Below are 71,845 nucleotides of genomic sequence, written 5' to 3'. Positions count from 1 at the left end.
CAAATCTCATCTTGAATTGTAACTCCCATAATCCCCATGTTTTGCATGTTTCGTGGGAGGGACCCAGTGGGAGGTAACTGAGTCATGGGGGCGGGTTTTCCTGTGCTGTTCTCGTGATAGTGAATAAGTCTCATGAGATCTGATGGTTTTATAAAGGGCAGTTCCCCTGCACATGTTTTCTTGCTGCCCCCATGTAAGATGTGCCTTTGCTCCTCCTTCACCTTTTGCCATGATTGTGAGGCCTCCCCAGACATGTGGAACTGAGTCCATTAAACCTCTTTTTCTTTATAAATTACCCCATCTCAGTTATTTCTTCATAGCAGTATGAAAATGGACTAATACAGTAAGCTACTTCAGAATCTGCCAAATTATATTTACTATTACTAATTAATTTTCTTCGCTCAGCCAGATTTATTCTCAACCTGCCCCATTTGAAAATTTTCTCTCCTCTGACTAGTATAACTTGCCATTATTCATTGAGGATCTTCAGAACCCAGAGCAAGAAGAGAGGGAAGATAGAGGAATGAGGTTACTCTCACACCTAGACTCAGATGCCTGGGCTGGTTCAGTGATGTCAAGTTCAAGTTCAGTGATGGCCTGTTCAGTGATGTCCTCAGTGTATATCCTCAAGCCCTCTTTGTCTGAGGCTCAGAAAGGCTCTCACCTTCTAAACTCTGTGAAACCGTGATTTCTGAAAGTTCAGGCCTCTTGGATCTCTGAATTTCAAAACAGTTAGTGACACATGCAAGAACAAGATCAAAATTTCTTAAGGGGAAAAAGAACCTGAAACAGACATTGAGAGGGCAAACATCTCACATTAGATTCTGGAATTAAAGAAAAAGTAGTAACATATGCACAACATCATCCCTTAAAAGCTCCTAAGTTTAGATAAGAAAGAAGACCAAACGCTCCAAAGGAGACTGCCAGATTTATTTTCAAGGCAGAATGTAATTTATGCAAGTTAAAGGTATCAAATGTTATTGGAACAGGCATTTCACAAAGCCAATACCCCAAATGGCTGTAAACATATGAAAAACTGCTCAGCTTCATTATTTATCAGGGAAATGCAAATTAAAACCATAAAATGATACAAGTACACATCCACCTGAAAGGTTAAGGTGAAAACATCACACATTAAGGAAGTGAAGCAACTGGAACATGCATCCACTGCTGGTCATGGGGAGGGAGAGATGCAACTGGTACCACCACTTTGCAAAACTGTTTGGCAGCATCTTCTAAAGCTGAACAGATGTATAAGTTTCAACCCAGCAATCCTACCTCTTGGAACATACCCAACAGAAATGTGGACACGTTCAACAAACACACGTACAAGAATGTTCACGGCAGCACTATGCGTAAGTCGTCCCAAACTAAAGCCTACCTTGAAGTTCATCAGTAGATGAGATGAACAAATGGTGGTATATTCACACAACAGAATACTGTAGAGCACGGAGCTGGCAAACTATGTTTGTAATCCAGGCTGCCAATTTTTGTAGATAAAGTTTCATTCATCGAAACTTTATTTACAAAATAAAGTTCATTCGATGAATGAGACTTACAAAATTTTATTTACAAAATTCAGCTCCATTCATTGATTTAAATATTTCCTATGGCTGCTTTCATGTCATAACAGAAAAATTGAGCTGGGACAGAGATCAAAGGACCAGTGATGCTTCAAATATTTACTGTCGCTCTTTACAAAAAGAGTTTGCTGACCCCTGCCTTATATCAATGAGAGCAAACGACGTACAGCTACGTGTGTTGTTGATAAGGACGCATCTCACAGTGTTGAATGAGAGAAACCAGGCACTAGAGAGCACAAGTTATTTGGTTCCGTTTCCATGAAGTTAAAAGTAGGCAAAATTACGCCCTGAAGTGGGTGTGAGAAGTCAGGATAGACATTGCCCTGGGAAGCACGGTGACTGGAAAGGGACCTGAAGGTTCACGGGTTCCTGGTTGTGTTCTGTTTCTGGATCCATATGTGTGTGACCTGGATGTGTTCTCTTGGTGAGAATTCATCGAGCTTTGTACTTAGGCCACGCACACTTGTCTCTATGTTTATGATATTTTAGTGGAAAATCTTTTAAAAATGCTATTGGACTCCCTGCACTCTACCTTAAAACTCCAAGCCATTTCCCCTGCTCTCTCATTTGTGTCTTCCTTCACACAAGCTGATATTCCCCTGAAATGCACTCCTCCTGCTCCCTTTGATAAAATGTGATGGAGCAAGTGAGGGAAGAGAGAGACCCTCTCATATTGTTTTATATTGTTTTATACTCAGTACCTGTTTTAAGAAAAAAACAAGGAAGTGAAATCAAAGACAGGCAGCCCCGCGCCAGGCCCAAAACCGGACCTAGGCCTGCCTGGCCTAAACCTAGTAGTTAAAAATCAACTCATGACTTAGAAACCGATATTATCCATAGATTCCCGACATTGTATGAAGGAACATTGTGATACTCCCTGCCCTGTTCTGTTTCACTCTGACTACCAGGGCATGAAACCTCTGTCACATATCCCCTAGATTGCTCAATCAATCACGACCCTTTCATGTGAAGTCTGTAGCATTGTGAGCCCTTAAAAGGGACAGAAATTGTGCACTTGAGGAGCTCGGATTTTAAGACAGTAGCTTGCCGATGCTCCCAGCTGAATAAAGCCCTTCCTTCTACAACTCAGTGTCTGAGAGGTTTTGTCTGTGGCTCGTCCTGCTACACAAGGACCCCTCTTAGGAGCCCGCTGGGCTTCCCCAGGCATGGAATGAAAGGAAAACCTTGAGTTCCTTCAAGGGAAATTCCAGGCACCTCACTAGCTTTGAAAATTAAATGAGCAACCTGATACGTGAGAAGGTAATAATAGCTGAAAATAATAGCCCAGGAAGTTAGAGCCACAAAATGTTCGGCTTCCTATAGAAACTAAGGATAACATCTCCATATATGTCCCTGAATTATTTTTCAGAAACCCAGACCCCCATCACATGGAAGATGGCATCTGCTGGCACAGAGACCTCAGATAAGAAGGAACCAAGGACTGAATGGTGACCCTCCCATTCTTTGTTCTAAATTTCTGCCCGAGAGGCCTGGAGGAAGTCATATTCAGAGCCCAGGGCTTAACATTCCTTTCTGTTGACCCCAACTTTTTAGAAAAACTTTTGCTTCCTTAATCAAACACAAATGAAAGAATCTTTGAATTCACCTTTGACTTGTAGACCCTGCTGGAGATGCTTTGCTTTTTTAAGTTAAACCAATGTGCAACTTCCATGTGTCAGTTTATGACTTTGCCTGTAATTCTGTCTCCTCACCTTGAAAAACACTTACAATGTAAGCCATGGGGAAGTTCAGGTTTTAGGCATTAGCTGCCTCATTCCGCTTGCCTGGAGCCCTGCAATCAATGCCTCACTTTCTCTCGCTGCAAATCCTGATGTCAGGGTTTGGCTTTGCTGCACCGAGGTGGGTGGACTCAAGCTTGGTTCGGTAACAAGAACAATGCAGACTCATCCTTCAAATCTCAGTGCGCTGTCTCCTGCTCAGGTCACCTTCCTGCCATGCCCCAGGGCTCATAGGTAATCCAGGGAAGCGGGCAGAGAGATCTCCAAGAGGGTGACACTGGACCTTAAGTGAATTTGGAGAAATAAAAGAGGTGTCACTGGTTGAATCTTGAGTGTCTGTCACACAAGAGAGGCTAGGTTGGCCACTCTCGAGGAATTCAGCTGTTTGTAGCTTAGTTTAATCCAGGCTTAAGCCATCAGTTGGGGGCAGCTTAGTTTGGTGGGCAGAACATCAGGCAAATCTGGAAAAAAGAGCTGCGTAGCAGCCAGGACATAGTGAAATTAAAGGGACTAAGGTGCCACCTCTAACTGGCTGCAGAAAAGTGAGGAATTCATCGTTTGGCATAACTGAGAAACCCAGGGGGAGGTGATTGTAACCATAATAGGTTCATTGCCCTACACACACAACCAGTCCATACACCAAGACACCGGCTTGCAGCAGAGAAAGAGGTTTCATCATAGGGTCATTGAATGAGGTGATGGGAGAAAACCTCAACTCCACCTCCCCTAGGAATCTGGGGTTCAGGTTTTGGAGTAGGCCAAAGTACAGGTATCATTGATTGGTCGAGGAGTGCAGGGTGAAGTCATGGGTGAGGGAGAGGAAGAAGCTGTATTCTCACGTGGATCCCTTTCTGTAACCACCCAATGGGTTCACCTTGCCTGCTGCCTAGACAGAACCGATTTATCAAGACAGGGGAATTGCAATGGTGAGAGGGTAATTCACACAGAGCTGGCTGTGCAAGAGACCAGAGCCTTGTTATTACTCAAATCAGTCTCCCTAAGCATTTGGGGATCAGAGTTTTTAAAGATAATTTGGCAGTTAGAGGCTTGGGAAGTGGGGAGAGCTGATTAGTCAGGTTGGAGATGGAATCAGCGGGGGTCGAAGGAGGTTTTCTTGCCGTCTTCTGTTCCTGGGTGGGATGGCGGAACTGGTTGAGCCAGTTCAGCTGATCCATCCAGTGCAGGGTCTGCAAAATACCTCAGGCACTGATCTTAGATTTTACAATAGTGATGTTTTCTCCAGGAGCAATTTGGGGCAATTAAGACTCTTGAAGCCAGAGGCTGCATGAGCCCTAAACTGTACTTTCTAATCTTGTAGCTAATTTGTTAGTCCTGGAAAGGCAAACTAGACCCCAGGCAAGAAGGGGGTCTTTTCAGGAAAGGGCTGTTACCAATTTTGTTGCAGAGTCAAACCACGAACTGAATTCCTTCCCAAAGTTAGTTTAGCCCACGCCCAGGAATGAACAAGGACAGCTTAAAGGTTAGAAGCAAGATGGAGTCAGTCAGGTCTTATTTCTTTCACTGTCATAATTTCCTCAGCTATAATTTTGCAAAGCCGATTTTGTTTCTTCTCTGGGGGTCTTCAAACTGGTCGCTGGAATTCAGGTCTGAAATACATCTGAATTAAATAAAAGCCTTATGATTCTAATGTCCGGGATCTCGCCTATAGGAACAATGGTATGCAAATGATCAGTATCTAGTGCTAAGTGACTTTTAGTAACAAGGAAGTGGGCCTAAGGGCAGCCTGATGAATGCTTAATTATAATTATTTCTGTCCAGAACCCAGGATGCAATTGTCAACCCTGTGGAGACAGTTTCACAATGGTTTCAGTTGGGGCTGGATCCAGCATTGTGAACGATGTCATCAAGAATTCCAGGAATCAGTCTTTTCTCTCTTTGTGGCTCTGCCTGCCGCAGGTTTCATTCTCTGACAGGAGTTGACTATGGTAACTCCAGCAGCCCCATGCTTATGTCTTTAAGTCCAATGGAAAGAATGGGTTTTCTCTTTCCTAAAAGTTCAAGAGAAGAGGCAGAACCAGGCTTCCTTTGTTTGGATCACATGCTACCCACCACTCCCCACCATGGAATCTTTGTAATCAGGGGATGGAATGCGGTGCTTGCCCAGGCCTGAGTCAAGCCTTGCCTTGCCCTGAAGCAGGTGATGAGAAGAGTCAGACCCATCAACCCCTGTACACAACTCCCCACATCCTTGGGATCTCCAAGAGGATGAGTGACTTTCTGTATGCTAATGAGTTGACTGATGGCAGGGGGATCCTGGACAGACTATGGATGGGGGCTGGTTGCCGGGGGTACCAACCATGTGATTAGAGGGTTGACAGTTTCAGCTCCACCCAACTGGACCTCTGGGGAGGGCTGGGGAGGGGGCTGAATGTTGAGTTGAGTTGATCACCAAGGCCAAGAAGGTAATGAATCGTGCTTCCATAATGAAGCTTCCGTAAAACCCCACAAGGACCGGGTTCAGGGAGCTTCAGACAGCTGAACACATGGAGGTCCCTGGAGGGTGGTGCCTGGAGAGGACATGAGAGCTCCACATCCCTTCCTTATACTCCACCCTCTGCATCTCATTATCTGTATCCCTTGTAATATCCTTGTAATACACTGGTAACGTTAGCGGTGGAAGAGATCCGAGTTACCCCGAGTTACTGGTGGCAAATCTGTAGGGGTCTGCAGGAACTTCAGTCCTTGCCTCTTCAGAAGAAAGAATTAGACTGACGTGCATAAAGCAGAAAACGAGACCAAGGCAAGTTTCAGAGCAGGAGTGGAAGTTTGTTTAAAAAGGCTTTAGAACAGGAAAGCAAGGAAAGTTCACTTAGAAGAGATCCAAGAGGGTGCCTGAAGGTCAAAGAGAGAAGAGAGCATTTAACTTTCATCCTAGCACTTTCTTTTTTTTCTGAGACGGAGTCTCATTCTGTCACCCAGGCTGGAGTGCAGTGGCACAATCTTGGCTCACTGCAAGAGCCACCTCCCAGGTTCACACTATTCTCCTGCCTCAGCCTCTCGAGTAGCTCGGACTACAGTAGGTGCCTGCCACCACACCTGGCGGATTTTTTGTATTTTTAGTAGAGACGGGGTTTCACCGTGTTCGCCAGGATGGTCTCATCTCCTGACCTCACGATCCGCCTGCCTCGGCCTCCCAAAATGTTAGGATTACAGGCATGAGCCACCACGCCCGGCCCATCCTAGCACTTTCCAGGCTTGCCTCTTTCCCATGATTCTTTCCTTAGGGTGGGCTACCCGCATGCGTGCAGTGTTCTCCCTACCCTTGGGAACTGAGCATGTGCAGTGTGTTTAGGAAGTTGTATGCGTGCCCATCTGAGGTTTTCTTCCCTTTCCCAGTGGTAAGCTCCTGGAACATCATACTTTGCCATCTTGTCTCGTAGTGAGCATGCCCAGGAAGTTTCTTCTCCCTGGTGTCTATATTCAGTTAACACTTTCAATGTCAATAGTTGTGGATCATCAGGAGATTGTGTCTCCCTGTGGCTGCAAATGATCATTTTTAGTGATAAAATGATAATCATCAGACCATCACCTGATATTCCTAGTGGGTATGGGGAGAGCCCTCTCCTGCCCCACTCATGCCTATCTAACTACCTGTAACAGTAAACATAAGTAAGTGTTTCCCTGAGATGTGTGAGCTACTCTAGCAAATTAATCGAATCTAAGGGGGAGGGGAATCTCAATTTATAGCCAGTGATCACAAGCAAAGGTAAAACACCAGGGGCTTGCAATTGGTATTGAAGTGAGGCAGGCACAGTCTTGTGGGACTCAGCCCTCAACCTGTGCAATCTGACACTATCTCCAGGTAGTGTGGGAATTGAACTGAATTAGAGGACACATAGCTGGTGTCCACTGCAGAATTGGTTATTTGCTTGCTGTATGGGGGTAAACCCACATACATTTGGTGTCAGAAGCCTTTTGTGTTGTAAGAGCCAAGGATAGGAGAAACTGAGTTTTATTTTTCCTATATTCTCAGAGTCCAAGCAGGTCAAAACTACAGCCCCACCTTGCACTGCTTATTAACTGTTGAAACTGACTTTGCAAAACTTATAACAGTGAGAAAATTATGATACAGAAGAGATCTGACCTAACCAACTCCATCTTGTGTTTAACCTCCAAACCACCCTTGGTTGTTCCTGGGTGTGGGCCAAGCTAACTTTGGGAGAAATTGAGTTTATAGTTTAAATGATAATAGCCCTTCCCAAAAAACTAACCCCCTTTATAACACTAATGAAAGGCCACCAAGGTTAGGAGGATGAGAAGGGCCTGAATCTGTGGTTAAGTGATGACCAGTCATTATTCCAGCCATTGCAAGATTTGTTACTTCCCCAATTACTCCTGCAGATAACATCATCATTGTAAAACCTAAGATTGGCCTTTAGAGATGTCTTCTCAGGCTTTTGCATTTCTGAGGACCAGATGGCCCCACTAGGACCAGCAACTCTTGACTCAACATGACCTGTGGCCCCCACCCAGTAGTGGACTCAGCCTCAAGGACTGTTTTCCACACCCCTGTGATTGCATGCCCAACCAATCAGCAGCATCCATTCCCTAGCCCCTGCCCACCCAAACTATCTTTGAAACACCCTAGTCCCCAAATTTTCAAGGAAGCTAATGTGAGTAATAATAAAACTCTGATCTCTCATTTACCCAGCTCTTCATGTATTAAACTCTTTCCCTTGTTTTAATAAATCAGCTTCATCTGGGCAATGGGTAAGAAGAACTTGTTGGGCAGTTACACTGTGACCTTCAAGAACGAAGTTTCTTGATCTGTGCAAGGGTGATGGGTGTCCTCACTGCAAGGGGATATTGCAAGATGGCATGTATCTCCCAGGGACCAAGTACCTGGGCTTAATGTGTGCCTGATGAATGGTGGAGCCCTCTATACCATTCTGCTTTTCAGGAAGGAAAAAAGTCCTCTGTTTAGGCTCTGGGCCAGGGATGAGGATCAGGAGTGTGGGCCACCCACTCTGCAGGCTCTACAGAGCCACTGTGTGGGTGCAGGGCCCTGTCAATCACAGCCACTTTATCTGATAGACCCCAAGGGAGAATCATCATCATTGTTTTAATCACACCGTTGAAACAAACAAGAATCAGGGCGTCAATTAATTCAGCACACAAGTGGAACACATTTTATAATTTGCAAGTCAGATACAGAGCTGCAGACCGCACTCTCACCCCAGTGACAAGTCACATCCTCAGAGGGTTAGGTGGGGAGGAACAAGGTAGGAGATAGGGATCTGGCTTTGGGTTGTGGTTCTGACACTGACAATTAGTGTGACCTCCAACAGATGCTGAAATACTCTGGGCCTGAGTTTTCTCACCTGTAAGAAGGAATCAGTGTTGGTGTAAAGAGTACAGGCATGATCTAAGTCACCTGGGTTCACTTACAAGCACAAAGAGCTGTTGCTTTACTTATTCCAGAAAGGAAAGAAATTAGCACGAGGCATCAAGTGCTTACAAAAGCCACTGGAAGTTCATGAGGAGCAGGCTCTGGACCGGGTCTGTGCAAAAACATGGCAGAACTGGCCTCCCAGGAATCTGGCACATCTGCCTCCATCAGGAAAGCAGAGACCCAGAGGCTGCTGAAAGTATTAGCTTCCAGAACACGCAGCAGAAGCTGTGACCCTGCAATCAAGAAGCCCTCACCAACGTAGAGACCCCTTGTCTCCCACAAAGCTAATGGCTGGTCACTGCAGTGCAGAATGGAAAAGCTCGATGCAGCAGGGGGACGACTTGGCCTCACCACCCTCAGCTGGAGGAGCAGAATTGCATCTCAAATATCCCAGGTGCAAAGGAATTGGGGAAATTGCTTTTTTGGGGAGGGGGGCTGCTCTGCAGTGCAGGAAGATGCAGAAGAAGGCACAACCAGATGGCAACAGCTGAGAAAAAGGCAACATAGGATGAGGCACTGAAGGGTTTGGGATCCAACGGCCGGTCCTAGGAGCAGCTGGACTCATGTGCCCACAGCCTCCCTTCTAAGCCAGTCTTCTGAGCACCAAAGTGTCCTGAAGTCACCTGGTCCGTGGCTCTGCCCAGCCCAACCACAGCCAACAATCACCTGACCTCCCATGGGGCCTTCTGGTTCCAGACCCAGGATGGGGAGAAGCAGCTTGGGGTTCATGACGAAGCATTGTCCCTGAGCCCTACACCCACCCTTCTGTGCTCTGCCCTGTGATGCTGAGACTGGGATTCTGAAAACCATGTTTCTGTTAAAATAGCTGACATGGCTCTGTCTCAAGATGAGACTTGAAGTCACATGCAGGGGCTTCAGAGTCAGACACAGACCCATCTTCCCTGTTCAGGGACTGTGACCCGGACAAGTGGCTTAATCTTTCTCAGACACGATTTCTTCCTCTCTAAAAGAATAGTCTCTCCCCACAAAGTTGATGTGACAGTGCATGTCTGTGTGTGTAAAACGCCCAGCACAGGGCCTGACAAATGCTAAGCTCCAGCCAGTGTCAGCGGATAGCATCCTGCAGGGGGACCACAGCCTTCCACTTCCCACAGGTGTAAAGGTCTCTGGGAAGGTGCCTGGACCCTCCTCTGATAGCCATCAAGGCAGACGCTGTGGGGCACATACGCTACAGCCATCTCCTCCTCGCCTGCTGCCGCCTTCTGGAAAAGCAGAAGATGGCTGACACTCCATTCCAGAATGTTCCCTCTGCTTGGCACACTGGCTCTCCCAGGCTCAGCTCACTCTCAGGTCTTTCAGGCTTCAACTTCAGCCCCAGGTCTTCAGGGAAGCCTTCTGTGATTGTGCAAAGCATCTCCCCTGGGCTCCGCAGCCTCCGTTGGGCTTACCTACAAGCTGGCTTGTCTATTTCCCTACCCCACTCAGCGAGCTCCTTGGTGGGGTGGGGGATGAAGGGAGGTGGGCTCACTGCTGAATTCCCAAAGCTTACATAAAGCTTGGCACAAACGCGCTCCCGATGGCTGGCTGTGGAAATGAATGGGTGAGTTCCTGATTTACGAGGGATAAAACAGAGGCTCAGAGACGCTGCACAGACTGGCTTAGGATGAGGCTCATACTCGACCCCAGGTCCCACTACACCAAGCTGCTTCAAAGCAAGTTCAGAATCCAGAGCACCCTTCCCCAACTCAGCCTCCGAGCTGTTACTTGGCAGGAAGGGGAGATTTGTGCAGAAGTCCACAGAGGGTCTGTCTGTAAACCTCCCTCACTGAAGTCACAATAAGGAGCTTGTGAAGAACCTAACCTCTCAGCCCCACCCCAGAGCCACAGAGTCAAAAGCTATGAGGTGAGGCCTGTTAATGGTCATTTCTCACCAACTTTCCACGTGGCTCTGAAGTTCACTAATACTGAGAAGCCCTGGGGCTCCTGAGAACATGACTGGGAAGTTTTGCTGCTGGTTCTTCTTACCCTGTTTTCCAAGTCTCTCCTAACACTGCCCTGGGATGAAGGGGCCAGGTCATTGGAGTCCCAGCCCTCTGAATATTCCTTGCTTTACTTTTTTGAATATATTAACTTTTTAAAAAGTAACAATAAAACCACATTGCCCATGGGAATTTCAGCTTGAAAGCAGATACTTTAAGCAGTTACTATAAAAGGGAGTCAAAATGCACACCCTTTAGTGGCAGAGAGAGAATTGAAAAGATCCCTGAGCCCAGGCTTCTTGGGGTTTCCAGGAGGGAGGTCCTAAATCTGAGATATGCCCTGATAGACAGGTCCAAACTTGACTGCTACTGCCTCTCTGTGGGGTCTTCAAGTTCCTTCAAGTTGCCTGTGAAACAGAAATAACAGCAGCTCTGCTGCCTCATGAGAAGAGTGTGTGAGTATGCAAACCCCTGGCACCCAGAGGCCAGATAGCAATGTATCAGTTACTTTCATTCATTATTCCTATTACATTCAACATGAGATAGACTGTTGGGTGTTTCTCAACACTCATATAAACCTCCTAAAGTAACCTAAGGAATAGCTTTCTCTGAAATTGTCTTGTATTTTGCAGCAGGGTTAAATCCTTATTCCACCTTTTCCTCTGCATTGGTACTGTAGTCAGGGTATGTATGTCTATTAATCTCTGTGTTTGATAATTTCTAAGAAGTTGCTTTTGTCAAGGATAGCAAGGATCCGGAGCCAGTGTCACGGGATGTAAAGGAATTTACCAAGGCAGTTATAGGTAAAGATTTATTAGAGAAAGTATGAAAAAACGTTGCAAGATTGCAACGGGAAGCACAGCAGCAAAGGAGCTGTCTGCAAAGAGGGAGGGCCTGGAAGGAAGTTTTATAGGGTGGAGCTGGAAGGGGCTACATGCAGAAGGAGGTCATTGTACCCTTGGGTTGTTTGTGATTAGCATCTCAGGTGTCCTTTCCCACCTGAGGTCCTCCTCAACCTGGGGACCCTTCCTCATTGTTGCTTACTTATCAGGACTCCACAGCTTTTGCCCAGAGATTCTTTCTACCATTTGGGGCACAAACTGAACTTTCTGCCTCTGAAAAGAGAGGCCACAGCAACCAATGTCAAAAGGAAGGATTCTTAGGTTGACAGTCTCAAAATACAGGCTTTAGAGTTTCAACTGAGATAATAATGTATCAAGAGGAAGGGCAGAAGCCAATGTTTATGTCCTAAACAATAATATGCCACACACATCAACAATATATAAACATAAATAACATTTAGGAAGGGTGAATGATGATTTAAGAGGCAGTATATTTCAATACAGGAAAAATAAGAAACTTTAAGATTCATGTTATAGAGCTTAAAATGACATGGTTCCACAGGCTAAGTGGATAAGGGGGATTTAGAGAGAAAAACAAGGTTGTCAATTGAGGGGACATTTCCCCTACCCTTCCTCTCTCAACCAAGACCTGGTGGTGAGGGAGAGAGCAACACCACTTGATGAGTTTATGGACATGATCACAAGCGACCAGCAAGGCCCTGGAGGTTTCCTTCCCTACCAATATGGCGGCACCAGCAGGCCTGTGAGCTGCTATCTCTGTGGCCCCAGAGAGACCCAGGGGGCATCTGAAAGTTTCCCAAGCCCTTGAGGAAAGCAAGGAAGTACCATAAGGGTGGGTCAGTCTAAGACAAGGCTGTGGGGGGAGGGAGAGTGCATCAACCAGAGTCCAGTGGGACTCACACATCAGCTGCTGGAGCCAGCCGGGAGGAATGCCGAGGGCAGAAAACAGATTCTCCCTCCTTCCTGTCTCCAGCTAACATTGCTGTAGGACTTTCTCCTTAGCTAAAAATGGGGTCCTTGTCACACGACCATGAAAAATTAGGCTTGCAGACACTTTGAAGGGTGAGACGGGCAGGGTTTACTGGGCGAAAAGGAAAAAACGGGAAACAGGGACTCTCTGCAAAGTCAGAGTCCTGCTATGGGATTCCCGCCTCTCAGGCTGAATCCCAGGCTCCAGCCTGGAACAGGAGAGGACAGGCTCCTCCCCCTGCCAAGGGCATGAACTTCAGTGACTCCACCCCATTCTCCCAGTGTGCAGGCCAGGGTTTCTCCGGGGACCCCTTCATACTTGGCTGTGTCAACATGAGCCCTTCCAAACATAGGTGTCACCCTGGGGTGGGGGTGAGGGAATCTAAAATGGTGAGCTTAAACCTGAAATGACCAAGAAAAAAATCTAGAAATGACTCCATTGACTTGATTAAAATTTCCATCTTTGGGTAGAATGAGAGATTGAAGTCAAGTGTAGGGAAAAAAATGTCAGTTTTTTACATATCTGAATTTGTGTTTTGAAAAATGGTACTTTCTACATGAGCATCTGAATTAATGCAGTTGACGGGACTCGACTCTGCCAGTGATGAGTACTGTCCTGTGGCTGAGTCTTAGCTCAGTGTCTTTCCATTTCTTCATCAGTAAAAGGGGGACGTTCACCACTCTGCCTGTGTTTCAAGACTTATTGGAAGGGTCAGGAAATGTGGTCCACTCCTGAAATCAAAGCATTTTGGGAGGCTGAGGCAGGAGGATCATTTGAGACTAGAAGTTTGAGGCCTGCCTGGACAACATGTCCAAGACATTCTCTGTACAAAAAGAGGACAAAAATTAGTTGGGCATGGTGGTGCGGACCTGTAGTTCCTAGCTACTTGGGAGGCTGAGGCAAGAGGACTGCTTGAGCCCAGGAGTTTGAGGCTGCAGTGAGCTATAATTGTACTGCTGCATTCCAGCTTGGGCAACAGAGCTAGATACTGTCTCTAAAAAATATATGATAATAAAAAAGACTTATTGAGAGGCTTGAACAAGGTAACGTGGTAAAATACTCTGAAAATATAAAGTGTCATAGATGAGCAACATGGTGATGACTACCGCAGCAACAACAATGATGACAATGATGCCATGGTGAGACATGTGCTTAAAAAACCAGGGAGGACACAGTGCCTGCCTTCAAGATGCATAACATTTAAGGAATGTGCAGAAGAGCTGGAAGAGTTAAACATATTCTTAAAAAAGATTCAGGTGGGCAGATCATGAGGTCAGGAGTTTGAGACCAGACTGACGAACATGCTGAAACCTCATCTCTACTAAAAATACAAAACTTAGCCAGGTGTGGTGGCGCATGCCTATAATCCCAGCTACTCAGGAGGCTGAGGTGGTAGAATCGCTTGAACCCGGGAAGCGGAGGTTGCAGTGAGCCGAGATCGCACCGCTGCACTCCAGCCTGGGTGACAGAGCAAGACTCTGTCTTAAAAAAAAAAAAAAAAAAAAAAAGAGTTCCAGTAAGCTGTAAAAATACAACCACAACATAAAAGGAAAAACAAATTATCATTTGATAGACAAGTTTTGTTAGAATGACAACTTGAAAACAATTCAGTAACCCTTTGAAATCACACAATGATGGCATTTGGCTTTGACAGCTGTGTCAGGATACGAAACTCACCAAGAATGTGAAAACGTGGCCTCATCCCCAGAGCTCATGAGCTGCTGCGTTTGCTGGGGACTGGGGACATGGGAAAGAGCAGGCCTTGAGGGGTAACTGCCTCCTGATGGTGAGAGCCGAGTGCTGTGACATCGGGATCGTAGGACATTGAAGCAGAAGGCCAGCATGCATGCCTGTGCTCACTTAACAACTGGTATCTTCTGTGATTTACTATGTCAGGCAGTGGGAACACAAAAATAAAGTGAGTTGGGCCTCAGCCTTCAAAAAATTAGAGTTCAAATTGAAGACTCATGAGGATTGGGAGGAACTGGAATTCTCCTATGTGGCTGGGAGAGTGAGAAGTGATACTACTACTTGGGAAAATGTTGTGGCAGAACCCATAAAGCCAAACCTATGCACACCCTATGACCTAGTGATTCCCTCCTAGGTACCTACATGGCAGAAACGCATGCCTAGATTCCCCCAAAAGACTTGCACAAGGATAGTCATCACAGTATCACCCATTGTAATTCCACAGTGGAAAGGAATCTAACAGCCATCTGCAGTAGACTGGGGAGTGCGTTCTGGCAGCCTCACATACTGAGGTCATCTAATGCTGCAGTTCCCAGCCAGGGGGATTTTCCCTCACCCTATCCTGCCTTGATATTTGGCAACGTCTGGAGATATTTGGGGTTGTCAGGGCTACGGGGTGCTACTAGCATCTAATGGGTCAGGGTCACTAAACCTCCTCCAGTGCACAGGAGAGCCCCTACAAGCAGGAAGGATCCCATCCAAAATGCCACTCAACATGAATGAGGTGGAGAATCCGGTCCTGCAGCAGTGGGAAGGAAAGAGCTACCCACACACAAACCATATGGATAAATTCAAACCTAAGACTAAGCCTGTTTGTGGAAGTAAAGTTTTCTTAGAAAGTCAATGTTTGGGAAAGAAAGGATCACCTGCTGACTGGCTCTGGAGAGTTTGGTGATAATACCCTGCTGTGCGACCAAATGCAAATCCCTGGCCCTCTCTGGGCCCATGTGCTTAAATACTGAGCATCAACCTTGCACAAACACCTCCACGGGCTCTGGAAACCACAACTCTGAAAACCTCTCCCCTCCCAACCTCAGCTTTATCATCTATAAAATGGGCACACCATACTGCCTCCTCCACAGGGTTTTGGGAGATGAGATGATGTGTATGAAAGGGTACCAGGAACTGTGAAAAACACTGCCCAGAATTGAGGAGTTCTTTTCATTACTCAAGATCACACAGTACAGAGGTGGCAAAACGAATTTCCCAGGAGAAAACACCATCACCCCTAAAAAAGCAACCTTTCCTGGGTGCTCTGAAAGGGAACCAGAAGTGATAAAACAGCTTCCAAACAGAAGCTTAAAAGAGAGAGACAGAGAGAGAGAGAAAGCCACTGCACATCTAAGCTTTGTGTATCTAAGCTTTGTGTATTGAGCCACCGTTCTTGTTTGGAGGGGCAGGTGAGGGTGGGGAAGGAGTGGGAGAATGAGTTGCAGGGGTGATGCTGAAATGCACTACCTGTGTAGGGAGGCTGCCAGCTCTGCTGTGTGCTCAAATGAGTGGGCCAGAATCACTCCCTTTCTGTCCTGGAAAAATGTTGGAGAGCCCTCAGATACGTGACCATCGGGCAGCTTTCTGTCCCCAGGCTGGCCCTTCAGGACATGAGGGTGAGGGAGGTGGGAGGCAAAGCTTTTCTGCAGCATCTTAGGACTCAGATAGACTTTTAGAGCTGGAGACACCACACCCTTTCTCTACCCCTAGGCCCCTCCATTTTGCAAACAGGAGACCATGTAGGGCAGGAAGAGGAGCCTGGGCATGAACCCTGGGTCCTGCTCTTCCTAGCTGTGTCCTGGGACAAATTACTCATGTTCTTCAGCTGGTGAAATGGGGCTGCCGCCACCTGCCTTTCTGCCCAGCAGTGCAGATGGAACGGATGGAGTGCAAGTGTGGAGAGCAGGGCCTCTTGCGCACGAGGCGGGCAACGCGGGGTAGCTGTTTTATTAGGAACGTCCATCGCCTCAGTGCCAGGTGGGAGTCTGCATGGTAACCTTGCTGCTAAGCATGGTGCTAAACCTTATGTATGTCAACAAACTTATTTAATTTTCTTTGCATTATTATCATCATCACTCAACAGGGAGGCTTGTGAGGTCAAAGAGCTTGCCCAAGTCACCCAGCAGAAATGGCAGCGCTGGGACCCCAGTGCAGGCTTCAGCCTCCAGACTCCCCTCCTTTGGTCACTCTGCTCTCGTGCCCCAACAATGGCTCTGGCAGCTGGTGTTGTCAGGTAGAAGTGCGTCCTCAAGGAAGTGCCACCAGCAAGAAGGGCAGGGATGAAATGACTGGTCTGTCACCTACAATTTTCATCAAGGCTCTGGGACCAATAACAGGAACTGCGGCTTTTATTTCTTGTCCAGAGGATTGCAAACTCAAAAGTTTTCATGAAATCTTCAAATTTATCAATGTTGGCAACCAGTTTAAGTGTTTTTTCTTTTCTTTTTTTTTTTTTGGCGGGGGGTGGGGGTGGTAGGTGACAGGGTCTCACTTTGTGGCCCAGGCTGAAGTGCAGTGATTCGGTCGTGGCTCACTGCAGCCTCGACCTCCTGGGCTCAAGCAATCCTCCCGCCTCAGCCTCCTGAGTAGCTAGGACCACAGGCATGTGTGACCACACCCAGCTAATTTTTTTTTAAAAAGTTTTTGTAGAGACAGGGTCTTCTTGTGTTGCCTAGGCTGGTCTTGAACTCCTGGGTTCGAGCAATCCTTCTGCCTTGGGTTCGAGCAATCCTTCTGCCTTAGCTTCTCAAAGTGCTGGGATTACAAACATGAGTTTCTTTTTTAATCTGTGAAAAATGTCAGTGTGTGGCCAGGCACGGTGGCTCACGCCTGTAATCCCAGCACTTTGGGAGGCCAAGACGGGTGGATCACTTGAGGTCAGGAGTTCAAGACCAGCCTGGCCAACATGGTGAAACCCCATCTCTACTAAAAATACAAAAATTAGCCGGGCATGGTGGCTCATGCCTGTAGTCCCAGCTACTGGGCATGAGAGTCACTTGAACCTGCGAGGCAGAAGTTTCAGTGAGCTGAGATTGCGCCACAGCACTCCAGCCTGGGCAACAGAGCAAGGCTCTGTCTCAAAAAAAAAAAAGTCTGTGTGATGTGGCTCACAGACCACCAGTTGTCACCCCTCTCCCACAAGGCTGCAACCCCTGTAAGAAATTTATGTGACCAAGCCTCCACTGCAAAATGGGAGTATCATAGCCTGGTTTAGGATCAGAAGAGATTAAAGAAAGTGAACGCCAAGTGTCTAATACAGAGTAAGGCACACGTCTTAATCTGCTTGGCTGTTACAACAAAATACCACAGACTGAGTGGCTTAAACAGCTGAAATTTATTTCTCACAGTTCTGGAGGCCGGGAAGTCCAAGATCAAGGTGCCAGCCAAATTCAAGGGGCCAGCCAATTCAGTCCCTGATGAGGGCCCACGTTCTGGCTCGAAGACAGCCACCTCCTTCCTCCCTGTGTCCTCATGTGGCCTTTCTCTGTGCTCATGTGGGGGGGTGAGGGGCACAGGTGAGAGCTCCGACCTCTCTTTTAAGGACCCCAATTCTATCAGATTAGTTCCCCACCTTTAAGACCTCATTTAACCTTAAATGCCTCCTAAAGATCCTGTCTCCAAATATAGTCACACTGGACATCAGGGCTCTAATATTGAATATGTGAATTTTGTAGGGGACACAACTTAGTCCATAGCAGCACTTTAGTCTGTAGCAGTCAGAGGCACTTGACAGATGGGAGATTTAATAACAACTACCTAAATGATTGTAAGAACCCCAGACCAAAAAAACCTCACTTTCCCTCAATTATTACCAATAACACTTGCAAGTTAGGAATTCTTTACATTTTTACTCAAATGAGGAAAGTGAGATTAATTAATACCCTTTCGGCATTAGAAGAATTATGTGGCAAGATTCCAACCCACACGCGCTTGATGCTGAAAACACAGCATGTTATCACTTGACGCTACTAGTGTGATGGATTCGTACCCACACCCCACTTAACACACACCAACAGCAGACACGAGTGAGAGGCAGGGAGGAAGGGAGGAGGGCGTTCTGTTGGACACATGGTGGGGGATTTCAGTAAAGACAGAGGGCTCGCTTTTCACCTTTTCCTAATTAGGGTTGCCAGATCAAATCCAGGAAGCCCAGGTAAGTCTGAATTTGAGATAAATAATGAATCATGTTTTTAGTGTATGTCCCATGCAGTATTTGAAATTAAAATATAACAGGGCATCCTGTGTTGTTTTGTTTTTCTTTGTTTTCCTAAGTCTGTTGACCCAAGAATGCGCCATTGTCTTCGTCTGCTTGGGATGCTATGACAAATTATCATGGACTGGGTGGTTTAGATGGCAGAAATTGGTATCTCGTAGTGCTGGAGGCTGGGAAGTCCAAGATCAGGGTGCCAGCCAACTCAGTTCCTGGTGAAGGACCTGCTTTCTGGCCTGTAAACAGCTGCCTTCTCATTGTGTCCTTGCGTAGTGGAGAGAAAAATCATTTCTCTTGTGTCTCCTAAGGGCACTAATCCCATTCCATTCATAAGGGCTCTATCCTCAAGACCTCATTGCGTCTCAGAGGCCCCACCTCCAAATACCCTCACATCAGGAGTTACACTTCAACATGTAAATTTCTGGGGAACACAAACATTCAGTCCATAACAGCCAGGCTCTGCTTCTCCCCACCCTGCCTTCTTCCCCCAACCACCTATGGGATTCAGCTAAAGTCCTTTTCTTTCCCTCCAGTTCCTGGTGGCACTTCTACAGGACCAGGGTCTTTACTATTGGAGGATTCACACCCCAGGCCCCACAGTCACAAGCTTGCTAGACACAGAAGCTACAGTAGCCCTATCCTGAAAACACTCATCACCCAAATTCTGTCTTCCTCAGGCCCCCTGCCCACTTCATTCAGGGTCCACCCCCAGCCACCTGTCAGTGGCTTTCCTGGTCAATGTTTCACCAAGACTGTCTCATGTACACCTTAAGAAAGAATCATTTAAATATCAAAGGATTCAGAGAGGCCTTTGCAAGAAGTGGTGAATATTTTTGCAGAAATGACCTCTTTAAGCTTATGCTGTCAAGGTGAAGTGTGGAGGTGAGAACCTTGGGCCGTTAGGTCATGCTCACCTTCCCCTCTGAGGGAGGAGGGTGCAGACAGGCAGAGCCAGCAGCCGACTCCTCCCCTTAGCATGTGGTGGCGCGCGTCGCTCCAACTTTCACATTCCAGAAGAAAATGATGTTCCACATTTTCAGAATTTCATTTTTGAGATTTTTTCCTCCTTACCTAACACTTTTCGTTGTCAGTCTTTCTGACTCCAGTGCCCATGTTTAACCTGTACTAGTCCTAAGTGCGTCCTTAGCTGGAAATGAAATCATTGCTAACTCGATCAGCAGAATGTTGGAGGTGGGAGATTCCCGGGTTTTCTGTTAAAACTATCATGAGAAATTATCTCACAGGAATTGTATTTACACTTGTTGAAATCAAGTCTCCTTTCCAAAGGAGAATAAGCATATTAGAAAAGGACCTCACCAATAAATGAAGACAGGCTGTCTCCTGGACAGGCCTGATTCCTTCGGACCAGTTTTGCCAGTGAGGCCTTCCTTGCATCCATTTCAGTCACTGTTATACTAAGAGAAAAAATCACACAGGCCTGGCTGCAAATGCTGATCCTGCCCCTGGCTGAGGGATTATGGGCCTCTCCTTTAATAGAGCTAAGTTTTCACTTTATCACCTGTAAAATGGGAATAACTGCACCTACATTGCTGAGAGGATTAGAGACAATGTGTGGAAAGAGCTTAAAAGAGCTTCTATTGCATAACGAGTGCTCTATAAACAGCAGCATCATTATCATTGTTGTATAATGAGAAGACAAAGCAACACAGCACATGACCCTGCACTAAGTTCTGGGGTAAGGACTGTGAGCCGAGTATAGTTCATAGGCAGGCAAAGGCCTTGTAGTGTTATGATCTATACTGGTTTTTGTCCAGCATTCCCGGATGATAGAGTTTGCGTATTTGTCTCCACCCAAATCGCAAGTTGAATTGTAATCCCCATTGTTGGAGGTAAGGCCTGGTGGGGGGTGATTGGATCATGGGGGTGGATTCTTCATGAATGATTTTGTACCATCCCTTGGTGCTGTCCTCATAACAGTGAGTTCTCATGAGATCTGGTCATTTAAAAATGCTCAGCACCTTGCCTCCCACCTCTTGCCCCTGTTTCCTCATGTGACACGCTTGGTTCCCCTTCACCTTCTGCCATGATCGGGAGTTTCCTGAGGGCTCCCTAGAAGCCAAGGAGATGCCAGCACCATGCTTCCCATAAAGCTTGTGTAACTGTGAGCCAATTAAACCTCTTTTCTTATAAATTACCCAGTCTCAGGTACTTCTTTATAGCAATGCAAGAACGGCCTAATACAGGCTTCACAAAGGAAATGCGGGGCAGATGGAGCTCTGGAGGACCAGCAGACTGTGTAGGTAGCAAAGAGGAAGGAAAACCTGGAGCACAGATAGCTTTCCTGAAGAACAGAAGGTGCTAGAATTGAAATAAGAAGAAATAACTCGAAGAGACCATTTTTTTCCTTAATTAACATGGTAGGACTTCTGCTTCCAGCTACAACGAAGTGATGCTAGCAGACCCATGCACTCACCAAGAACAATTAGAAAAGCCAGATGAAATTTAAAACAACAGCAACATCTTTTTGGAGGCTTTAAAAAGTGACTGAGGAGCCAGCGCTTGACCTCAGAACGAAGGGTGGTTTGTTGAGGTGAGTCCAACTTTCTGTGTTCTGTTTTCTCCTGAGAACAGTTGCGGAGGTAGAAAGGCTGAGAAGCCACGCAGAGGGCAGCTGCTGTGGGCAGTGAAGCCAGCAGAGCTTCCTGCAGTCTCACAGAGCTAAGAGTCAAAAGGGGAGTTCTGAGCTGCCAGAGCATTGAGGCAAGATCCCCGCAAAAAGGAAGGTGCAGAGAAACGAGCCCAATACTATGCAGTTTCTCCTTGAGGCATTTCTGAGACCTTAAGCTGCCCATGGCAGGAGTCCTAAGAAATAGCCTGAAAAACAGGGAATGATTTGGGGCAGCCTTATAGTATTGAAGGGGCAAATCGTTGAGTTCAGGACCTGCCAAGAAGGATGGGTTCTGGACAGCATCACAGGGTGGGTGCCTGGAGGATGACACCCTAGAGGTGGAGGTACAGTGGATTCAGTTCAGTCTCTGATTGCATTGAAGTGACCATTCTAGACTAGCTTCCCACCAAAGGAGAGGGTCAATCACCTCTGGAGGAAAATGCAGTCCAGAGACTCTGTAATTTTTCTTACACTATGTCCCATATTCAATCAAAAGTTACCAAGCTGACCAAAAAACAAGGGAAAAAACAGAATATATAAAGAGACTCACAAATGACCCAGATAATAAACTTAGCAGACATGGATTTTAAAATAACTTGGAAAGTATGTTCAAGAAAATTTTAAAATGGTATTTAAAGACTTCTCTTCTCCCTCCTCAAAAGCCCTAGACCCAGATGGTTTTGTAGGTGAGTTCTACCAAAACCAAACATTTAAGGAAGAGTTAATCCCTGTTTCATACAAGAAATTAGACAAAGTAAAGAGTCTTCTGCTTCACTCCCCAAATTAGACAGAATGAAGAGTTGCAAGCTTATTCTATGAGGCTAGAGAAGGAAAAGGTGGCAGATGGAAAAAGTGATGAACCAAGTTCAAGATGAGCACAAACTGGAGTAAGGACCACAGAGACAGTTAAATTGGAAAGAAAGGAAGAGACAGGTAGGAGAGGGCTGGATTAGAGTGGCCTTCAAGACCAAGCTGAAGACTTTACAGACTTGACACTGTGAGTGATGCGAGCTGATTTCAGCTCCTGGCTGAGGGAATAACACAGCTTAGCTCAGTTCAGCTCTGGCATTTCTGCCCCATTGCATGGAAAAGGCTCTACCCTTCTTCAGAAGCCTCATTCATGCCAGGTGACCCTAGTACACCATGCCTACAAGAGACCCAATAGGAATCTCTCAAATGGGAGCTGGACTAAGGGATTAAAAAACAAAAACAAAAACAAAAAAACTGTAGATTTTGGGATTTTGAAGCTGTACGTTCATTTATTCAACAGCTACTTACTGAGTACTTGTTATGCGCCAAGCAGTCTTTTGAAGACTGCTTCACTATGATGAATAAGGCTGACATGATCCCTACCTCTACAGCCCACAGTCCAGGGGTGGGAGAGAATAAATAAATAGAAAATAGACAGAATCATTCCCTTTAGTGGCAATAATTCCCATTTGTCTATCCTTAATTTACTTACTACTATAAACAGAGTAGTAATATTTCCTTATTTGTGATAGCAAGTGGGGTGGTCACTTTTATTTAGGTGATCATAGACAGCATCTCAGAAGAAAAGGTATTTGAGTAAATATTTGAAAAAAAAAAAAAAAAGAAGGATAAGCCTGCCACATGGAGAGACGAGGGAAGAGTGTTTTCGGCAGAAGGAACAACAAGGGCGAAGGCCTGGAGGTGGGAACAATCTTAGCACATTCAACAAATAGAAGAGCAGTTGGGGCTGGGTGAGGTGGCTCATGCCTGTAATCCCAACACTTTGGGAGGCCAAGGCAGGCAGATCACCTGAGGTCAGGAGTTCAAGACCAGCCTGGCCAACATGGTGAAACCCCGTCTCTACTAAAAATACAAAAAATTAGCTGGGCATGGTGGCGGGCGCCTGTAATCCCAGCTACTCAGGAGGCTGAGGCAGGAGAATCACTTGAACCTGGGAGGCGGAGGTTGCAATGAGCCAAGATCACGCCATTGCACTCCAGCCTGGGTGACAGGGTGAGATTTTGTCTCAAAAAAAAAAAAAAAAAAAGGGTAGTGTGGCAGGAGCACAGTGACCAAGAGGCAGGTGGCAGGAGGTGGTAGCCACTTGTCGGGCACAGCCTTGCAGGTCATGGTAAAGAGCTCAGATTTTATTCTAAGTGCTTCTGAGAAGATTCTGGAGGGTTTTAAACAAGGGCCATTTCATGATCAGACTTATAGTTTAAAATGCAAAACTGAGGTACACTGAGGAGAGGAGACTATGGTGAAAAAAGAATAGAAGTGGAGAGAAACTTCTGAGGCTACTGTGGCTGCCTTGGTAGAGATGGTGGCTTCAGCTATCAGAGCAGAGGAGAGATGATGAGCATGGAATGAACTTGAGAAATATTTTGGAGGTAGAACTTCAGAACATGAGAGCAAGGGAGAGAGTTTTGGGCTGAGCACCTAGAGGTGGGAGTTAGGGTCATTTTCACATGGAGCCTGAAGTTTGGGGGAGGAGGAGCTAGGAGACTTTCTGAAGAGGCCATTACTCAGACCGCAGATTGCAGACAGACACTGTCTGACAACTTTCCAAGAGGGCAATGCTACCTCCATGCACTGGGTTCTATAGGATTTCCCTGTATCCTTACAATCAATTTCGTTTTCATTTGAGAGAAGTTAATTGGGTTTCTGTTGCTCATAACCATATCTATGACAGCTGAAGAGTTTAGGAAGATTCATGCATTGGGCGTCTACTTTCAAAGGCACAAAACATTTTCTTTATATTTTTCATTTGTTCTTTTCAAAGCTTTCGGGAGAAACCGTTCTTCCCCATTTCTGATATTTCCTTCCAGATGAAGGGGACTCAGAGAGGATGAGACTCCTGCCCTCTGTCCGATGCTTTCCATCCCACCCCAGGGAGAGGAATATCTGGCTGCAAGTTTTAGAAAACCAAAGTGGGTGTGGTTGGCTCACACATTGCTTTTACCCTGCGGTGGGTCAGCCTGCCCACAGGAAGCCACGAGTCCCCTACTCCTGTGTGCAGCGTCCCTCGTCCTCACGGGGGCCACTCCAGGGCCAGCACACGACAGGGAGGCTGGGGGCCAACCCCAGACCAGGACCAACTTCACCAAGTGTTTAATTCTGTCCAACTCTAGGGTATGGTTTTAGGAAGTCACATTGACCCTCATCTGGGCTACAACTTCCAACTGAGCATTTATTTGTAAGAAGTCAGAGGTAGTAGAGTGTGGAGGTTTCGCGTGCTGTTTCCAGAGCCACAGGGTTAAAATTCAGGCTGGCCATGTACCCGCTGCGTGGCCTCAGCAAGTTCATGTAACCTCTTTGTGACTCAACTTCTCTATCCATCCAATGAGATAAAAATGGTAACTGCCTGTCAGGGTTGTTATGAGAACTAAATGTATTAACACATATAAAACACTTAGAGTAATGCCTGGCCATATATTAAATAAATACTCTGTATGCATTAGCTGGTGCAGTATTTTGGTTTCCATCTGTTACTCTTATTCTTGATTTTTAATCTGTTTAGACAAGCGCTGCCCAATAAAACATTCTGTGATGAGGAAGCGTTGTGTCTGTGCTGCCCAGCACGGCAGCTGGTAGCCTCGGGCACCTGGTAGCCTCATGGGCTCAGTGGGTACTTGAAATGTGGCTACTGAGATAGAGGAACTGCATTTTAAAATTGGTTTCCTTTTAATTTGTTAAAATGTACTTTTAAATAGCCACATGTGGCACATGACTCCTACATCGGACAAAACAGGTCTCGAACTGAGTGGAGAAGAGGGGTACGATTGGTTGATGTTTCTCAGAGATCCCCACCAGAAGGAATTATTGTTGGAAATCCTGCATAGTTACAAGACTTGTGACAAGTGAACACAGGACTGGCATTTACAGACCTGCTGCGGCTGCTGCTTCCTGTCCTGATGTTTCTGACTGTCTCACCCAGGGGTCCCTTCCTCTGCGCTGTTTGGCTGGGTGCTCAATGATGTCTATGGAAGATGGGTTTTGGAGATAAAGATACCGAGGTTTATCCAGGGGCATGCCTGCCTCTGGGCCCCACAGCCCATTAGTGATTGCAGCACAGTGATTGGGAGACTAGAAACAGATCCGCAAGCCAGCAGATGACTGACACAGGCCACCTAAGGTGGCCAAGCTTTTACAAGCTCCTCCTTAGAGAATAGCAGTTAAGTGTGTGGGTTCTGGGGTCAGACTGCCTGGGTTCAATTCCCAGCTATGCCGCATTCCTGCTGTGTGACTGTGGACAGGTGACTTGCCCTCTCTGTGCTTTAGTTGCTGAATCCGTTGCAGATTCTTTACCACTCATAACTGTCTGGCTAGAGAGAATCATTACTCTCAGCAAGGCTTCCTAACTTGCCTGAGCTCACTTGCCCAGTAAGTCAGTCATGGAATGGCAGGCCAGGTCTCACTAACGCAGGCCTCCGTAACAACTGTTTCAGTGCTGAGTGCTGAAGTGAAATATTAAAAGCTGAGAGAGCCAATGCCCTCATACAAAGGCTGGAATGTAACAAAGCCCCACCCAGAGTTTTGCCTAGGCTCTTCCTGGGCCTTAAAGCATGGCAAAATAATGAAGGAATTCTTAACAGGACCCGTTTAGGATTAAACAAGTTTTAATGGGGGTCTGAAGAAACTTCCCAGGCCTTCACAAACAAGTTGACTGGGGCTCTGAAGGAACTCCCCAAACCTCCATGTTCTAGCAGGGGACAAGATAAGGGTAATCACCCCAGCACCTGGACGCATTGAAATTAAGTAAATTTACTGAGGCTCCAGAGGAAGGTCTTCGGGACTCGGGCCTTCATTGTAGATTAAAAGAAGTTAATCACTTATGTCTTTAGACGAACGCACACTTACACGTAGACATATAGCTTAGAAGGTATATAAGCTCTGGCAAACTTTATCATTTTGAATTGTTCTGGGGATCATTTCCAGGCCTTCTCCCTTTAACCGGTTACAGAAATAAAAACTCTCTTCCTCCCCAGTTCATCTGCATCTCGTTTTTGGGTGGTGAGAAATTGCAGCCCAGCCCTCAGTTTGGTCCGGGAACGATGGGGCTGGAGTTTGGAGTCAGGATCCCCAGAGTCCGGACTTCTTGCCAGTCTCCCAGACAGCTGCTGCTTCCTGCCCTGGCGTTCCCAGCAAGTCAAAGGGAAGGTGGCCCGGCTCGGTGCTGCCTGTAAAACTCCCTTCCCCAGTACACAGGACCTAGTTTTCTCTTCTAATAAAGCTCAGCTTCGGTTTAAAAAACAAATCCATTTCCAAAGCAACCTGAGGCTCTGACACCATGCTCACAGGGAGGGCGGCTCGGACCCTGCCTACTGGGAATCACTCCTGCACCAGAGAACATTGTTAGGAGTTTGGGGACGGCTGGGTTTTGTTGATTTTTTTCCCCTCTCAGAATCCGGACCACAAAAGTTTCCAGCTTTCAAGTGCCTATTTCCCCCCATCGAGATGCTTGGACATGCCCCACCTTTGGGCAGTTTTAAAGACTCCCAGGCCATCTTCCCCTCTGCTGCCCAACTCGCCCCTGCCCGTCTGCTGCAGCCACCTTCCTCATCGTGGCTGGAGGAACGTAGAAAAGGCAGCCACAGGCCCCACAGTGTCTGCACTGAAAACCCTGGCAGGGGGTGGAGAGAGGAAGCAGGATGAAGCAATGCTTGGCCCCAAGGGCTCTCATGGTGACTTCAGGCAGCAGCAGGACTCAAACTTGGGAGCTCAAAGAGTTCTGGAACATTCTTCCACTTCTCTAGCCTAACAGACTCCTCTTTAGAGGACTGGCATAATCCTTAGACTTTTTTTTCTTTTTCCTATTGAGATAATATAACGCTCTCCACAATTCACAGAATAGTAGAAAAGAACCTTCTTCCAAAAGACTCCCCCAACTTCTGAGCAGGCAGCTCCCTCCTCTTTATTATGCATGTTCCAGAAAGCCCTTAGTAGGTGGATCTCCGAGCTCCCCCAGCTCCTCCAGAAGATCCTAACATTGCAACAGGATGGGCTCAGGTCCTCCTCCACCTCCAGGAGAAGACAATGGGAAGGGAATGAAAGGGAAGCCCCCAGACTGCCCTCCTGGCTCAGGCCCCCAACTTCTCCCCCGGACTCTTGCAGGAGCCTTCCTCTTCCCCAGTCCTCCTGTCCTCACCTTCGTACAGCCAGAGTGACCCTGCAAATTGCAGGGTCAGGTCATGTCCCTCCTCTGCTCAGAGCCCTCCAGTGACTTTCCCAGCATACTTAAATAAAGTCCAGCTCCTTACCAGGGCCTGCAAGGCCTCACTCAGCCTGGCCTTGCTGCCTCCCCCAAGGGCCCCATATAGCCCAAGAGAGATGGGTCCTGCCAGAAAGCATTGGCAGGGATCACTAGAGCTCTGTGCATTCTCTGGGCTATCAAACACATGAACAATTCTGTATGCAAACAACCTCAAACAAGAGCAAAGCATCCTGGCTTCAGACAGCAGCACAAATGCCGCACCACCAACAGGCTAAATTAGACTTAGAAGTAATGTGTTGGTTTGGGTCTGCCTGTACTAGGCTGGGAATAGGATTTTAGAAGCATGGTTAAGAGCTGAATCATGATTCAAGCACAACATAAAAGTTCAGCAGCACTGTGAAGGGAAGAATAAGAAAACAAGCAAAATGAGGTGCGGTAGGCTCTCTGTGGTAAAAATAATAATAATAATAATAAAATTAGTTTGCAATCATTCCTTACCTGAGAATTATTCATATATTGAGGAGGCAAGAAAGTCGCCCGAAGTCAAACTTTCTATCAGCCTGACAGACTGGGGATGGGATCTGCTGCCCTCACGGCCCCTCCTTGCCAGGGGGCTTCCACCTGAAATCTGCACCCATAGGAGCCAATCCACAGCACCCAGGGTCTGGGAAAATGGGCCACGTGGGAGAGAGGGGCCAGCAGTTTAGTTTGGAGTCCCTCCAATCAGCTGGCTAAACCTCCACTGGCCCTCACAACTCCCAGCATGGAGGCCTCACTCCTCCTGTGGCCCACGAGGTCTTAGCAGTAGCCCCTGCCCACCCCTCTGACTGCATCTCATAGGCCACCTCCCTTTACCCTCCCCTCCTCAGACACCTGTTCCCAGTTCTGTGAATATGTCCAGCTCCTTCCAGCTCTTTTACCCTCACACGTGCTGATGCCTCAGCCTAAAGCATTCTCCCCTCTTTGCTTAGTGAACTCCTATCATTTCTCACCTGCCTCCCCGCTTTCACCTTGCCCTCCCTCCATCCCCAACAGTCTATTCTCCCACAGCAGAATCGTCATTTCAGAATGTAAGCTGACCACGGTGCTTCCCTCCTTTGTTCTAAGTCCTCCAGGTAGCTACTCTCACCTTATCTTACAGTGAGTGCCAGTGGAATATATAACTATTCCCCTACTTGCCCCCTTTCTCCTACAACACGTGGATTCAGTTATGTGACATTACCCTCCCTCCTTCCCCTCCAGCCTCCTTGTCCCCTTTGTATATTAAAGTCCTCAAAATCGTCTTTGGAGAAAGGCACAGACCACAGACTGTTTCTGTGATTTTGTGTTTCTTCCAAGTGTGTCCTTAACCTTGGCAAAACAAACTTCTAAGTTGATTGAGACCTGTCTCAGATACTATTTAATTAAGTTTACAACATACTAGATTTCAAAGACTTAGTACAAAAAGAAGTAAAGTATCTCAATCATAAAGTTTATATTGATTGCACATTGAAATATTTTTGATATGTTGGATTAAATAAAATGTATTATTAAGATTAATCTAATCTGTTTGTTGGTCGCATAAATGTCTTCTTTTGGAAGTGTCTGTTCATATCCTTTGCCCACTTTTTAATGGGTTTTTTTCTGGTAAGTTTGTTTAAGGTTCTTGTAGATTCTGGATATTAGACTTTTGTCAGATGGGTAGATTGCAAAAATTTTCTCCCATTCTGTAGACTGCCTGTTCACTCTGATAATAGTTTCTTTTACTGTGCAGAAGTTCTTCAGTTTAATTAGATCCCATTTGTCAATTTTGGCTTTTGTTGCAATTGCTTTTGGTGTTTTAGTCATAAAGTCTTGCCGATGCCTATGTCCTGAATGGACTTACAATAGGAAAGACTTGGAATCTACCCAAATGTCCATCAATGATAGCCCGGATAAAGAAAATGTGACACACATACACCATGGAATACTATGCAGCTCTACAAAAGAACGAGTTAATGTCTTTGCAGGGACATGGATGAAGCTGGAAGCCATTATTCTCAGCAAACTAACACAGGAACAGAAAACCAAACACCACACGTTCTCACTCATAAGCGAGAGCCAAACAATGAGAACACATGGACACAGAGGGGAACATTACATACTGGGGCCTGTCAGGGGGTGGGGGGTAAGAGAAGGGAAAGCATTAGGACAAATACCTAATGCATGTGGGGCTTAAAACCTAGGTGATGGATTGATAGGTGCAGCAAACCACCGTGGCACATGTATATCTATGTAACAAACCTGCATGTTCTGCACACGTATCCCAGAACTTAAAAAAAAAAAAAGATTAATCTCACTTTTAAACTTTTTCCATGTGCCTACTAGAAAATGTAAAATTATATCTATGGCAACATTTACTCTTGTATTATATTTTCATTGGGCAGCACCACTCTAGAGTTGCTGGTAAATAATACATAAATCATCAAATAAAATTAATTGAGGTCATTTTAGAAAGTGATAGTGGTTCTGAAGCAGATAGAATAGGATGTGGCTAAAGAGTGATAAGGCAGAATGTTTGGGGAGGGGGGGTCTTTCGATAGAATGGTCAGTATTGTGAGCCAAGTTGTACCCTTCCAAAATTCATGTGTTGAAGTCCTAACCCCCAGGACCCCAGAATGTGACTGTATTTGGAGACTGGGCCTTTAAAGAGGTAATTGGATTAAAATAGCGTCACTAGGATGGACCACTAATCGAATAAGACTGTTGTTCTTATAAGGAGAGGAGATCAGGACACAGACATGCACAGAGGCGAGACCACACGAAGACACAGAGAGAAGACGGCACCTCTCTCTGTTGAATGAGACCTCAGAAGAAACCAACCCTGCCAGCACCTTGAACTTGGACTTCCAGCCTCCAGAATGTGGGCAATACATTTCTGTTACTTAAGCCACTCTGTGGCCCCCTACCAAACTATATAGTCAGAAAGGGCCTTTCTCAGGAGGTGACATTGCAATTGAATGACAAGAATGGCCCAGCCTCCTGGAGGTCTCTGGGAAGATTCTTCTAGGTTACAGAAAACAGCAAGAGCAGAGGCCTGAGGGTGTAGGCAGAGAAAGAGCTCAGTGCAGCTGGTTCATGGTGGAGGGGGGTGGGGTGGGAGACAAGGGCATGGGGTATACAGGGTCAGAGCATACTTGCAAGACAACAAACTTTCCTCGCCACTCCTCTTACCACACACTGTACATTTAAAGCTTCACCTTGGGAAGATTCTCCAGGGTGCCTTTAGGAAGGTCTGTATCCTGGAACCCACTTATAGCACCTTTCACTTTGAATCTGTCAACCTGCTGCAAGCCAGATGCATCCAGACAGTCATGTTCCCTAAGAACAGCTGGTGAGTCACTGCGGCAGAAGGCCCCAGGGCCTCCGGGAACTGAGGTCCTCGAATGAGGACGCTCACAGGTATTTTTAACATCACCTGTCCTGGGGACCAGAAAAAGATTTCGAGAGGTGAACAAAGAGAGTGTGAGAGCTGGAAGAATAATGCAGGTCAGAGCCATGAAGACCACCAGTAGGCAAGGGTTGAGGGTATGGGAAGATTTGCCAGTTGGCTGTGCAGCACCCTAGACTCCCACCAGGGTGGGCTGAAGTAAGAATCAGCAGTGGGGACCAGCAAAGCCTGTGCCCCAAAAGAGGACTGCTCCCTGCCATAGGAAAGAGCATCTAACCCACAGCCACTTCCTCCCCTCCATTCATTTTAAAAATTACCTGCTATATTAATTCATTCTCCTTTAAAATAATAATCAGTTGTACCCTCCTCCCTAGATAAGCACTGTTATTGTTTGTATGTATTTGCTTATTTGGGGGGGGTGGGGGAAAGAATAGGTACAATAACCAAAGACTAAGGAAGCTGGTTACTTGCAGAGGGTGGGTGAGAACATGGCAGAGGAGAGAGCGGAGGGGTGGCACCTTACTGGGTCTATTGTTTTACATAGCTTAGTCTTCTGGAATCTTGTCAATGTTTTATGCATTCAACAAATAAAATTAAGTCAACAACAATATAGAGAAAAGCCTAAAATTGAATAAAAACAAAAATGAAGAAACCTATCTGTATTTCAAATGAATTACATAACCACACAGACGTTCTAGAGGTTACTAACTCGAACAACTTCTAAGCCTAGTACTTGGACTATCAACCCTCAGTTTGATGACAGAAAAAGAACTGCAACTTTGGGAGGCCGAGGCAGGCAGATCACGAGGTCAGGAGATCAAGACCATCCTGGCTAACACGGTGAAACCCCGTCTCTACTAAAAATACAAAAAATTAGCCGGGCGTGCTGGTGGGCGCCTGTAGTCCCAGCTACTCGGGAGGCTGAGGCAGGAGAATGGTGTGAACCTGGGAGGCGGAGCTTGCAGTGAGCCGAGATCGCACCACTGCACTCCAGCCTGGGCAACAGAGTGGGACTCCATCTCAAAAAAAAAAAAAATGCAAAGGAATCCTGAACTCTGTTTCGTAGATTTATTGTTGCAGTGGTTGGGATATAGCAATTCTAAAATTATTTTGTATGTGGTATAGGAATAAACAAATGAATACATGTTTTGATTGTGTTGAGAGCCTGGGTTCCAACACCCAGGATTTCTTTTGCCTTCTATGGCAGAAGGAGGGAAATACCAATGGAGAATGTGGAAAGGGGAGAAACAGCCCTGTGGTATTAGGCTGGAATTCCATACATCAGTGTAAACTCATATTATGGTCTACGTAGACACACACAAACACACGAACATGCACATATGTTCTGTTCACTGAGAGGCTAAGAAGCATGAACATTCTAGCAGTAATGAGCACACCTAGCACTCCAGCTTGGTTTCTAAATACCAGTCCCCACTAAAAGGAACCAGGGCTCCTTCAGAAATGACCATTTCCCAGGGCTGGGCAGGGAAATAACAACATGAGCCTAAAACAGCTTGCTGTGCAAAGTGAGGAACTGCTCAAAACATGATGGGATCCTATTAAAAGGACCCAGATGAAAGACAGAGGGAGTTCATTTCAGCGCTGGTGCCCAGACAAGACCATCAAGCAGTCTTGCTACCAAGAGTCTCCTTGGACCTGTGAGACCCGATTTTTTTTTCCAAATGTCACTTTCCAGTCTTTCCTTCCATCCTCTGAGCACCTTCATCTGTTCCCATTCCTTACACTTAGAGTGATTTCTGTTGCACACAGCCAAAGAACCCTGGGTGACACATGGAGTCTCCTTTCCTCCATTCAGAAACTCTTCCAGTCTTATAAGGAGAAGTGCAGAATGCCCAGTAAGGACTTTCCTGGCATTCCCTAGCCAGCATCTCTCCTCTGCCTCCCATACTGGGAGAATCAGGTAGATCACATCCCCAAAGCGTGTTGAGGAACAGGCTTATGAGGAACCACTTCCCCGGCATCCAGAAGTCATTGCCAGCAGCTCCACCCTCCAGAATTGCTCAGGTACGCTCAGGGGAGAGACTGTGTCATTGTGTTTCAATGGAGTGCTGGTTTCTATAAGCAGGAATGGGGTTTAATTTGCCCAGGGGACTCCAAACAACACAAGTGCCTCTCTGGAACTGGTTCCATTACAATCAGGAGATGGGCAAAGTTTTAGACTCCCGCTCCCCCAAATTGCTTGTAAAACAACAAGGAAAGATGGGAGCCATTTCATCATGCTGTATAATGAGCACAAGCATCATACAGGGCTTAGGGAGCGAAGTATGTGTCTTTCCCACTTATTATGAGGGTGACATGGGACAAGCCACTCGTCCTCTCTGTGCTTCTGTTCCTCATCCAAACCTGTCCAATCCACTGTAAAAAGCAAAAGCAGGAATAAAGCTCAGGCACACATTCCAGAAGCAACACACGCCGTGCAAACACCAGGGAGGAGACGCACGCACGTGTTTATCTCCCTGCTTGCTCTCTCCGAACTCCCCCAGCACCTAGAAAACATGCACGTCCTGGGAAGGCTGTTGACAAGCCCAGGCTGATTTCATAGGAGACGGAGAGGCATGGCTCATAACACACAGCTTTTCAGAGAATGTGCCTCGGCCGAGGTCTGCAGGCTGTTGCTTTTCTGCTAGCATGTGCTGAACATTGACTCAGAGTGCCAGGCACCAGGCTATGTGCCCTGCACACATGAGCTGATCAAATCATCACGACTCCATGAACTAGTTTCTTAATTCCATTTTAATGCCACTGAGACGGATTTAAACCGGTAGAGCGATTTGCCTGAGGTCAGACAACCAGAAATCATCAGAATTGGGATTTGAACCCAAGTCTGACTGTCCTGAGGCCTTTCCCTTTGCCTTTGGTTGACTGAATGGTGGCCCCCGAAGGATATGTCTATGCCCTAATCCCTGAAACCTATATGCTCCCTATGGCAGAAGAGTAAATACTCCTTATAGAACAAACGATGCAATTAAATTGAAGGTCTGGAGAGGAGGCGCTGGTCCTAGATTGTCCAGGTGGGTCATAAAAGAAATCCCAGGTGTCCTTAGAAGAGTGAGGCAGAGGGAGGCAGACACGTGGAGGATGGACGGGAAGAGGAGGAGGCTGTCTGCCCACAGAGGCAGAGATTGGAGGCTGTGGCCACAGTGGAGGAACCCGGGAGCCACCAGAAGCTGGAATGGACCCTCCACTAGAGCCTTGAGAGAGACAGAGCAGCCCTGGTGACACCTCCGTTTCAGGCTTCTGGCTTCTAGAACTGTGGGAGAAGAATTTTCTGTGGTTCTAAGCCACACAGATTGTAGTCTTTTGTTATAGCAGCCTCAGGACACTCGTCCACCCCTTATGCTATCCAACTCCACAGTGGGGTGTGGCAGTTCAGGGGACAGGCACACAGTGGGTGCCAGTCCTCTGGGCAGATCATGGGCCATGCCACGACGCAGACGGATCCTGGTTCTTTCACCTTTGGGTCTGCAGAGGGACTGAGCACCAAGGCTTGGAGGTCTGGGAGGAGAAGCACGTGCCCACGATAGGATATTTTTTTTTTCTTTTTTAGACGGAATCTCACTCTGTCACCCAGGCTGAAGTGCAATGGTGTTGTCTCGGCTCACTGCAACCTCCACCTCCCGAGTTCAAGCGATTCTCCCACCTCAGCCTCCCAAGTAGCTGGGACTACAGGCACGTGCCACCACACCCGGCTGATTTCTGTATTTTTAGTAGAGACAGGGTTTCACTATGTTGGCAGGTTTGTCTTGAACTCCTGACCTCGTGATCCACCCGCCTCGTCCTCCCAAATTGCTGGGATTACAGGTGTGAGCCACCACACCTGGCCCACATGATAGGATATTAATATTCTCTTCAGCCCTTTGCCCTCTGTTCGTCAGCAAAGATGACTGAGCACAGCCGTGGTGCACTGTGCCCTGGGAGCCACAGAAGTGGTGCGCAAACCCAGAAACCTGAAGGGACACGGAGGAGGGGGAATGAGAGAGCTGGGCAGGGAGGAGCAGTGACAGTGACGAGCGGGAGGGCACTGTCCACCTAAAAGGGCAAAAAAGGTACAATGCAGAATTGAAAAGATATGGAACCAACCTAAGTGCCCATCAGCCAATGAGTGGATAAGAAAATGTGGTATATATACACCACGGAATACTACTCAGCCATAAAAAAGAACAAAAGAATGTTTTTTGCAGAAATGTGGATGAGCTAGAGGCCATTATTCTAAGTGAAGTAACTCAGGAATAAAAAAAACCAAATTCCATATGCTCTCAATTATAGGTGGGAGCTAAGCGATGAATACACAGAGGCATACAAAGTGGCATAATGAACTTTAGAGACTCAGAGGGGGAGAGTAGGAGCAGGTGAAGGATAAAAAAAACTACATATTGGGTACAATGTACACTAAACAAGTGATGGGTGTACTCAAATCTCAGACATCACCATTATGCAATTCACCACTATACACACACACACACACACAATTTATATATAAATATATTTTACATAATATATAATTAATATATGTTATATATAATTATAGAAAAATATATAATGTATATTAATTACATATAATAAATATAATTTATATAATTATATAATTAATATTTATTATATGTAAGATAAATTTTTAAATAATATATATTATATATTGATAACATATTATGTTAGTAATATATAACACACATTTATATATTATATGATAGATATTATATATTATATAGTATCAATTTATATATTATATATTATGTAATTAATATGTAATAAATTAATATTACATTATATTAATACACTATCACATATCGATATATTATATATTATATATAATTAATATAGTATTACCTATTAATTATATGTAAATATGTTACTGTATATTATATATAACACATATATGTGTATATAAATATATATTATTACATGTTATATATTATATAAATACAATATAGATATAATTATATATTATATAAATTCATATTGTATATGAATACGAATATATTATATATTAATGTCATGTATATATAATTTATATTATATAGAACATTTATATTATATAATAGATAGTAATATCTTCTATATTATATATTAATTATAATTTATATATTAATTATAACATATATAATATATAAAAATTGTATCTATCATATAATTTATCTATTTTCATATAATTTTATATTTTAATATAAATGTATACATATACATTACATATAATAAAATTTTAAAAATAAAAGAGCATGGAGGCTCACTGTGACCCATCAAGTTCTGGTGGGAACCAGGCCTGGTGCGACCAGAGCTCTTTATGTTTGCAAAAGCCAGGACAAGCATCTTCTTGTGAATCTGCCTATTTCAAAACACTGACAACTGACTCAGAACTTTCAAATCATCTTATGAGCCTAATGAAACATTTGCGTGGGCCATGCAACCATCAGATCCCTCCTCTAGATGAGGCCAGCTCACCAAGGGTTCCTACCTGTTCCTCCCAGGGGAGAATGTTGTGCTGAGCCCCCATCCACTCTAATGGGGATGGCACCAGGTTCAAGAGCCCAAAGAGACCCAGAGCCAGCAAAGGAGCCATGGAGTTTCACTGGGGGCTTATGTACAGGGGAGAGAGTCTAGTCGTGGTGGGCTGGACAGCAGAACCCCCAGTCCAGTGGCAGCAGCCTGGGCAGAAAAACCGCAACTGCTTGCCAAAGGCATGTGGTTGATACAGCATTTTCACTTAGCATCCTCCTCCTAACAACCTCCACTTGGCAATCGTCATTCAACCCAAAACACAGGGCCTCTATCCATGTTCCAACGGATGGGACGGAGGAGCTCAGGTGTTCCTCATAGACCAGGAATGGATCTCCAGGTTGGCCACATCTGGATTCCTTAGCTGGTAACTCAGAACACACATCCAGGTGCACTATTCTCAGAGCATGCCTAAGGGATCGCTGTCAGGTGCATCTGCCATAGAGAGGGATACTGTCCGAGGACTGCTTCAAACTCTTTATTTAAACTGCATTTCATTCCCTGATTTTTCACTCACCTTGCCTTTCCAACTCCTGAAGTCATGGGAGGTAGGGGGAGGAGTGGAAAAGGAATTTGAATAGAACCTTTCTTTCCCACGTCACAGCCAATGTCACACGAATGCAAGTCGATGGAGATCATCTCAGCCCCCTACCAGGGATCCACCTGCACTACAGGTGATGCACCAGAGATGAACAGAAACAAGGTCTACTGACCAAGCCCGTGGTGATTAAGAGGCTTCCTGTAGGTTTGTAATGTGGGCACGTGGCCTGCCTACTGCTCCTGCCCACTCACACCTGGAAGAAAATGGATTCTGAGAACTTTCTCTGTGGCCCCAGAACCACTGGGAGAGCTGGCTGCCATGGCCAACGGTGTGGGGTGAGACAGCAGACACAGGACTACAGGGATGGACGTGTGTGCATGTGTGCGTGTGCATGAGTGTACATGGCTGCATGCAACACACAGACACAGAGCCAAAGACTTGGAGACAGTGGCAAAGAGGCTTATGCAATCTTCCACAGGGCCAGCACTTTCCTTCTTCTCTTGCTTTACAAAAGAATAACAGGATTTGGCCCAAAGACATGTTCTGTTTGGACCACATGCTGTTTCTTCCAATAATAACTTCCCAGTAACAGAATCCATAATATCAACTAGAATTCATTGAGTTCTTACAGTGGATCAGGCACTGTTCTAAGCTACTGACATGCTTTTCCATCTAATTCTTAAAGCCACCATATCCCTTATAGGCTGTTAATATCTATTAGAACACCAATACTATTTTAAAAGAAGATTTCTCATACTAAGTTCCCTTTTCTCCGGCCCATGCCTAGGCTAGTGCTTGCAATACACAGGTGTTCAGTAAGTATTTTGAGGCAGGAGAAAAGGGTCTGGAGGCAGGGAACCTAAGGCTATTTCACGCTGACTTCCTAGAACTAAATAGAAAGGAAAACCCTAACTTTCCACGCCTAATAACAAAAGGACCAGAGGCAACTCCCTTTGCAAATCCCCACCTTTTTTTTTTTTTTTTTTAAGACAGAGTCTTGCTCTGTCACCCAGGCTGGAGTCCAGTGGCTCAATCTCGGCTTACTGCAAGCTCCACCTACCCAGTACAAGCGATTCTTCCGAGTAGCTGAGCCTACAGGCACGCGCCACCACGCCCAGCTAATTTTGTAATTTTTAGTAGAGATGAGGTTTCACCATATTGGCCAGGCTGGTCTCAAACTCCTGACCTCGTGATCCACCCACCTCAGTCTCCCAAAGTGCTGGGATTGCAACCAATCAGATGTTTGCACAGGAGTGTAACTTTGTAACTTCACTTAAGCCTTTAATTGGTTGTTGTCTACAACCAATCAGACTGATGGTGGGGCACCGGGAGCCAAGTCTTAGTTTGCATAGAAGTGCAGCTTTGTAACTTCACCTTAGCCTCTGACTGGTTGCTTTCCGCAACCAATCAGATGTTTGCATAGGAGTGTGGCCTTTGTAACTTCACTTCAGCCTCTGATTGGTTGCTTTCTGCAATCAGACAGATTGTGAGCCACCACTTCATTTACATGGGGTAAGCACCAAGTGGCCAATGGGAAACCTCTAGGGGGTACTTGGACCTGAGAAAATTTGGTATCTTGGCCCTTGAGCAGCTGCATGGCCCACTGCCACCCTGCGGAGTGTACTTCTGTTTTCAATAAATCTCTGCTTTTGTTGCTTCTTTCTTTCCTTGCTTTGTTTGTGCGTTTTGTCCAATTCCATGTTCAAAACACCAAGAACCTGGACACCCTCCACTGGTAACAATTTGATGAATGAATGGGTCATGTGGCCTGATGAGAGGGACAGATCAGTCACACAAATAAATAATCATACCCAGCCTCAGTAGGGCCATGGTACAACCACAGGACAGAATATATGCTGGGGTGGAGGTGGTGTCAGGAAGGCTGTCTTGACTAGGAGAGCTTAATTCTGAAAGGCAGATGGGGTGGGGTATCAGTGCTGGAAACAATAGCCAGGGACAGTGTGGGGGAAGGCACAGTGGGGAGAACATGGGAAAGAACTGGAAACTGCCAGGCCAGGCGTGGTGGCTCATGCCTGTAATCTCATCATTTTGGGAGGCCAAGGTGGGCAGATCACCTGAGGTCAGGAGTTCGAGACCAGCCTGGCCAACTTGGTGAAACCCCATCTCTACTAAAAATACAAAATTAGCTGGGCATGGTGGTACGCGCCTGTAATCCCAGCTACTCAGGAGGCTGTGACAGGAGAATGGCTTGAACCCAGGGGCAGAGGTTACAGTGAGCTGAGGTCATGCCACTGCACTGCAGCCTGGGTGACAAGGAAACTCCGTCTCAAAAAAAAAAAAAAAAAAAAAAAAAGAAAAGAAAAGAAAAAAAAGAACTGGAAACTGCCAGAAATCCATCCATTTTGGCTGACACATAAAAGTGACAAGGGAATGGGACAAAATGAGACCAGGGAGATTTAGGCCTAAAATACTGGATTCATCTCTTAAGGCCATCACAGCAAACTTGCAGGGATTTAAAATATCAGAAATTTAATTTACTCTCTCACAGCTCTGAAGGCTAGACATCTGCAATCAAGGTGAGGTGCCAGCAGGGCCACACTCCCTCCAAAGACTCCAGGGAGAATCCTGCCTTGCCCCTTCCAGCTCCTGGTGGCTTTCAGCAGTCCTTGGCTTGTGGCAGCCTCTCTCCAGGCTCTGCCTCCATCTTCACACAGCTTCTGCCCTGTGTTTCTCTCTCTGTGTCCTCTTGTCTTCTTATTAAGGATGCCAGTCATTAGATTTAGGGCCCACTCTAACTCCAGGAAGTATTAGTGTGTTTTCACACTGCTGATAAAGACATACCCAAGACTGGGTAATTTATAAAGAATAAGAGGTTTAATGGACTTGCAGTTCCACGTGGCTGGGGAGGCCTCACAATTGTGGTGAAAGGCATGTCTTACATGGTGGCAGGCAAGATAGAGCTTGTGCAGGGGAACTCCCCTTTATAAAACCATCAGATCTCGTGAGACTTACCCTCACGAGAACAGCATGGGAAAGACCCACCCCCATGATTTAATTACCTCCTACCAGTCCCTCCTACAACATGTGGGAATTATGGGAGCTATAATTTGAGACTTAGGCGGGTACATGGCCAAACCATATCAGACATTATCTCAGTCCTTACCATAATTACCTCTGCAAAGACCCTATTTCTATAAAGGTCACATTCACAGAGGCCTGGGGTTAGGACTTGGACCCATCTTTCAGAGGGACAGTATTCGACCCACTACCAATATTTTCCCACAGCGTTTCCAAAACTAACCTGTTTTGGAGGCTGAGGACCCTGGGAAGTCCTCTGTTGGCAACATGCTTGAGCAAACAAATGATAACAACAAAGGGCTTGTCCAGGCTCTAGAAACATCACCTGATTATTAAACAGGCTCCATCCTGTGGCTGGGTGCCATGTAGAAGACCACTAGGCCAACAGGAATGTCACTCAGACAAGGCCTCCAAACCCATATGTTGCCCCTCACCACTTTTCTTAGTTGTGCTTCCATTGATGAACACTACAGCTAAAATCAGGATCCCAAAATAAAAACCCCAAAAGGATCTAGAATATTTAGGAAAATCATCTTTGAGTTAGAAAACATCCTCCGTGTTTGGTCTCGATCTGTCTTTTGTTAGGTCCGTCCTCCTTGCCACTTAACACTTTCCTTTGCACCTCTTCCTGACACCAACAGACACCATGCAAGCCCCCAGTGAGGGGGCCTTCCTCAGTCAGCCTGGGGGAAGCATGAATTAGCTGAGAAGAGGACTAGCCTCTTCTGAATGGCATGCTAAATCACTCCTCATCTTTTTCCAGTCTATGCTACATTTAGACTGACTTTTCTTTCTGTCTTCTAAAGGGCCATGCATTATGGATGAGAACTATTTCTTATTCAGCAGCCGAGAATCACTCTTCTATCAAAAACATCTCTTTCACTGCATTCTCAGATATCAAAGCCCCTCTCTGAACTCAGCGTTTCCTGGCCTGGTTCCCTGAAGGGGTCTGTTGGACAATGCTCTTGAGTGACAAATGTTTGAAATGTAAAATGCACAGGCGAACACACTCCCGCTGTGAATCCACACCGCATTCTTGCTGAAGATGGTGAACTCCACGCATCATGGGACCCCTGGAGTTATGGTCATTCTCACCTGAGAGAAGGGGGTCATTTCAAACCTTAGAACAAGTCATTTCTGTCCCGGGTGGATTGGAATGTATTGAAATTTCTGCTCCTGACTCTGCTTGGCATGTTCGTTCATACACTTGCCCCCTCCTCTTTCTTTCTTCTCCTAACCCTGCTTTAAAATAAGGGGGAATGAAACAAAAGAGAACCACCGCTGGAAAGAAATGGTCCCAAGATAGCAACAGTAATTACCTAGGGTAATTTTCTTCTTCTATTTCTAAATTTCTATGATTAACATATATTAGCTAGTTTTACTAGTGAGCTACTTTTTTTAAAACCTCCTTTAAAACTCTACTCATGGAGACATGGAGACGGGGAAGCATGCACAAATTGTTAATTACTGCATTGTGAGTTTTTCCTCGTTACGATGAAAAAATCACAATACTAATACTGATCATTAATACTTACTGAGCACTATGTCCCAGACACTGCTTTATATCCCTTGAATGTATTATCTCTGTGAATTCCCTATAAGATAGGTGCTACGACAATCCCCACTTTACAGATGAGAGAACTGGGGCACAGAGAGATTGAAGGACTTTTTCAAGATCACCCAGCTGCACCTGCTGGAGCTGGGATTTGAAACCAAAGGCTCTTAGTCGACATCCCTGGCAATAGCCAGCACCAACCTGTCTGCCAGATTTTGACAGCAGACACTCCCTTCCCCAGAAAAGCCTCCCTGGCTGATGCTGTGAGGACAGAGATGAGCCTTCCCCCACGGAACCTGGCCCAAATAGCCTATTTGTAAGCCAAGTAAATGATGGTTGCTATTTAAGCCCCTAAATTTTGGAGTGGTTTGTTAATGGGCCATGGATCATGGGAGCAATGGCTAGACTCAGGCAGCCCAGGAAATCTTCCCGGGCCTCCTGAGGGCAGGGGAGGTTCTCTGCCCTGGGCAAGGGTGCTCTCTCAGCACAGGGGCCAAGCAGTCTCTTGCTGCAAGCGACCAGGGCAGCAAAGATTGCTGATCTCATTCACAGCAGGACAGTGTGGGGAGGCAGGATTCATGACAGGCGTGTCCACAATCCAGCTGGGAGGGTGGAGAAACAGGTTGTCCCGCGCGGGTTGGAAGTCACATCCTCGCTGCAAGGCACTTCCTAGCTGAAGCAATCATTGCCGGGATTGCCTCAGCTATTGTTTCTTTTCCCTTTCTCCATCTGGTTAACTCTCTTTAAGTAGGCATTAGTAGTGTCCTCCCCTCCTCCCCCTGGCTCTCTCTCTCTCTCTCCCGTCCTCTCCAAATTGGAACCAGCAGCAAATCCTATCAGCACTCCCTTCAAAATGTATTCACCACCTTCCTCCCTGGTCCCAACCACCGTCCTGTCTCACCCGGATTGTTGCGGTCACCTCCTCACGGGTCTCTCTGCTCCTGCCTTGCAGTTTATCCTCCACAAGCAGCCAGGGACATCCTATCGGAACGCAGGTCAGATTATATCAGAGCCCCACAGTGGCTCTCTCTCACTCAATGTCCTTCTGGTGCCCCAAGACCCTGTGAGACCCAGCCGCCTTTTCCCCTCCCACCCCTTGCTCCCTCTGCTCCCGCCACCCAGGCGTCCTCGCTGTTTCTTGCACGTTCAGGTGCCCTCCACTGCAGGACCCTTGCACTTGCTACCTCCCTTTTCTGAAATGAGCTTCCCCTAAATATCTCACAGCTCTTCTCCTTTCTTCACATTGTTACTTCAGCCAACTTCTCAGTAAGTTTGTCCTTCCCACCCACTCCAAAACTTCACCTCACCTCAACACTTCATGTTCTACTTATGTTTTCTCCCTAGCATCATTTGACACTCTATAGATTTTGCTTATCTTCTTTAAATAAAGAGTAAATACTTCTTTTTGCTTATCTTCTTTAAATAAAGAGTAAATACTGTCTCCCCCACTAATAAATCATGCCCATGAGGGCAGTGATTTTTATCTGTTTTGTTCACTGCTGCATCCCTAGCACCTGGGACAGAGCCCGGCACTTAATAAGTGCTCAATAAATATTTGTTGCACACATGATTGGAGTCCTTCAAGACTTAGCCTAGGCCTCCATTGCTCTAGAAAGCCCTTCTTATGAATACGCACCCCTGCTTCCATCCTGGGGTGCGCATTCATCAGAATTAAAGTCATCGTCACCCTCATCATTGTCCCTGGCACTTACTGTGACCTCAGGCCATGCCTTGTGTTAAGCTCCTTATGTTCAAATTGCCAGATTAAATACAGGGTACCCAGTTAAATTTGAATTTCATACGATAATTCATAATTTTTTTTAGAGTAAGTATGTCCCATGCAATATTTGGTACACACACTTTAAAAAATCGTTGTTTATCAGACACCTTAAACCCAGGTGTCCTGTATTTTGATTTGCCGAATCTGGCAACCTTACTTATTGTAGACATTATCTTGTTTGGGCATCATGAGGTATGGATTATGATTGCCATTTTATAGTCTAGGGCAGGCGGTGTCGTGGGGCAGCGGGGCTGGTGGTGGGAGAGAGAAACTGGGAGAGCTTTGTAACGCAGCCAGAGAGTGTTCCGTAAAACCTGGGAACACAAAAACAAAAAGTCGGAACTGTCTGCAATTTCAAATGAAGCAATAAAAAAGAAGTAACAAGAGCGTCTTAAATCCAAGGAAGGAGAAATGAGCCTCCGCTCCTGAAAAATAGATGAAATAGAGACTTCGGGAAAAACGGATCTTCTCTTGTTGAAGATGAAATGCACCTTCCACAAGAACTACCTAGGCTTTGGGTGGGGGTTGGGGGAGGTGGGTCCATGCCACCAAGAGGACCCCAAGGAGAACAGCGTAATGGGCTTTCAGAGCCCCAGGCAGGCCCCCAGTGCGGCAGCGTGCTTCACCTTCCGGAGAGGCTGCCGTGCACGGGCTCAGGCGCGCCACCTGCAGGACGGATGGAGCATGGCGCTCCTGGGTTGTCAGTCACACCCTCGCTAAACCTTGCACCCTCCTGCTAACCAGCAATGACAATCCATACTCTTTAATTAAATGCAAAAAGTCCCCCCACAGCCCGAGCACCCTTCCTGCGCCGGAAGTTCCCTAAGATGTAAGTTTCCTCTTTTTCAGCAGTTTTCACACCACCTGGAATATGCGTTGTATTTCCCTATTTGATTAACGTCTCTCGGTCCCCTCACCTCCCATAGGACACTCCACAGTGGCAGGGATTTTTGTAAGTCCTGTTCATTGTCACATCCCCAGTATCTAAAACAGTTTCTAGCATGTGAAAAACACCCCATGAATATATGTTGAACGAATGAATGAGTACAGCTTCCTGCCATGTCCTTAAAGGAAAGAGGCAAGCCCTCTTTTTTTTTTCTCCCCTTTCCCCATCCCACTGGCTGGAGTTTCTGACTTGGCAATGGTGTCTGGGTCCATACAGATAAGGGCAACCCCTAGGAATGGTGGAGCAATGGACTAGCAAGTGCCTGCTTCCTTGGCACTAGGGACTCCAGACCAGCCCTGGACTACTTACTCCTGTGATTTGAGAGAAAATGAGTGTACCTAGCTCAAGCCATTGCTGTTTGGAGCATCTGACCTTAAAAAAGTTATTGCAACATCCCGCAAGAGGTGCCATGTTGTATACACCCAGAAGAGTGAGTGCTGGATTCTGCATGGGGTGGGCATCAGAGAAAGACCCCAGACAATGTGATGACTGGATCTTGATAAATGGGCAAAGGAGGTGATGGCATCCCCAGCAGAGGACACAAACCATGCAAAGGTCTCAAAGCATGTGAGGCCACCTTCTGTGCAGGGACTAGCAAGCCAAACTATGGATTGCTGGGGCAGGGTAGATAGGTGAGATACACAGCTGGCTGCAGGCAGGGTCTCATTTGAAGCCTTGAGCAGGCTCAGCTTCAGGCAGTGTGATTTCTGGCTCCAGATGTGCTGGCCTGGGTGAAAGTTCTGTGGGCTCCCTCTTGCATGGAAACTGATAAGCCCTGAGATTCGGGTTTGAGGAGAAGGTGGCCCTTTGGGTATCTGGTCCCTTGCATCTCACCTGGCAACTGAGTTACCAGAGAGGAACTGGAAACCAAAGCCACCTGATCCCTCCACTAGCAGGGCTTTGTTCCCTGCCTCTCTCAAAGAGGTCACATACCTGGAGAGGACCTGGGGACTCAGAAGTAACCTGGCCATCCCACCACCAGCAGTCATTTCTGTCTCCCTCTCATTTCCAAATCCACCTTTGTCAGTCTCCAACCTCACACTGCCTTCTGGCTGTGTAAGGGGCATGCAGATTCTCAGCTAACCACATGACCTGACTTTTTGTTCAGGAAATACAATTATTCTACCTATAATCTCCAGAAAGAAATTTTAATGTTCTTATAATGGTTTGAGTCCAAAGAGCTCAGGAAGAACTTATACTTAGCCCGCTAAAAACAAGTGACCAAAATGGCCTGGGAGATGTCACATGATAGCCCTACCCAAGAGCATCTTTTGTTCTTTAAAATGTGCTTTTCAGTGTACATTCTGGGGGAGAATTGGCCTGGTTCCTGAAATCCTGCTCTAATTATATATAATTTTTATAAATATAGTAATTACAACTCACTATGCCTTGCAGTTTAAATTGAATTGGATTTTTATGGAAGCAGGAGAATTAGGAGGAAAGCATTCTAGCATCTTTGAATTTATTGACCTCACTCCTCATAAGGAAACTGGCTGTTAGCATCTCAAAGACATATCCAGAAACCACTGCCCCTTTGGTGGCCACTTGGGAGTAGAAAAGAAAAGTTCTGCCAACCTCAGAAATCCAAACTTAGAGAACAGACATTATAGTGTGGTGGCTGGCCTATAGTTCATTTCCTACCTGTCAATGGATTTTGTTTGTTCAACATTTTAAAGTTAGAAAATTTCACATAAAAATCTGAATTTTTAGCCTCTATTGACATCTCAAAGTCCATGTTATGCTGAGCCTGTGTTCCCATCTAATATGAGTAGTTCTTTATACCAGTGTGAGAATAGACTAATAACAGTGTGAGAAGGGATTAATACAGAAGATTGGTACCAGGAGTGGCGTAGTCATCAGATTTCATCTTGATAGTCCAGGTCAATTACCCCAGCCAACACTGTAAGTCCCCTCTTAGCCTGTTGACTTAGAGGCAGGAAGAGCCCAAAGTGGCTAGGCAGCAATCTTAACTTCCAGTTTAATGGAATCATTGTTGTGTCTCCTGGTGGCAGCATTCCTCCCTCTGGAACTAAGACCTCTAGGCCAGCAGAACATAATGTCGTGGTAACAAGCAGCAAAAATTTTGCTAGTGGGTTCCTTGGGGTGATGGTGAGTGGGGCCACTTCCATTTCTACCCCTTGATTCCTGGACCCATGAATCCTGGCTATGGGAGAAAAGTACCATATAAGATGCTGAATGTTAACAGCCAAGACAATAGGGGAAATGCCTCCAGGGCATGTCAGAGACCTTTGAGGCAGCCCCTCCCATCACAGGCTTGGAGGCCTGGGGGAAGACATGGTTTCCTGGGGCAGGACCAGGGCCCTGCTACTGTGGGTAGCCTCAGGACATGGTATCCTGCATCATGGCCACTTCAGCTCCAGCCATGGCTAAAAGGAGCCAAGGTACAGCTCAGGCTGCTGCTCCAGAGGCTACAAGCCCTAAGCCTTTGCAACTTCCATGTGGTGTTAAGCCTGTGAGTGTGCAGAGGGCAAGAGTTGAGGCTTGGGAGCCTCCACCTAGATTTCAGAGGATGTATGGAAATGCCTAGATGTCCAGGCAGAAGTCTGCTGCAGGGGTGTAGCCCTCATGAGAACTTCTACTAGGGCAATGAGGAAGGGAAATGTGGGGTTGGAGTCCTCACACAGAGTCCCCACTGAGGAACTGCCTAGTGGAGCTGTGAGAAGATGCAAGACATGTAGTCAAAGTCCTTTCCACCTTGCCTCGTCTCAGATGAGACGCTGGACTTGGACTTTTGAGTTAATGCCGAAATGAGTTAAGTCTTTGGGGAACTTTTGGGAAGGCATACTTGTGCTTTGAAATGTGAGAAGGACATGAGATATGGGAGGAGCCAGGGGTGGAATGATATGGTTTGACTCTCTGTCCCCACCCACATCTCATGTTGAATTGTAATCCCGCGTATTGGAGGTAGGGTCTGGTAGAGGACTGGATCATGGAGGTGGTTTCTAATAGTTTAGCCCTATCTCCTAGTACTGTCTCAGGATACAGTTTTCACAAGACCTGGCTATTTAAAAGTGTATAGCACTTCCCCTTTCACTCTCTCTTCCTCCTGCTCCTGCCAAGGAGATGTGCCTGCTTCCCCTTCACCTTCTGCCCTGATTGTAAGTTTCCTGTGGTCTCTCAGTCATGCTTTCTGTGCAGCCTGTGAAACTGCAAGTCAATTAAACGTCTTTTATTTATAAATTACCCAGTTTTAGGGAGTTCTTTATAGCAGTGTGAGAATGGACTAATATACCATCTGACAAGAATGGGCTGAAATCAAGGGATAGCTGTACCTTTCAGACAAGGTATTTTGGTTTCTGCTTTGCCACCCCTCTTGCTACTCCTTATTGCCTCTCTAGCTCTGCCCATTGTCAATACTCTTCGTATTCTTAAGGTAGAGAGGTCATTCTCTGCATCCATGTCTTCATCAGAAGTGGGAAAATGTAAGATTGTGGGCCAAATATTTCCAGAAAATGGGGTACATTTTATAAGTCTCGTGATTGTGATAAACATGCCTGTATTTTTATGAACTCAAAATATCTCTGCATCAATCTGATCCAGCATCTTTACTTGTGTATCATGCTTTGCTTGGTCCTAGTAGGCATGAGAATGTGTTATGCCTTCTTCTGTAGATTACATTATGGTTCTCAGTTCATCACCATTCCCTCTGTCCATGTGACTTTGCTGTCCCTCCACTTGAAGAGGAGGGTATTTTCCCACCCTTTGACCTTGGGCTTAGCCATGTGCCCTGCTTCAGCCAGTAGGACTTGGGCAGATGGAACACAGGCAGAGGCCAGAGCAGTTAGCCTTCTGTTTCTGGATTTTTGCCATTGCTGTGACATATAAACTTCCAAGTAGCTGCTGGTTCAAAAAGAAAGCAGCTTGGAGCCAAGGCCAAAAGAACATAGCCTTGGTCAGGCAACCCACAGACACCTGAGCAAGAATAAATATTCATTCCTATAAGTCACCAAATTTTGGAAGGGTTTATTATGCAGTAGCATTGTGACAATAGTTGACTTAGTCATTTGCTATAATAGAATCTCATAATACCCCATTAAGTTAGTGACCTAGACCTTTGAGGCCCCAAAATAAAAGATTTCTTTTCCTTTTTGAAATCTTACAATGTTGCGGGCTCATGAAATTAAAATAGACAGCATTTCCTCCCCATGAGGTATGAAACAAAACAAGTTAATTATGGGCTTTTCATGCCAGCCAGTGCCCAGTGACCCCAGCCACTGCTCCCTCTGGCATCTCAATTTGGAAGAACTCCAACTGAGTCCCAGTCCATCAGCTTCTTACTCAGGATTTCTGAATGTCTTCAGGGCTGGGGAAACAAATGGCACACACAGATTGGCTTTATCTTGTTTTCAAATACAATGCAAAAATGCTAAATGTTATAAACATGCAACTCTAGACAGCCAATCAACCAATACACATTGAGCCCTTACCATCTGCCAGGAGAATACACTGGTCCTTGACAAGCCACAGTGATGTATTCATCACAGACCTGCATCCAAGACTTTACCACTGAGTCAGGGGATGTGATGTATATAAATGGCAGTGGGGAGGACCAGTGGGCCCTCTCACCCTGCCTGACCTCTAGATGCCAGGATTCTATATGCCTCAGGCCTGCCTTCTTCTTCTAGCCCTCTGTACCCTCTTTCCAGGAGACCTCATCCATTCCTAAAGCTTCATGTTGGGTCTCTGTGTCTATGTCTATATCTACTTTCTAAGCCCAGACTCACAAATCCAAGTACATTTTGGACATTTCTACTTTGATCTCTTACAGTCATCTCAAACTTAATATGTCCAAGGTTGATTTATTGACATTTCTGCCCATACCTGATTTTCCTTCAGTCTTCCCCATAGCAATAAATGGGGTCACCCAGTTATGCCAGGTAGAACCTGAAAGGTGTCCATGACATCTCTAGGTGCTATTTCCAGGATCTATGTATTCTCCCTAATCCTCTGTGGTTCCTATCCTAGTTCCAGCCATCATTACATCTCACCTCAATGACTACGGCAGCTCAATTGTCCCCACCTCTATTTTTGTTCTCTACCCGCATCTACTCCCCATCCACAGCATGAATGAGCATTCTGGAAACCTAGAAAGGTATCAAATACCAAATTGTGGGGAAACTCTACTGGTGATTGGGGTAACAAGGATGTTATATGGCCTGCAGTAAGCAATAAAGCATTGTCCCAAGTCCCACACAAGTCTGCAATGTTGCACCTGACATTCATGTAGGTGAAAAACCTGTTTGAAATTAACTGCTAGAACTTAACTCTGGTTTATATATTGTAAAAAGTATTTTTTGCAAGACTTGAACAAATCCTGGATTTTCCAGGGATGTAACTACCATGTAAATATAAATTGAGGGGACTGCATTTCTCTGTTTTAAACTTTTAAGAAGCAATATTCACCATTTTGCAAAATCCCATCACCTAGAGAAATGCCAGTGGTGCTGAGTGGCCACTGCTACACATCTGGATCTTTCTGCATTCATAGCTGTTGTCTTGTTTTTCCAGTGTTATGGATGGGTGTCAGCAGGAGTACTGCTTTTTATCTTCTCTCAGAGTTTTACAGGAACATTTGTTCAGTGACATATATATTTTACTAGAGGCCGGGTGCAGTGGCTCATGCCTGTAATCCCAGCACTTTGGGAGGCCGAGGCGGGTGGATCACCTGAGGTCAGCAGTTCGAGATCAGCCTGGCAAACAGCCTGGCTGTTTAGGGTTTAGTGGAACCCTAAACTGAACGGGGTTTAGTGGAAACCCCATCTCCACTAAAAATACAAAAACTTAGCCAGGCATGGTGGCAGGTGCCTGTAATCCCAGCTACTCAGGAGGGTGAGGCAGGAGAATCACTTGAACCCGGGAGGTGGAGGTTGCAGTGAGCCAAGATCGTGCCACTGCACTCTGGCCTGGGCAGCAAGGGCAAGACTCTGTTTCAAAATTTATATGTGTAAAACGAGAAATCCATCTCGTTTTATTTCTCCTATACATTACACTCAGGGCAAATGTACACACATACACTTCCCTGAAATTGTATGTATAGGTAGGTCTTATTAGCTGTTAATTCTATCACGATGATAAAACATACATTATGAAATATGTTATAAACGTGAGCACTGGGCCTACTATGACAGGAACCATCAATTTAGATGAAAATATCTCTGGGAAGATGTACAGGAGGAAAGTAGGCTTTCTAGTTATGGGGAGAAATAGACATTGTGGAAAATTAACAGGTCACTTGCAGCAGGAAGGTATTTAAAGATAAAGCAATGGGAAAAATCTTTTAAAAACCTTTAGACACTGAAATGATTTTTGTTCAGAAAACTGAGAAGAAAAGACTTCCTTTATGGTCACAGGACTTTGTTTTTCATCTACATTTTCAAAAGAGAGTTAATGATCCTGGGCTGCCTCCTTGAGATGTCAGTGCCCTCGACTCAGCCTCTAGGTCTGTTTGGGTTTCCCAGCCTGCCTGCTTCTCTTGGGGCTCAGAAAGAGAAACAGAGAAACAACCAATTTTTAATGTTTCATCAGAGAATCAGGATAACCTGGTCATGACTTCCATGAGGGGCTGGGTGAGCTAGGAGCCTGTGTTTCAGGAAGGCGGTTTTATAGAGAAGCCCATTCAGAGGCTTAAATGTTCCTTTTTTCTTTTTCTTTTGCCTAAGGACTAATATATGTTAAAACCAGCTGTTTTGTTGCATGAAAAATACACTGAAAACATATGAAAACAGACATGTCTCAACTAATTACCCCTTTATCCAAGACTATCATAGAAATCAGAGCACTGGGGTTGCTGAGAAGTGGGGATACCAAAATCCCCCACCTTACCCCAAACTGGCCAATCAGTCAAGAAATAAATTGCATCTTGAAGGTGAGGAGGCATATAGGAAAATGATCAACAACTTAGATATAAGGCAATTTCTGTTTGCTCTTTTAAAATCATACAAGAACAATTCTGCCTAAGGATTACCCACTGCTCTGGGACAGTGGTTTTCAAAGCGTGGTCCCTGTACCAACAGCATCAGCATACCCTGGGAATTTGCTGGAAATGCAAATTCTTGGGCGCCATCTCAGACTTACTTAATCAGAAATTCTGTAGGAGGGGCCCAACAAACTGTTTAACAAGCCTTTCAGGGGGTTCTGATACTCCCTGAAATTGGAGAACCACAGCTCCAGGAGAAAAGTAGCTTTGACTTCCTGCTTTGTCTTGATTGAAGCCAAGGTTCTGAAAAGTTCGAATGTAGATAAGTTTGCAAATAACTTTTATTCATAGTGACACATATGATTTCTGCCCAGTAGGAAAGATAACCTAAACATTATGGTTTAGTGTTCTATAGGACATTAACCAGGTGTCTATTGGACAAGTATTTAACTTTGCAATTTTATTCCAATATTTTTTCACTGACTATATATATACACTTCATTCTCTCACATCCTGATTTAAGCCAGTGAGTCTGCTAGTTCACTAATGAGTCAAATAAATCTGACACATGATCACTATATGTTTGCATAAAAAACATATCTTTAGCTTTTTGAAAATTAAACTTTGATTAAGAGGACTCTAAGTCATCTTTCTTCTCTTTTTTCCCCTCAGTGTCATCTTGGACCATATTCTTTTATACTTACAGGCTGGTAATAATAATAATAATGATAGGGCTAACATTTATTGATACTGTCTGAGCTCTTTACCTGTGTTACCACTGCTTTAGTCTTCATAATCCCCCTAGGAGGTAAGCTGTATTATTTCCCCCACTTTACAGATGAAGAAACTGAGGCACAGAGAAGTTGGAGAAGTTGTTACTTGTCATGCAGCTACTAAATGGTAAAATCAAGTTTGGGCCCGAGCTTCATGGCTCCACAGCTCAGAATCTAGCAACTAGCTATTCCCTTCCACCACCAGAGGAAAACGGAAGTTTCTTAGGGAAGGCACTGATTGCATTTGGGACAGGACAGAATTTTGCCACACAGGGCTGCTTCTTTCAAGGTAGCCTGTTGAGTGTCCCTAATCCCTGCCTCTAAATGCCAGCAGCATCTCCCTCATTGTAACAAGCAAAAATAACCTCCCTCCCTCTCCCACTCTCAACAAACACACAATTGCCTTAAGGGCTTGAGAACAGCTGTTTTAGAAACTGTTGCAAACACCTGTGTTCGTGATAGCACAGGCTATTTGCTATCCTTTGAAAAGGTGTTTACACTTTAAGAGCTCAGAGGGGCTGGGCTAATCCAAAGGAAAGAATCTCCTGTGCTACGAAGCTAAATTAGGGAGCAGAAAGTGGGGGGACCCTCCCAGTGCCCCTTAAAATACTAGTTCGGGGCCTGATGAAGCCATTCGGAAGACCTAACACTGACAAACTGTGGTACACCTTCCTCAATATGTGTCAGCTTAAGAACACTAAATAAAGCATAAAACACAGACATACATCTCCTCTCCAGGTTATAAAATTCCAGGTAAGTTCATTAAGGTGAACTTTTTATTTTATTTTGGTGGGTAATTAGCATATTTTAGATGGCTGTTGGGTGATTTGAGACTGTCATATTCAATTTATCTGCAAAACCACTGAGGTTTGATAGGAAAATACAGTTTCCCAAGTCCTAACCTCTAAGGGAATCCAAGTTTATAGGTTCTAGGAAGAGTCCAGGAACTTGTAACCATAAAATACTCTGCATGTGGCAACAGGAATTGTCATATGACTGCTGAGCTATAAACAGGTACAGCTGCTCTGGGCAACTGTTTAACAATAGATGTGAAAGCTGAGCATGGGCCGGGCGTGGTGTCTCATGCCTGTAATCCCAGCATTTTGGGAGGCTGAGGTGGGAGGATCACTTGAGCTCACAAGCTCAAGACCAGCCTGGGTAACATGGCAAAATCCTGTCTCTACAATAAAATACACAAAAGTAGCCAGGTGTGGTGGTGTGTATGCCTGTAATCCCAGCTACTCAGGAGACTGAGGTGATAGAATCACCTGAGCCCAAGGAGGTTGGAGCTGCAGTGAGCCGTGATTGCACTGCTGCACTCCAGCTTGCGCAACAGAGCAAGATTATATATATATATATAATTTATATATATATATATAATTTATATATATATATAATTTATATATATATAATTTATATATATATTAGATATATACACACATACACATATATAGATAGAGAGAGAGAGAGAGAGAGAGTATTAGTCCATTCTCATGCTGCTATTAAAGATATACCCGAGACTGGGTAATTTATAAAGGAAAGAAGTTTAATTGACTCACAGTTCAGCATGGCTGGGAGGCCTCAGGAAACTTACAATCATGGTGGAAGGGGAAGGAAACATTCTTCACATGGCGGCAGCAAGGAGAAGTGCAGAGCGAAGCAGGGGTAAAAGCCCCTTATAAAACCATCAGATCTCGTGAGAACTCACTCACTATCATGAGAACAGCATAAGGGTAACCACCCCCATGACTCAGTTACCTCCTACCGGGTCCCTCCCACAACATATGGGGATTATGGTAACTATAATTCACAATGAGATTTGGGTGGGGACACAGCCGAAACATATGAGATAGATATATATATATACCCTGTGTATATGTATGAAGGGAGGGAATGAAGGAAGAAGGAAAAAGACAGAAAGGAAGACAGAAAGACAGAAAGAAAGCTGAGCATAAACAAACCCTGTGATCCAGGATGTCCATTCCTAGATATGTACTCAAGTTGAGTATTTACACATACTTAAGTTCACCAAAACATGTAAAATAATGTTCATAGCAACACTATTTGTAATAGCATGAAACTGTAAACAACCCAAATGTCCAACTACAGAGGAATAGACAGTGTTATATTTGCATAGAGTAGAATATTACACAAACTATGCTATAACATGCAACCACATGGGTGAATCACAGAAACGTGGTGGATGAAAAAAGCCAGAAATGAAAAAATACTTACTGTATGATTTTGTTATGAAATGCAAGAACAGAAAAAAAATTAGTCTATGCAACAGAAGTCAGAAAGAGGCTACCCTCTGGGGAGGTATTATTGACCAGGAAGGGACATGCAGGAGCTTTCAGGAGTGCTAAAATGTTCTATATCTTGATCTATATAGATGTATACATATGTAAAAATCATTAATACACTTAAGATTTATGTACTTACAAAGTAAAAAAAACAAAAATAAAGCTCCACAGGTGATTCTGATGCCCCACCAACACTGGAAAAAGCAACCTATTTTACCCACACCAAAAAAAAATTTATTATTCTTAATATTGCTAATTAAGAGCTAAAGCTTCCAACAGCTCAATCTGCTTTGTTCTGAAATCATAATCGGCAAAAAATTGAGCTTGTAAAATAAATTAGTTGGTGATTATTTGCTTTGCAGAAGTGTTCACCATAGGGTTTCTTTAAATGACGGACTCCCTTAAGTACATTTAAAAAATAAGATCTAAGTTGCCAAAGGCTATTTATTCACAAATGTTAACAGATGTATGAAGTGATCCTGACTGTTTCAGTGTTTGGGTGGGTGGGGAGTGGATGAAATCTTAATACTCCAGACAGAAGTCAGAGCTTCTCAAAGCTATAAGAAAGTGCCATCCTGAAACTGCTCTGTGTTTTGAGTATTGTTTTATATGGGTGGAGGGAACACACTCAGAGAATGTTAGAAAAGGACCACAGAAAATCCAATTGTCTCAAAAATGTAATGGGCTCAATGTGGAAGGATGAAGGTGGCATAACACAGTACATTTCAAACTGCAACATGCATTGGAATCACCTGTGATCTCGCTGCCATGCAGATGCTGAGAAGGAATGAGATTCTGCATTTCCGACAAGCTCCAGGGTGAAGCTGATGCTGCTGGTCTATGTACCACATTTTGAGTAGGAAGAACACAAGGGAGCTAACTCACATGGATTAGCTTACTTAATCCTCACAACCATGCTCTAATTATAGGCTATTATCCCCATTTTATAGATAAGGAAGCTGAGACAGAGAATGGCTAAGTCACTCAGCTAAGGTGGGATTTGAATTCAGGCCTGTCTGACCCTTGTTTTTGCTGCCAACACAACAAGGGTCAGAGCAAAGCTTGAGCTGACAAAGCCTTTCTTCTCCACCCTGTCCTCCCAACCCTCACGCCTCTTCCTCCCATCATCCCACAGCTCTGAAGGTAGACAGTCGGCTAGCTTTCAGCCAGCCAGCTTGACTGTCTCCGATTATATTCAATTAGAATCAGTAGGCTATTCTTGGTGATCAAATATAAATGAGTACCTTGGTAATGTCCTCTCCCCTGCCTGTAGCCCTCTACACCCTTGTTGAGGCTCAAACTCCAGAAGAATACCAATAATTATGAGACGGCCAGATGCCAAGATGCAGAATTTACCCTCACTCCTTCAGGAATGACCTTGGTCCCAATTGCCTGTGTAAGTCCTTCTTGCAATGTTGCAGGTCCTTCATGCATCTGTTAACATTTGAATCTTGCAATGTTTCCCCTTCCCCTCCAGGCCATCCCACAATTACACAGCAGTGGAGAGTATAAAAGTGCTTCTTTTTAAAACATTGCATTTACAGCTAAATTCTCTACTTTTCCTCTTGTGCACGCACCACATGCCATTTTAAAAGGTCAGTTCCCAGGGTGTCAAATGGTCTCCATGGTGAAAAGAGGTTGTAAACACAGAGTGATTAAACTTCCAAGGTACAACAGCATCCAAAACTGTGGTGGCCACCCACCACTCCTGTCTCACTCTGAGAACTCTAACCACAGACATAACAGTGCCTGCAGGTGGCTGTGAATCTCAAACAGGTGCTGGTTCCACCGGCAGTGCTGGGCGTCACTGGAGGCTCTCATTCCAGGTTCCCATATTGCAATGCACAAGGTTCTGAGTTGACACCACTGCAAAGGCATTGGCTGTATAATGTTTAGAAAAAGAGATTCCTCCCTCTGCTTCCCCTGGGCCTTCTTGGTAGGTACATACATCGAGGGTACCAGAAACATACCAACCAAAAACAAAAACAAAAAAACCTGGAGTAACTATATTAATTTCATACAACACTGACTTTAGAACAAAGTTTCATGGAGAGAAATAAATCAAATGGCTTTGCATAACAGTAGAGGTGTCAATTTTCTAAGAAGGCATAACACTTCTAAACATGTATGTACCCAGTAACAGAGCATCAAACTACACAAGACAAAAAGTAACAGAGTTGAAAGGAGAAATAGACATATCCCCATATAGTTGGACACGTCAGCATTCCTCTCTTAATGACTGATTCAACAAATAGGCAAAAAATCAGTATTGACAGAGAAGACAAACAATATCACCAACCAACTGGATCTAATGAACATTTATAGAACACTCTGTCCAACAACAGAAGAATGCACACTTGCCTCAAGTGTGTGTGAAACACCCACCAAGATATACACATTCATCATAATCTGGTCCATAAAGCAAACCTTAACAAATGTAAGAGAATTGTAATCATAATAATTATGCTCCAGAATTATAACAAAACTGGTCTAGAAACCAATAAGAGAAAGACAGCTGGAAAATCCCCCAAATATTTGAAAATTAAACAATACATTTCTAAATAACTCACTGAGACTCAAGAGAAAATGGCAAGGGAAATTCAAATATATTTGGATGGAATGAAAATGAAAATAAAACACCAAGATTTGTGGAATGCAGCTAAAGCCATGGTTAGATGGAGATTTACAGCATTAAAATGTTTATATTTGAAAAGAAGAAAAAGCTAAAAACAGTAACCAAAGCTTTTACTTCAATAAACTAGAGAAAGAAAAGTAAATTTAAACTCAAAGGAAGCAGAAGGAAAGAAATAATGAAGAGAAAAGCAGAAATCAATAAAATTGAAAACAGAAAAGAATGAAGACAAATAATAAAACCAAAGCTCATTCTTAGAGAAGATGGATAAAACTGATAAATCTCTAGCAAGAGTGACCAAGAAAAGAGACAAAGGAAACAAATTAGCAATACCTGAAATTAAAGAGGGCACATCACTTCTGAAGCCACAGACCTAAAGAGATAATAAAGGAATACTGTGACCAACTCCACTTCCTTAAATTCAACAACTTAGATGAAATGAAACAGTTCCTCGAAAGATACCAAATATCAAAACTCAAGAAGAAACGGATAACCTGAATTGTCCTATGTCTATTAAAGAAACTGAGGCCAGGCACGGTGGCTCATGCCTATAATCCCAGCACTTTGGGAGGCCGAGGCAGATGGATCATGAGGTCAAGAGATCGAGACCATCCTGGTCAACGTGGTGAAACCCCACCTCTACTAAAAATACCAAAATTAGCCAGGCGTGGTGGTGCACGCCTATAGTCCCACCTACTCGGGAGGCTGAGGCGGGAGAATTGCTCGAACCCTGGAGGCGGAGGTTGCAGTGAGCCGAAATTGCAACACTGCACTCCAGCCTGGTGACAGAAGGAGACTCCATCTCAAAAAAAAAAAAAAAAAAAAAAAAAAGAAAAAGAAAAGAGAAAAGAAATTGAATATGGAGTTTAAAACCTTCCAGAAAAAAAGAAAAGAAAAGAAAAAAAAAAAACTCCAGGCCCAGTTGGTTTTACTGGCAAATTCTTCCAAAAATTTAAAGAAAAAAATAATACCAATTCTATAAAATCTCCTCCAGAAAACAGAAGAGAATATTTCCCAACTTGTTTGATAAGGCCAGCATTACTCTAATAAGAAACCAGACAAAGACATTGTAAGAATACAGACCAAAAAAACAAAACAAAAACAAACAAAAAAAAACCCCAAAAAAACCCAACATTATTCTCTCAGCACGGCGTGTTCTCTCAGCATTCCTTGTGGCTGGGGCCTCATCACGTGACACAGACTCCACCAATCAGATAGCACCATGTGATATTTCAATTGAGAAGTGAGCAAATGGCCCGGCACAGTGGCTCACACCTGTAATCCCAGCACTTTGGAAGGCCCAGATGGGTGGATTGCTTGAGCACAGGAGTTCAAGTGCAGGAGTTGCTTGGGCAATGTGATGAAACCCCGTCTCTACAAAAAATAAAAATATTAGCTGGGCATGGTGGTGGCACTTAACATGGTGTAGTCCCAGTTACTTGGGAGGCTGAGATGGGGGCATCTCTTGAGACCAAGAGGCAGAGGTTGCAGTGAGCTGAGATGGCGCCACTGCATTCCAGCCTGGACAACAGAGTGAGAACCTGTCTCGGAAAAAAAAAAAAAAAAAAAAAAAAGTGAGCAAATGAAGACATTGGTGTCCAGAGAATCTAATTCCTATGGAGGATGTATGGCTTTCAGGGGCAGCAAAGGCTGTGGTATTCAGTGAAACTGTAGCTTTATTCCTGGTTGCATAGTTCCCAGGCTGACTCTGATACTCCTGCAGATGCTGTGAGCTACGTAATCTCCTTTAGTTCTCTTCCTGCTTAAGTGCTAGAGTAGATTCTGTTATTTGCAACTAAGAAGCCAGACTGACAAGAGGGAAAAGACAGTGAAACAGAAAACTATGAAACAGTGTGATAAGGAATTTAAGAAGGGGATGTTCAGGCTATAGATGAAGAGAATGGTCCCCCGTGAGTCACTGCAGCAGACTGGTCATGAGCACGGTTCTTAAGGTCAAAGTTCTGGATTCAAACTCTGGCTCTGCTATTACTTAGCTGTATAGTATTAGCTCAGTTGCTCAACCTCTCTGAACATTAGTTTCCTTTTCTAAAATGGGACAATGATACCTAACTCAGAGGAGGATTGTAATAATAGAATAACCTTTGTAAGGCAAAGGCTTATTAACCATGGTTAAAAACCCATTAAATAGCAGTTATTAAATAGCATTATCACCAACCCAGTTAGCAATGCTGGGGAAAAGTCAGGGAAGGAATGTCAGAGGAGAGCACATTTAAGCCAGTTATTGAAGAATCAGCCTAAGAACACAGCACATGACTGACAAGCCTATGGCATTGGATTATCTGGGAAAAGGAGATTGGTATATGGATGCAACAGAACTAAATCTTATCTTAAAAACAACATGAATCACAAAAGCATTTATGCTGAATGAAAGACGCCAGATACAGAAGAGTACATTGTGTATGATTACATTTATATGAAACCCTAAAACAGGCAAAATAGATTTATACTGATAGAAAGAGCATGGTAGTTGCCTAAGGCAGTTTGCAGGGGGTGACACAGAGCAAGAGGACTCTTTGTGGAGTGACAGACCAGCTTCACATCTTGATCATGGTGGTGGTTACATGGGTGTATGCATTTGTCAAAACTCAGCCTGTGCAAGTAAATGGGCACATTGTATTGTATGAAAATTATACTAAAAACCCAGAATCCTCTCACCTCTATCCCTTGACAACCCCTACCAATGGCAGTTACATTTTCACTTCTGCCCTCTCTACCAGCAAATTGATAGCTCCAAGCTACACAGTTCCCAGCACATCATTACAGCTTGTTAACTTGGAGTCACCCAGACAAATTTCTCTCCCTCCCATTCAATTTTGAATTAAGTCAGAAAAAGACAGATTAGCAAAACATTACCAGAGATAGAATTTATGACAAGCAGCTAATTTTTCCAGGACTTTCACTAACATCTCCCCTCAGAGATGACTCAATAGAAGCACTCACCCCCTGGCTGCCTGCCCCCAACATCTTCCCCGACTGCATCAATCATAGTTTCACTCCATAAATGCTTTGTAGAGCACCTACTATGTGCCAGACACTAGAGTCTGGGGATGCAGTGGTGATTAGTGGGTGTTTGGGGTACAGTGGGGCACATGGACAAGTTAAAACTGAGATTATAGGACAGCATGGGAATTGTTGTGTTAGAGAACAGATCAAAGCATTGAAGGAATGCAGAGAAGTAGGGGGAAAAGAAATCAAGGAAGCCATCTGGAGGAGGTGACCCTTGAGGTAAGTTTTGAAGGAGGAGTAGGAGCTGGATAGGTCCTGCTTTTTGAGAGACTACGAATAACTATTCTTTGGGGAGTTCCTACGATGTGCCAAATTCTGGACTGGGCTCTTTACATAGTTTATCTCATTTCTATGATCACAACTACTCTCCCCATCTTCCAGATGAAGAAACTAATTCTCAAAGGAAAAATGGCTTCTTCAAGGTTACTCAGATGATGAAGATTAGTACTTACGGCTAACAATTTCAAACTACTTTCTCTTTGCCATGTCCTGGCTGGGCACAGTGGCTCACGCTTGTAATCCCAGCATTTTGGGAGGCCAAGGCGAGTGGATCACTTGAGGTCAGGAGTTCAAGACCAGCCTGGCCAACACGGTGAAGCCTTGTCTCTACTAAATATATAAAAAATTAGCCTGGTGTGGTGGTGCATGCCTGTAGTCCCAGTTACTTGGGAAACTGAGGTGGGAGAATAGCTTGAACTTGAGAGGCGGAGGTTGCAGTGAGCCAAGATCATGCCACTGCACTCCAGCCTGGGCAACAGAGGGAGATTCTGTCTCAAAATAAAAATAAAATGAAATAAAACTAGTTAGAAATGTTTGCCAGGTCCCAATCTGAGTTATTGCGCAAAATGCTTTTGACAGTCCTGCAAGGTAGATATTATTATTAGAGTCTTTTTATACGTGAAGAAACTGAGGCTCAGAAAGGTTAAGTGATTTACCCTAGGTTCTGTGGCTAAAAGCAATGGATCTGGGGCACAAACTCAGGTAGTCTAGCTCCAAAGCACACATTCTCAAGCATGACACTATACTGCCAGACTTACTCCAGGGTCTGTGTTCTCAGCCATGAAAATAAATCTCTTAGGAAGGTGATGTACAGGTTAAATGAGGTAGACCCTGTAAAGCTCTTAGCATGCGTGTGGCACCCCACAAGCACCCTGTCCTCCTGGCTGCTGTTACTAAGGATTGATACTCAGCTACTAAAAGTGACCCATCCATCCAACACATGCTTACCGAATGCCTGCCACATGCCAGGCACCATGCTAGGTACTGCAGGTGCAGCGATGGAGAAGAGTCCAAGAGCCAGGGAGCTTGCAGTCCACAGAGTGTGTGCAACCCCATCCAAGATTGCTTGCATCCTAAGGATGAACCAACACTCACTGCAGGAGGTACAACTGGATTCCTACTCTGGTCTCAAGATACATTTTTTCAAAAAAGCTCAGCAGAGAAAAAAGTCTGGGAAAAGAAATACTGCAAAATGCTAATAATGATTGCCTTTGGGTGGCAGGACGATGGATGAGTTTTTTTTTCTCTTTAACGCTTTCCTGCATTTTACAATTTTTCTCCAAGGGAAAAATGTCAAAAAGGTGAGAAATGAGGATAGTCTAGGAGCAAGGACAAAAGGGCCTGTGGGCATGTCCCTGATTGCCTATCTGACCTGCTCTGTCCTCACAACCCTGCTACTGGCATCAGTTCTTGGAGGAGCCGAGGCCACTTCCCCACCCAAGCCCCCTTCTCTGGTCTTCTGCAGTACGAGTGACACACTTGCCTCGTGTTCCATCTCCAAGTCTCCCCCTTCCCTTTAGTTTTCTCCCTTTCTTGACATTCAATTTCATCCAGAAAAATAATGAGACACGGGTTTCTAAATTGGAATGAATAAATGACATTCCTATTCATTATTTAATCTGCTCTCAGACTTGAATGAACACTTCCAGGGGTAATTACTGCAAGACTCCAAATTCATTTCTAGGAAGCAGTTGCCGGCGGCCTGCGCAGAAGGTACCGACGCCATTCAATATTTATGAAGCAACATTCCCCAAGAATATCAGGCCAGGAAGGCAACTGTAGAAACATCACCCAGTGAATATGAAAACCATTTGCTCGGGGTTTTTTTTCCCCCTAGTGTTTCGGCAAAGAAAAGGACTTAGTTCTCTCCTCCCCTCTCCCCACGGCAAACACACAAACACACTGATTTGGGCTCTTCATCAGCCTGGCTCCTAGTGTGTTAGGGGACCAGAGTTAGGAGCAGCCATACAACATGGACCCCAAATACCAAAGAGAGTCCAGGGAGGTCATCTCTTCATAGGTTGTCGCACCATAACTACTCTGATGGAATTCAACCACTCAAACATTTCCTGATTATCTACACAGCAGGTGCATAGTATGTTTTAAAAACATGACATAAAAGCACCAACCATAAAAGAAGAAATGGATAAATTGATCTTAATGAAAATTAGAAACTTCTGTTCATCAAAAGGTCCCATGAAGAAAATAAGAAGGCAAGCCACAAACTGGGAGGAAACATTCACAATACATTTATCTGACAAAAGACTTGTATCCTGAATATCTAATGAAGTCTTGCAACTCAATGAGAAGACAAAATACCAATAGCAGAAAAAACATTTGAACAGACGCTTCAAAAAAGAAAGTGTACAGATGGCCAATAAACACATTGAAAAGATGCTCAGTATCTTCAGTCATCAGGGAAACGCAAGCTAAAACTGCAATGAAATACTGCCATATATCATTAGAATAGCAAAAGTTTTAAAGATACCTGACAATACCAAGTGTTGGTGAAGATGTGGGGCAACTGGAACTTCCATACATTGTAGGTGGAAATGTAAAATGGTAAATCCACTTTGGAAAACAGTTTAGCATTTACTGTAAAGGTAAATATATACTTATCATATAACCAAGCAATTTCACTTTTAAGTATTTATACTAGAGAATGAAAATATATGTCCACAGAAAGGCTTGTCCGTGAATGTTCATAGCAGCTTTACTCATAATAGCCAATAACTGGAAACAATAAATAGAAATCAGCAGTTTGAGATATAAGATGGAATATGACTTAGTAATAATAAGGAACAAACTACCAGTATAAGCAGTAACATGAATTATGCATGAAACATAATGCTGAACGAAAAAAGCCCGATAGAAAGAGCCCAAGTGGTAAGACTCCATACATATAAACTTTAAGAACAGGCAAAACTAACATATAATGACAGAAAATGGATTGGTGGTCAGGTGTGGTGGCTGATGCCAGCACTTTGGGAGGCCGAGGCAGGAGGATTGCCTGAACCCAGGAGTTCGAGACCAGCCTGGGCAACATGATGAGACCCTGTCTCTCTTTTTAAAAAAGGAAAATGGATTGGTGGGTGCCTGGAGTAAGGTGGGGGATGGGGGTTGTCCACCAGGGGATACTGGGGAATTTTTCTGGAATGATGGAAATGTTCTACATCTTGATTGAGATGATGGTTACAAGAGGGTTGACATTTGTTAAAATTTATCAAACTCATATTTAAAGTGTGTGCCTTTTAGGATATATGCATCATACCTAATAAAGTCAATAAAATTTCAAAAAGAAAAGCCATTTCCTCCAGTTCTAAGATTTAATAATTTTTTTTTTTTGAGATGGAGTCTCACTCCGTCACCCAAGCTGGAAAGCAGAGGCGCAATCTCAGCTCACTGCAACCTCTGCCTCAGCCTCCTGAGTAGCTGGGGTTACAGGCGGGTGCCACTACGCCCGGCTAATTTTTGTACTTTTAGTAGAGACAGGGTTTCACCATGTTGGCCAGGATGGTCTTGAATTCCTGACCTCCAGTGATCCGCCCACCTCAGCCTCCCAAAGTGCTGGGATTACAGGCGTGAGCCACCACACCCGGTCAGATTTAATAAATTCTAAGAGTTATCTAGTATTCTCCTTATAAGAAAATGAAGTGGGCTGTACACACAGACCAATACTTTCCAAGCATGCCCAAGCCCAAAATCTATAACTCAATACTCTATGAGCTTTTGTTAAATCCTAACTGTGTGTTGCGTGTCAGGAAGCAACGCAGCAAAACAGTGAAGAGCACAGTTTTGGGAGCAGATAATTCTGCATCCAATTTCTGCTTTTCACAATACTGGTGGGCAAAGAACATTGAGATTATAGGAGTCCCTTCTGGTATGCAGTAGTTGTTAAGCCTTCTTCTATGGTAACAGACCACTAAACTTTGGCTGGGAATATGGCTTCCTAGAATGAAGACTACATTTCCCAGGCTTCCTTGCATCTTAGCGTGGCCCTGCACTATTGGCCAGAATTAGTGAGAAGTAGAGTTATATCAGGCCTCTTCCGGAAGCCTTTTTAAGAGATGGTGTGCATGTCCCCTTGGTCCTCGCCATTCCTTTCTCTGTCTCGTGGGCCTGGAATTCACATGCTTCCATACTGGGTCAAGAGGCCACACACAGCAGGGCAAGAGTCAAGGTGTCTATGGCATTGACTCTGAGAACCGCCAGACCTCCCAGCCCTGGGTTCCTGCACTCGGATAATTGCAGCAGAGAAATAAGCATCCCTTTTCCTTGTTTTGAATTTCTGTCAACTTGAGCTCAACCCAATCATAACTGAAATGCCTGTGTCTCTGCAAATTTGTATGTGTAAGATCTGGGTTTATAAAGGCATGAAAGGGCTTAACAAGCTGTTTAAGGAGTTGAAAGCAGCTCAACCTGTCTGGAACATGGCATTTGAGGGAGGAAGTAAGGAGGATAAGGGGAGAAAGGCAACTAGGGAGATTGGCAAAGACAATCCACCCAGGGCCCTGCGGGCAGGTTAATGGTTGGATCTTGATCTGAAAAGCAATGAAAAACAGCAGCTGACTAATCAGCATTTTTAGACCAATCCCTCTATCTGCTCCATGGAGAACCAACTGTAGGGAGTGATGTAGGGAGTGATGCAGGGAGGCAGGGAGGCACGGAGTCTAGGCAGGAGGCTCCTCCAGGGCCCAGGTGGCCTTGGCCAGGCTGCCCTCTTGTCTTCCATGCAGTGTGGCAGCTAATGAAAGACCTCATTTACCATTCCTTAGGGAGGCAGACGTCTCAAACCCACATGCCCACAGAGGCCCTGTAGAGAAAGCAGGTAGGAGGAAGGACAAGGTTGAGGGTCTGGGAGCATTAGTTGCTGGACAGCCTGCACCCCTGACAAGACAGCCCCCCTGGCTCCCACCCACCCGTCAGTTGTTGCCCTGCAGAAGACAGTCCTGGAGTCCCTGAGGCTGCCAGTTTTTCAGAGAAGCTCAAAAGATGGATTATTATGGGAACCTAATTTTTTTTTTTTTTAAGGCAGGCAGACCGTTCCTGTGAGTAGCAAAACAAACTTGTCCTTGGGCAGAAGCTGACCGGCAGGCTGCCAGTTTAGGCCTCAAACTACCTTCCCTTCTCTCTCTTTCTGCTTCTCCCAAGCCCACCTCCAAAATTTCAATGGGAAACTCTAAAACTTGCCGCAGGGGCAGTAAATGCAGATAACACTTTCTTTGAGATCAACAACTCCAGGGTTCCATTCAGTATGCTGGATAACTTCTTTTTTAGGAAATTAACACAAAGGAGAAATTGATATTTCCCTCTGAAATTCCAAGGATGCTCAGAAACCCTGGGAATGTGCTATCTGCTATACAGGAGGCTTGGCCCCCAGGAACAGGGACGCCGGCCCTGCCTAACCCACACTCTCCACCTGAGATCTCTCTGCTCCCTTCCTCTCTCACTGAACGGGTCCCTGAAGGCAGTTAGCTGAGGACAGAGGTGATGCTTTGTCGATACATCATGATCTCCTGCAACTGCCTGTGGGAACTACCTGCGCCAGACACAGTCTGATAACCCTCTTGTTCCAGATGTATTACGACAAAACTGAAAACATGGGCCTCTAGGGAGACTCTAATCCAGCTGAGCAGATGGAGAAGTAGCACACAGACATTCCATGGGTATAGACCCGGGATCAGGCCACAGGCCAAACCTGGCCTACTACCTGATTTTGCAAATAAAGTTTTATTGGCACACAGCTGCACCTTTGTTACGTGTCATCCATGGCTGCTTTCTTGCAACAACGGCAGAATTGAGAAGTGGCAAGAGAGGCTGGCAATATAGCCCCCAAAGCCTAAGATATTTGTTATCTGGTCCTTTATAGAACATGTTTAACCTGGAATAGAGCAAAGAACAACAGGTATTCAGGGTGGACTGTGTGCCCATTGCTGTGTTAGGGATAGCACACACATTGGATCATTTAACCCTCAAACAATTCTTTAGAGGGAAGGTTTATTATTTCCCCCATTTTATTTTACTTATTTTTGTTTTATTTGTTTTTAGAGATGGGGTCTTGCTCTGTCACCCAGGCTGTAGTGCAGTGGTGCTATCACAGTTCACTATAACCTCAGACTCCTGGGCTCAAGCGATCCTCTCACCTCAGTCCCAGAGTAGCTGGGACTACAGGCATGCACCACCACACTTGCTCATTTTTTAATTTTAATTTTGTAGACCTGGGATCTTACTATGTTGCCCAGGCTAGTATCATGCTATCCTCCTACCTCAGCCTCTCAAAGTGCTAAGGTTATATATGTGAACCACCATGCCTGGCATATCCCACCATGTTAGAGAGAAGAGGTTCGGTGAGGCTAGCTGACTCAAGGATGACACAGGGTATCAGTGGAGGGTTCATACTAAGCCCAGCCTTTCCACTACACCAGTGGGCATCAACAGAAATGGAACTGCCCCCAATAGGGCATTTTGAAAATTCACAGGAGCATTTTAGGGGCACCATTGGCATTTAGAGGGTGAGCGCGAGGGCTATCGACTGCCCTGCCATGCACATCACAGTCCTGCGGAAAAGAGAATTGCCCCAAGTCCCCCATACTCCCCAAGTAAAACACATGTTTAGAAGTATCTGAGGCCAAGTCTGAATCCGTTCTGCACAAAGTATTCTGGGCATGGTTTCTATCCACATGATTCTCCCAGGAATGCAACTCCCATTACCATGTAAACAAGCGAGTATTGTACTTTCTTTTGCTCAGAATTTTACCAAAATTTACTCACCATTTCATCAAATCATGTCCCTGTCAGCAACATCGCTTGTGGTATTTGAGCCACAGAACACACCTGTGTTAAAGCAACATTTCTAAGCTGATTCTAATTCGGTAGACCTGGAGTCTGGCTTGGGGGTTTATTATTAATGTTTTAGTGGCCCTCTACTCCTGAGTCATTCTGGTGCTGCTGGACAATGGACCACACTTTGAAAAAATGCTGTTTTAAGGATGCCAGACTAGTGTTTTGATTCGTTTTGGTTTTGCTGGAATGTCAGGATCTCTCTGGGTTAAGAAAAGAAGGGAATGTCATACACAGAAAGAGCTACTGAGTGACAGGGAGAGGGTCTTTAGCTAGGTTAGGATTTCCGTCAAGGCCACCGTGGTCCATGCTTGTTATCCTGGAGGGTCAAAGGGGAAGGAGCAATGCCAGCCTGTCCAAGAAACCTGCTGAGTAAAAGCCATCCTTGAAATTTGCCCCTCGTGTTTGGTGGAGATTATTCAACACCAGTGCCATCAGACAGGCTCTTTGCCACCATGAGCTGGAGAGAACTGGAATCCCTGGGACCAGAACTCAGTGTCCAGAACAAGCACATCTCACTGAGACTTCACAAAACGACTTTCCATGATCCTTGCTTGTACCCAGGAGCCATAGACCATTTGGAACTTCTCTGAGGACAAACTCAGGCTTAATGATCCATTTTCCTTGGAAAATGGTCTCAAGGCACACAAGAGTCAATTAAAATCAGAGTCCACCAACTTGAATGAAATAGCCCTGGGCCACCAAGACAAGTCCCAAGCCTGGCTCCTACCCCAGGCAGAGCAAGCAGTAGCCTCGGGAGAAAAGCAATTATTTAGGGTTGCAGCAAGGACGTGTGCTACTATCGAGGAGCCTCTAAGTTCCCTCCCCATCCCAGCAGCCTCTGCAAACATCCAAGCTCCCGGATACTGAATGCCCAGGCGGGAGATCATTAAACCATGTTCCCCATGCTGGCCTCAGCTTTGAAGAACAGTCCACAATCACACTAATACCCAAGGTCCAGCCAGGACATAAGCTGGTCTGCTCAACCCTGACTCTCTCCCTGCGACAGGAACTGATATTTAGTGAAACTCCCAATGCACCAGCTCCACACACACCATCTCATTGAACTCTCAGGATAATCGTTTCAAGTGGGTACAGCACTGTCCCCATTTTATGGATGGTCACACTGAGGCTCAGACAGGTTAAACAATATTTCCAGGGTCATAGGGCTCGCAAATGGCTAAGCCTGGGCTCTTCAACAGCCTGCTATATTGCTTATTTCAGTGGACAAGGGCATGAGATCTAGAGGCAGGATGCCCGCACTCAAAACTGTGGCTCTTACGTTGGCTCTGTAACCCTGGGCAAACTACTTTCCTTCTCTGTGCCCCAGTGACCTCAACTGTAAAGTGGGAATCATCTTACACACGTCATAAGTATCACGTTGATTGAATAACCCACATATACTGCTTGGTACAGAGCCCAGCACTTTCTAAGGACATAATAAATATGAATTGGATATAGTTTGGGTGTGTGTCCTCTGCAAACCTCATGTTGAAATGTGATCCCCGATGTTGGAGGTGGAGCTTGGTGGGAGGTGTTTTGGTCACGGGGGTGGATTCCCTCATGAATGACTTGGCGTCCTCCCTGCGGTAATGAGTCAGTTCTCACTCTATTAATTCACATGAGAGCTGCTGTTTAAAGAGCCCGGCACCTCCTCCCTTTTCTCTTGCTCCCTCTCTCACCATGCTACACACCTGCTCCCCGTTCACCGTCCACTATAATTATAAGCTTCCTGAGGCTCTCCCCAGAGGCAGATGCTGGTGCCATGCTTCCTGTACAGCCTGCAGAACAGTGAGCCAAATAAACCTCTCTTCTTTGTAAACTACCCAGCCTCAGATATTGCTTCATAGCAATGCAAAACAGACGGAGGCAGTTCTTGCGATAACAGGGGTTCGACTGCTAGAACCCGTTTATGCCAAATGCAGCCCTGACTTAGAAGAGGAAGGCCTGGAAGTGGCCAGCGCCGTCAACACAGAGCCATTCCTCTCATCTCACCAGACCAACTAAGCGACAACCACGAAGTGTTCCCAGCTCTATGAAGGAGAGGAAGGGCACATGGCACGTTCCTGGATGTGCACACGGTACACTGGTTGCAGTCATTTAATTAAACAGTGCTACAAGGGGGCACTTTGTTTGACGGGGCAAGCTGTCCTAGGGGAAACATTTTTAAGAAAATGGCAGGAGGGCTTTTACTTTAAAAAGTCATCCTCCCTCTACTTCTACGTAAACATATATCCAAAAGAACTGAAAGTAGGGACTGGAACAGATATTTGTTCGCCCAGCACTTTGAAAGCCTGAAGTGGGCAGATTACTTGAGCCCAGGAGTTCGAGACCAGCCTAGACAACATGGTGAGACCCCATCTCTATAAAATTTATACAAAGTTAATACAAAAATTAGCCAGTGCGGTGATGCATGCACTTATAGTCCCAGCTATTCAGAGGCTTAGGTGGGAAGATCACCTGAGCCTGGGAGGTGGAGATTGCAGCGAACTGAGATCGCACCACTGCCCTCCAGCCTGAGCAATGATAGTAACAACCACCAAGTTAAGATGGTAAATTTGACGTTACATGTATTTTACTACATTAAAAAAATACAAATAAAAAACACACTTGCTAAGTAAAGAAGCCAGTCACAAAGACTACGATTCCATTTATGTGAGATGTCCAGATAGGCCAATCCATAGATACAGAAAGCGGATCGTGGTTGCCAAGGGTTGAGGGAGTTGGCACAACGGAGTGTGACTGCCAATGGGCACAGGGTTTCTTTCTTGGGATACCGAAAAATGTTCTGGAATTAATAGTGGCTATGTCTGCACTACTGTGAATGTACTAACAACTCCTGAATTCTATACTTTAAAGGAGGGAATCTTATGGCATGTGAATTCTATCTTAATATAATTGGCTATGAAAAGGAAAGTTGCTGTCGGGAAAAAAAAAAAAAATCATCCTCTCCTCTGCTCACTTTCCCCCCAGCGGTCCCTGAGCTCTTGAGGCTTGAGGCCTTTGCAAACGCCATTCTCTCTGCCTGGAACGCCTTTCACTCCCGGTCCACACCTACACCATGCGTGGTTCATACTTTCTCATCCTTCAAGCGTAAGCTTCATTTCCAGGAACCTCCCTGTCTCCGTGGGACCTGGAGTGCCTGGAACTCCCCTTCAAAGACTCACAGGCTCATATGTGTTCCCTCCTCCCAGCAGCAACACCAAGGCAACATCACGCTCCACAAATGAATGACTCCACCTCTCAGCAATTACGGGGCTGGAGGGCAAGTTACAGGATTCCCTGGCCTCGTTCTTCCTCACCTGTAAGATGGAGCTAACACTGCTTTTCTCATGGAAGTTTATGAGCGGTGGCCAGGCGTGGTGGCTCACTCCTGTAATCCCAGCACTTTGGGAGGCCAAGGTAGGTGGATCACTTGAGGTCAGGAGTTCGAGATCAGCCTGAACAACATGGTGAAACCCCATCTCTAATAAAAATACAAAAATTCACCGGGCATGATAGCCCATGCCTGTAATCCTAGTTACGTCAGGAGGCTAAGGCAGGAGAATCGCTTGTACCTGGGAAGCGGAGGTTTCAATGAGCCGAGATCATGCCACTGCACTCCTACCTGGGTGACAGAGTGAGACTCTGTCTCAAAAAAACAAAAAACAAAAACCGGTGGAGCCCTTCTCAAGTATCTGCAGTTGGTGACTTCATAAACAGCAGGAAAAGAGCCCCATTTGGTGATGAACCCGAGAGGAAATGAGCAACGTATAAGTCAGTCAAGGCTGAATTCCGGGGTCAAGTGGGGCTGGATGTGCGTTTTTAATTCAACTTGTCTTTCAAGGATTATCTATTGAGCAAACATTATGTGCCAGACACGGTCTCAGGTACTGGGGGCACAGTAGTGAACAAAACAGACAGGACAGATTGCACAGGGGTGCGGTGACGGGCGAGGGCAAGGGATGTTCATCCACTCAACAATACTGCTGAGCTCCCACTCGGTCGGGGCCCTGCTCTAGGCACTGGGGAGCTGGCAGTGGCCAAGAGAGGGAAGAGCTCCTGCCCTACAGAGCTGGCACCCAGTGGGAGGACAGATGACACAGCAGCAAGTCCACTTCAAATTGTGTCAAATTCCACGAAGCAAGTGAACAAAATGACAGTCAGAAAATAAACCGGAGCAGTGGAATAGCTTGCAAAGAAACAGCCTTTTGGAGGAGTCTCACTGAAGCTGAAGTAAGACCCGGGCATGTGAAGAGATGGGACAGAGAATTCCAGGACAAAGAAACAGCCAGTGCAGAGGTCCTGAGGCACGAACTGCTTACTTTGATGGGGGCAGGAGATGTTGTTGGAAAAGTGGGCAGAGTGCAGATGCCATCAGCCTGAAAAGACATGGTGAGGAGTTTGAGTTTTATCCCAAGAGCAATGGGAACACATTAAAAAAGTTAAAATGAAAAGAACTCAGGGTGTTCCGAGAACAACAAGATCTGCCTTCTCCGAGACAGCATATGTCTGGGGAAATGAAGTGAACTGAGGCCTGGTCATTTATATTTTATGCTTGCAGAACCAAAGACACTAGTGTTCTTTAGCAGCACGAGCAATGCCGGATTTCAACATTACTAAGCAGGATGAATAGGGGCAGGGAGAGACTGGAGTCAGGGAGGCTGGGGAGGCACTTCTATTAGATCAACTGAGAATTGATGGAGACCTGGATGAGCGGGGGTGGTGGGTCGGCTGGAGGGGAAGGGAGGGAGCAAAGCCTGGACTAAGGGATTAAAGAATTGGGAAGAACTGAAGATGGAAGCCAGGGACAGGTTTGGTCACCAGCAAACGAAAAAGCCCCAGATACCCCTGGCGTCCTGGGGAGGGTGTGTAGGACTGGACTCATCTGGAAAGAGAGACTCTCATGTCTCCTTTTACTATCAAAACACACGCACAGACCAAAATGCACAGATGCATGGGACATACTGGGCTGAAATAAAGATTCTGGGAATCTCTCAATTATTTAAAAGTATTTAAA

At 45.2% G+C, this 71,845-nt stretch overlaps 6 annotated features.

Annotated features, from left to right (window-relative positions):
* Positions 4,669–5,868: an enhancer, noted in NCBI's record as "BRD4-independent group 4 enhancer chr20:49874837-49876036 (GRCh37/hg19 assembly coordinates)". NCBI's record gives its function as "activates an origin of replication core promoter dependent on BRD2, P300/CBP, MED14 and CDK7 cofactors, and independent of BRD4, by STARR-seq in HCT116 cells {active_cell/tissue: HCT116}" and the evidence as "EXISTENCE:reporter gene assay evidence [ECO:0000049][PMID:35650434]".
* Positions 26,535–27,121: an enhancer, noted in NCBI's record as "H3K27ac-H3K4me1 hESC enhancer chr20:49853584-49854170 (GRCh37/hg19 assembly coordinates)". NCBI's record gives its function as "activates a minimal SCP1, AML or CMV promoter by ChIP-STARR-seq in primed H9 embryonic stem cells {active_cell/tissue: H9 hESC(primed)}" and the evidence as "EXISTENCE:reporter gene assay evidence [ECO:0000049][PMID:30033119]".
* Positions 41,192–41,865: an enhancer, noted in NCBI's record as "NANOG-H3K27ac-H3K4me1 hESC enhancer chr20:49838840-49839513 (GRCh37/hg19 assembly coordinates)". NCBI's record gives its function as "activates a minimal SCP1, AML or CMV promoter by ChIP-STARR-seq in naive H9 embryonic stem cells {active_cell/tissue: H9 hESC(naive)}" and the evidence as "EXISTENCE:reporter gene assay evidence [ECO:0000049][PMID:30033119]".
* Positions 41,866–42,540: an enhancer, noted in NCBI's record as "NANOG-H3K27ac-H3K4me1 hESC enhancer chr20:49838165-49838839 (GRCh37/hg19 assembly coordinates)". NCBI's record gives its function as "activates a minimal SCP1, AML or CMV promoter by ChIP-STARR-seq in naive H9 embryonic stem cells {active_cell/tissue: H9 hESC(naive)}" and the evidence as "EXISTENCE:reporter gene assay evidence [ECO:0000049][PMID:30033119]".
* Positions 43,690–43,739: a silencer, noted in NCBI's record as "silent region_13040". NCBI's record gives its function as "represses an Ori minimal core promoter by ATAC-STARR-seq in GM12878 lymphoblastoid cells {active_cell/tissue: GM12878}" and the evidence as "EXISTENCE:reporter gene assay evidence [ECO:0000049][PMID:35858748]".
* Positions 43,800–43,859: a silencer, noted in NCBI's record as "silent region_13039". NCBI's record gives its function as "represses an Ori minimal core promoter by ATAC-STARR-seq in GM12878 lymphoblastoid cells {active_cell/tissue: GM12878}" and the evidence as "EXISTENCE:reporter gene assay evidence [ECO:0000049][PMID:35858748]".

Source organism: Homo sapiens, chromosome 20 (genome assembly GCF_000001405.40).
Source record: "Homo sapiens chromosome 20, GRCh38.p14 Primary Assembly".
NCBI classification, from domain to species: Eukaryota; Metazoa; Chordata; class Mammalia; order Primates; family Hominidae; genus Homo; species Homo sapiens.
This window is presented reverse-complemented; position numbering and strand designations above follow the sequence as displayed.